General features: G+C 38.9%; 2 long non-coding RNA genes across 2 annotated transcripts; one reads left to right on the top strand and one right to left on the bottom strand.

Annotated features, from left to right (window-relative positions):
* Positions 1 to 34,977: 34,977 nt before the first annotated feature.
* On the top strand, positions 34,978 to 59,166 carry LOC129534621 (uncharacterized). Its single transcript, XR_008681257.1, has 2 exons — positions 34,978 to 35,037; positions 58,902 to 59,166. It is a non-coding gene; the product is annotated as an uncharacterized lncRNA (long non-coding RNA).
* On the bottom strand, positions 58,385 to 67,255 carry LOC101127144 (uncharacterized). The gene is made up of 4 exons (XR_175175.4): positions 67,169 to 67,255; positions 66,474 to 66,545; positions 64,905 to 65,009; positions 58,385 to 59,072 (listed from the first exon to the last, which is right to left on the bottom strand). It is a non-coding gene; the product is annotated as an uncharacterized lncRNA (long non-coding RNA).
* Between the last annotated feature and the right edge of the window lie 4,834 nt (positions 67,256 to 72,089).

Below are 72,089 nucleotides of genomic sequence, written 5' to 3'. Positions count from 1 at the left end.
CATTGTGTAGCATCACCTAGCTTTTCATGATAATTAGAAATAAACTCATGCATCTGCCTGTTGATCTACTGGAAGAGATGAAAATGAGCAAGGAGGAGTTGAGGCTTCAAGGCAGTAGAAATCTTACTCTGTTCCCTGGTGGAAGTATCCCCACCCAGGACCAGGCCCCCTAGTGCAAGCAGAGCCTAAGGCTTAGGGAATGGGAAGCAAACATTATGTGAATCACTGGGAATTATGATGAAAAGGGTTAATCCTTCTTCTACCCACTGGTTCTTGGACTTGGATATTCTAGTTATTGGAGACACAGAACCATGTACTATGCTTGCTGGTTCAATGCCTAGATCACAAACTGGAAAAGAGCACAGTAAGTTTGCAGAGTGTTATTCTAGCACATTAAATGAGTCCTAACAGGTTATTACACTGTCTTATTAGCCTGGATGTTTCAGGGCGATGAAGTGTGTGGTAAGACAGTGGAGCTCATGGTCAAATGTCCATTGTCACCTTCCTTTGATGTAAAATGGGTCCCTTGCACCAGGCAATATTATGTGTGATACAATGTCAACAGAATAGGCACATTTAAACCTTGGATGGCTTGGATGGTGGAGGCATTATGGAGAGGAAAGGCAAACCCAATCTAAAGCAGGTATCAAACCTGAAAAGATTTTTTTTTTTTTTTTGAGACGGCGTCTTGCTCTGTCGTTCAGGCTGGAGTGCAATGGTGTGATCTCGGCTCACTGCAACCTCCACCTCCCGGGTTCAAGCGATTCTCCTGCCTCAGCCCTCTGAGTACCTGGGACTACAGGCGCCTGCCACCATGCCCAGCTAATTTTTATACTTTTAATAGAGATGGGATTTCACAATGTTGGCCAGGATGGTCTCGATCTCTTGACCTCATGATCCGCCCGCCTTGACCTCCCAAAGTGCTGGGATTACAGGCGTGAGCCACCGCGCCCAGCCTCTATCTGAGGCAGAAGGTGATGTACGTATAATTCCTTGAGGAGTGGTGCCATATCAACATCTCAGGGTCAGTCTCTGCTATTGGAAGGCTGGACACTCAGCAGTGGTATTAGCTATGCTGACCTTAGTGAGGAGCAATTTATGCTATTGCATGCATCCTTGGCATGGCAACATGGATGGAGGCTATGTATGAGCCAAATGGCATGGGTCTATTGCACCAGCACTGTGGTGACCAAAAATGTTCATAAGACAAGTCACCCTGTTCATCCAGATGGTGAGAGCCTTGTCTAGGAGGGATGCTCTCTGGTGGGACACAAAGATCTAGGCACTTGGTACCTATATCCATATGTCCAGCCACATGCCTCTTCCCCAGACCTCCTTATTTCCAACTTTCTAATCTTGTTTTTTTCAGGACCCTGACCAAATAATTAAACCATTTTTTTTTGCCACTTCCTAGGAATCAATATATATCTTTACTTCAGACCATTCCATATAGAGTGAATCATCAAGTATACTGCTTACAGCTATGCCTACAGGTAGAATTTTCCTTGTCACTGTCCTTTAGGCCTGCTCCTGGATAATGCGGCTGCAGCATAGTTTATTTTATTTTACCACCAATGTATTATATTGACCCATCTATTATATGAATCATGGATCTTTCCTTCCTCTGTTAATTGGTATTAAGAAACCCTTTACAAGGCTGTGAGAGTGAGTTGAGGAAGAGGTGTTAGTGCAATGGAGTTAGGTGAATGGGAATCTGGGTTACCTATTCATGTGATTTATTCATTACTTCTGGACTTGCTCAGGCCCAATCCTGAATATACCATTTTCATCGTACAGTGAATTGCTGCTGTGCTTGCCTGAACTCATGATTCTGTGAGTCTGCTCATATCTGGCTTGATGGACAATTTCAGTTGCATAGTCATTTGGTGCCCCAAGGTCACGTGCTCAGTCTCTACTAGGTCTCAGTGGTATACCAGCAGCTGTTTTACAAATGGAAAATATCTCTTGGCCACAGAAGCTGTGGCCTTGCTTTAGAACCCTAGCTAACCCTCCTATTGAGGATTTCCAGATGCTTCATGAATTATTCTTATCCACCACAGATACCAGATATTTCCAGCACCAGCAGATCTGCTAAGTGATAAGGTGGCAGAGCAGCTTGCACCCCTGAGTGGATTGCTGCCTTTTGAATGCAATCGCGGGGAGAAGGGTGAGGGAAAAGTGGGAGTGAGGTGGGAGAAGAGAATGAGAAAAGACAAATATGTTATTATTCAACTGGTCACCTCTTGTATTTGAGAATGACAGACTTCTCAATCTTGTGGGATCATTTTTTTTTTCAGGGCAGTACATATGGAGGTAGAAGGGAGAAGAATTTATCTGTCAGCTGTCATCATACCTCAAAGATGCACACCACAGGGCATGAATTTCCTTGTACTTCCCAAATGTAACTAGGTGGGGGCTGAGCAGGGCTACCTTAGCAGGAGGTCTTTGGTATATTAATAGGGAGGATCCCTGGAAAACTTGGGTGTTGGATGTGACAGATGTGGGATAAGGGCACGAAGGTAAGTGCTGTTGGGTTGGCAGCTGGGTACAAAGCAAGTGACCAAAATCCCTGGATTCAAGTGAGACTGACAGCCCTGAAGCAGCACAGAAGAGATGTCTGGCTTATCAATCAACTACAGGTCCTAGGTGAATTGGATCAGAGGTTTTCTGTGGCATTTGTCTTCAAGATGAAGTGTCTTAATTAGAATTGACTGTGAGAATCATTCACCCTATCCTAATGATGCACAAATCTCATCTGCAACCCTGACTTGTCCCTGAAACTCCAAACTCATGTGTCCAACTGCCTACTTAATCTCTCTCCATGAACATTTAATAGGACATCTCAAACTTAACATGGCCATAATGGAACTCATTATTCCTCCCATTGCATCAGGCTTGCTTCTTCCCCATTGAGTTGCTCAATTCCAACATCTACAAGTTAACACTTGTTCTTCCCTTTCCCTTGGTATCCACCCTCCCCCCACTCACTTACCCCCATTACTCCAGTAACAACTCTTCCAAGATATATCTTGACTCCGTTTGCTTTTCTCCATCTTTATGACTGCTTCCCAGACAAAGCCACATTCCTTTACTTGTACTATTGCAGTAACTTCCCAATACTTCTCCTTCCTTCTACACTTGCTCTGCCTAGAATCCATTCTTCACATAGCAGCAGGAGTAATGTTCTAAAAATGTGAAGTAGGCCGGGCGCGGTGGCTTCCGCCTGTAATCCCAGCACTTTGGGAGGCTGAGGTGGGTGGATCACGAGGTCAGGAGATCGTGACCATCCTGGCTAACACGGTGAAACCCTGTCTCCACTAAAAATACAAAAAAAAAAAAAATTAGCTGGGCGTGGTGGCGGGCGCCTGTAGTCCCAGCTACTTGGGAGGCTGAGGCAGGAGAATGGCGTGAACCTGGGAGGCGGAGCTTGCAGTGAGCCGAGGTGGCGCCACTGCACTCCAGCCTGGGCAACAGAGCCAGACTCTGTCTCAAAAACAAACAAACAAACAAACAAATAAAAAACAACTGAAGTAGATTATGTCACTGTCCTGCTTAAAACTCTCTAATATGCTCCGTCCTGTAGTTAGCAGAAAATTGAGTGATGGACAGGGTCTGATTCCTGCTTTCCTCTCTAGCCACACTGGATTTCTGTCTTTTTGTTTGTTTGTTTGTTTGTTTGTTTGTTTGTTTTAGGACTTTGTGAAGTGGCGTCGTTGTCTGGGGTAAATACGTAAATACCCGGAGTTTGTCATCTTGTGCCAAGAAGATTAAGGACATGGACACACAGAAGGAGTGAATTTAGGAGCAGAGGTTTAATAGGCAAAAGAAAGAGAAGGGAGAACAGCTCTCTCTCTTGCAAGAGAGAGGGGTGCCCGAAAGGGAAATCTGGCCCGAGGCAGTTGCGCACCAGATTTTATAGGCAGGCTTGAGGAGACGGTGTCTGATTTATGTAGGGCCCACAGATTGGTTGGACCAGGTGTGATGTTTACATAGCATGAACGAAGGCTGGCCATCCCACCCTAATCTTATTATGCAAATGGACTTTCCACTTGGTCAGTGCCATCTTATCTGCTCCTTACTGTACATGTGGCTGGCAAAGAGAAGGGAACATGGAGCTGCCATTTTGAAGATGCCTAGTCCCAGGTGGCTTTTTCCTGTTGGCACAAATGCCGGCATTCATCCATGCAGGCTTCCAGCTTGCTTGTCTATGTCTGCAGTTCAATTTTACAGGCTGCTCTTTGTTAGAAAAGACAGTGATTTTGGGGCTGCTTTTCATTAAAAGGAAAACCTTACCAAGGACTCCCATACCCTCACTATCTGCCCAAATAATTTCTTTTTAAATCTTATATCATTTGCACTAGCTGTTCCCTCTGCCCAGAATGCTCTTCTCCCCGATGTGTGCATGACTGGTTCTTGTGATGTGTAGCTTAGCCTAAAGGTCATCTCAAAGAGTCCATCCGGTATCTATCACATCTCCCTATCTCTAATTTTATCTTTGCTTCTTTATTTTCTTTGCCTCGCCCCCATTACAGCGTGAGCTCCGTGATAGCAGAGAACTTGTCATTCTTTTTTGCTCTTGTATTTACTTACCTATAAATATAAGAAGAGTGCTTGGCACAAACTAGGCACTCAATAATAAATATTTATCGGCTGGGCGTGGTAACTTACGCCACCCAGCACTTTGGGAGGCCGGGGTGGGTGAATCACCTGACATCAGGAGTTCGAGGCCAGCCTGGCCGACATGGTGAAACCCCATCTCTACTAAAAATACAAAAATTAGCCAGGCATGGTGGCATGCACCTGTAATCCCAGCTACTCGGGAGCCTGAGACAAGAGGATAGCTTGAACCCAGGAGGCGGAGGTCGCAGTGAGCCAAGACTGCACCATTGCACTCCAGCCTGGGTGACAAGAGTGAAACTCCATCTCAAAAATAAATAAATGAATAAATAAATAAATATTTCTTGAATAAGTTCATGGATACTGATACTGGTAATGGAAGTATTTATAACTAAAGACTTCTTTATAAATACAAAATGTCCAAGAGATGTATTTGTCAAATAATTTTTTTTTTAATGGCATCCTGTTTTCCCATTTGACAGAAGAAGACATAAAGGCTGTTTCCAGAGGACTAACAGTTGGAGGCTGGTGGCCTTGATAGGTAATGCAGGATTTCCTAAGGAGGATTTGGATTTTGGGTCAGTTGGTTCAGTTAGTCGTGACTAACATGGCTGAAAATTTTAAATTGACCACATTCAAGTTAATTCATTTGTGTAGCATAGAGAGGACTGGAGCCTCTAAGAGGCTAAGAGAAAACCTTCAAATCTCCATACTGTGCCAGGAAGGTGCTTCTGTTATGTAGAAAGCACACAAAACAAGAAGCATATTCTAGAACCATTATATTACAATTATATGCACTCTCCAGAGGAATGCCCTCATCATTCTTTGACGTTATGTTTGGGGCTGCCCTTGGAAATCATCTAGTTTAGCTTTCTCATTTTATAGATGAGGAAAGTAAGGACTAGAGAGATAAAGTGACTAGTTCAAGGTCATTCTGTTACTTAGAGGCAGAGCCAGGACTAGAATTCAGAGCTCCTAAGAAGACTTTTATAATATACCATGGCATCCTTTCTCTTATTCTTGCATTCCCATGGGAAAAAAAAAAAAAGAAAAACCCGCTTAGATTTGTCTTAAACAATGTTCTTCTGAGTGCTGGTGGAATCATCTTGGTCTCTGAAGCCTGCATTGGTGGTAATGAGGAAGGCGCTGATGTTCCTTTCTCATTTTGCTTAGAATATTCTTGACTCATCATCAAACAAATATTTATCATCAAAAGGAAGTCATTGTATTTTCATCTAGGGCTCCAGTGAGACTTAAAAATTCACAGCAAACATTCTCATTCCTACCAGTTAACACTCTGTTGAAACTCACTAGAAATAAATTCCTTGGAGTGTATTTTCTCACAGTGACATAGTTTGTCTCCTAAGGAATCAACACATGTGGTTGCCTTTCTACCTTTCCTTGACAGGTTTAGGTTTGCAGAATTTCAGAAAGTTTATACAACTCTCAAAAAACCAGAACTCTTTTTCTTTGTACTGTATTGCTGTAATTAATAGTTAGGACTATCAGGACTGCAAATAATTTAGAAGATTTGGGGAAAACTGAATATTTTCCATCGCTGAAAACAATTCAATTCCATATTCTCTTTCCTGTGTATGTGCTCACCACTGACTTCTTTCCCTGCCTTCCTGACTCCAGGGGTGGAGGTGGGGTAACATTTTCAGTTTGCAGAGTTTTGCATCCATATTTGTTTTCTCTAGATAATTCTCAAGATGATTAGAAGGATTTGGTGGCTGGGGGTGGTGAACACCTATGTGCAATTTGAATATCTTATTAGCTCTGTCAATTTCTAGCTAAGCATGTGACCAAGAAGTTTGGATCAGGGTATTCAGATTGGAGCCCCTTGTAATAGCGCCCTTTCTAAACATTTGGTGTGATGATTAGAGCAGCATCATGGTCTTTTGTTTCCAGAGTGGGTTTGGGGAGCAGCAGACAGCCCAGGATTTTCAGTTCATTTCTTCTGATGCAAAAGATTGAGCCCAAAAAACCGGCGAAAATCATCCCTGGTTGCTCATTCCTGCAGATGACTTTCATATTTGCTGGAGCTGCCTATTTTCAGTGCTTTCTGGGTCCTGCTCAGTCCCTGAAGAGGCAATTGCACATCTTGCTGCACATGCCCTGTAGCCCTACCTTTGTGCAGCCGTTCCCTCCTCAGTAAAATGTTCTCAGCACACAAAAGCAGCCGTTGAAGGGTACAGCTTCGGTGCAGCATGCCGGCTGCAGCGCGCCGCTGCACCATCTTCAGTGGTGACAGACGCTGCAAACCCTGCCTAGGAAACTACTGGAGCGTCCCTAAGAAATCCAGACTCCAGCTTGGCTCACCCCAACCTTCTCCCCCATCTTCAGACCCCCAGGTGAGACTAAAACAAACAGCACACCACGCGACCAGCAGACAGCCCGGTCAGCGTTCCTGTAAGAACATGGGCTTGCAGCAGGCGGATCATCGCGGAATTCGACCTGAATCCTAGCATGTTTTGTTTTGCTGAAAGAAATGGTGTCATATAGTTTTCCAGCAATTTATTTTCTTGTGGTAACGTAAAACATTTCCTCTGGGATGGGCTGAGAAAAGTCAGACATTTTTACAAGTGTAAAGTACTTTGGCTTGATTCAGAGTGTGAGATTTCAGAAATGCCTCCTACTAACCAGGTTACCCAGGCAGAGCTTCAAGCTGCCCCTGAGAATGGTGGCTGAAAGCCAATGGCTGAAAGCAAATGGGATGCTGCAATTTGCGGGGATCTGTTTCAGCATTTATATTTAAATACATTTCCCTCGAAGAATTCTTAATTGGAGATTTCGCCTTGAGATGCTCAAATAAATCAGGGAGCCAAACCTAGTTATTTCGCTTCGTAACCAAGCTTTATTTCAGGACTTTCTTTCCCCTGCGGTTCTTGCCCCAAAGCGATCTGTAAAGCGAAACCACTCTGATACAGTTTGAAAAGTGCATTTTGTACTTGGCTCTTTCTTTGATCGAATTAATCTGGGCTTTTTTGTAGTTCTAAATGAGGCCTATGGGCTGACAATGTAGCTGTTTAAAGGGGATTTTAGGGGATAATAGTCAATGCAAATAGTGCCATGAGAATGGCAACTTGCTTTTGCACTTTCAATCACATAATAACAGCAAAGAAAGCTTTTAAAATGAATTGAAATTTTGTGGCATGCCATCTGGGATTATTTGGGGAAACAGTTCTGAATACTGCAGTTGGGCAAAAGAATGGAGGTATGGTCTGCTCTTAAGCTGACATGTTTCAGATGGCAACCTTATGCTAACTGGTGCAAAGTTGGCTAGCATTTTTTTTTTTTAATTTTCTTTCTCTTGGATTATCTGCAAAAATTCTCTTTGATTGCTGGTATTTGGGTCTGAAAAACTTTTCTATTGTTGAAGAATTCAATTCAACTCCTTGCAGCTGCTGATCCCCTTATTGTTCTACTCGTTATGTGTACGCGTCTCAGATGAATGTAGCCAAGCCTTTTAGTGCCTTAATAGGTGTCTACATAAAGGTCATTTATTCTGTCCTACTTGTTTCAACAAAAGTTTATACACAAACAACAACCACAGCTAAAACATTCACATTAATCAATTTCCTCCTGATGCAGAATGCAAAAACTGCCTCAAGCCATGTCTAGGCAAGAAAAATGTTTTCCGTATATGATGTTGTAAAGCAGCAAATAGTTTAACCAATTTCATCAGGAGCAAAGCATAATTGTTTCAGCACAGTTTCTACCTGAGAGAGCCCATTCTGGTGCTTCTGTGTCTCTGCCACCACACTCAGGTTAGGGTTGAGGGCAGAGAGGGACTTAGGATGAAGTTTGTTGAGGTTTTAGCTCTTTCGTCAATGTTTACCCTAGTTTGGGAGCTGTTCTCTATAAACTTGTGGTGGGCATAAGCTATTGTCTCTGCAGGAAGGGATGCATAGATAATACTAGAATCTAGAGAAAATTGCATAAAAGAGTACAATCAGGTATCTAGAATTTGCAAAAAATAAATTATTTCCTTGCAGGTATAAGTGCCCCTGATGTACAAAATGACCACAGCCATCCCTTTTCATCATCAAACTCCAGCAATGGCTGCTTTTAGAAAGAAGTAAGTGATGAAAATAATAAGCTCCCAATCGTAAACACTGGTGAGGATGCTGACATGCTAACTAAAATGCTGGACGGGACAGAGACAAGCAAGGGTTTCTAAGGGGCCTTGTGCTGTGAGGGGACTGCCCAGCACAGTGGACGTCATGTGGGAATTACAAAACTCTGGCCACGTGGGGGAGGGAGCGAGGAGGCCCACCCACCCTGCCTCCCACAGCAACTCCAGGGAGCTTGCCTCTGCTGCCGGGTAATTCAGAGACACTGCCACATTCTCCAATCCATCTCAGGATGATACTTAGCCCTGTCATCACCCAAATCCTTCAGGAAATTCAAAACACATGACACGGCATCTGCAGGTTCTTCTTCTCTGCTGCATCCATTTGCTTGCTCATGAATCTTCCAAGCTCAAGGCTTAGACTTGAAAGGTTAAGGATTCAAGTCCTAAGATGCCTCACAGGATTTTGTGAAGGCCAGTAATGCTGTGATTTGACCTCTGTGTATGGCTCCACCCCTTTCTCTTTCCCCAACCTCATTGAGGGTCTCTTTCCTTCACAGGCTTGGTTGGGGCGAGGGATGCGGGGTCATTGCTCTTCCAGGACAGCTACCTGATTCTCTCCCACGATCACTTCTCAGTCATTTGGTTTGGATGGGTGCTTCCCAAATTTTAGTGAGCATGTGGATGACTGGGGTTCTTATTAAAATAGATTCTAATTCAGTTGGTCTGGAATGGGGCCTGACAATCTGCATTTCTAGCCAGCTCCCTGGTGAGGCTGATGCCACCAGGGGCTCTGGATTCTAACTCACCTGGAGATGAGGTGCACTCTCACTGTCCCAGAGCCAAATATCCATTTGTAACATGATGGGAATAAAAATGCCCATTGATGCAATGAGGAATTTCTTGACTTTTCAACTCCAATAGCTTTTTTGGGAGATTAGGAAGGGTGTGGGGACAGTCTAGTTTTATGTAGGCTTATCTTACAGTTTATCTTGCACCTGATTTGATTCTTCAGTTTCAAGCAGCAGAGACAAAGTAAGTGGTATTTGGTCCCAGTCTTTGATCATTTCTGTATTATTCACTCATTTAAAAAATTACCAAATATAAATCAGAGGCCTACTACAGGTGGGCACTGTACCAGGTGCTGTGGGTACAGTGGTAGCAGACAGATCTCATCCCTGCTCCCCCTTGGTTTACACTCCTAGAGCCTGGAGCAGGGAGGCTCAACCCTAGCCACACACTGGAATCACTTGAGGATTTTTTACAATTGATAAACGCCTGGGCCCCACTCCCAGGGAATCAAATTTAATTGGTTGGAGAGGAAGCCCAGTCATGACCATTTTTGCAGAGCTGCTTAGGGGATTCTGGTGTGCAGCCAGGATAGAGGACCCCGGCTCAAAGGATTGAACTACATGGGGGAGGATGTGGGTGGGAACTGGGAGAAGAGCTGTCCCAGGTCCAGACTCCAGAATGGGGAGCGCAGGATCTAAGGGATGAGCATGTAAGTGAAGCTCTCTGTTTCCCTGCCAGCCCACCTTTCTAGAGCATCAAGCCCATTATAGTAAAGGAGGAAATGGCAAAGTTACCATTGCACATGGCATAACCTTGCAGCATCACAATATACTCATGTATAGTGATCTCATGTACTTGTTCTAAGTCACAGTATATGCTGTCTTCCTGTTCCTAAAAGTGAACTAGCCCCTTCACTGCTGCTTTGGTGCAAAAGAGGGGCAGGTTCTAGTTTGGGTGATCATCATGGTTTCTCTGGAACTGAAGGGTTTCCCAGAATGTGAAACTTTCAGTGCTAAAGTCAGGAAAGTCCTGGGGAAACCTGGATGAATAGGTCACCCTACTTCTAGTGTGATGACTGTTACTGTGGGGTTCTAAATTTGACATCAAAAGCATAATTCATAAAAGGGAAAATTGATCAATTGGATCTTAAAAACTTTTGCTTTGAGAAAGTCTATGTCAAGGAGATGAAAAGATAAGTTAGAGACTGGGAGAAAATATTTTCAAACCACATATCTGATAAAGGACCAGTATTTAGAATATATAAAGAATTTTCAAAACATAGCAATAAAAACCAAATAATTCAATTAGAAAATGGGCAAAAGGCATGAAAAAGTATTCACTGAAGAAACTACACAGATGTCAAATCAGCACATGAGAAGATGTTCAACAAAACAAGGCATTAGAGGTATGCAAAGTAAAAACCACAATGAGATATCTCTGCCTGCCTATCAGAATGGCTAAAATGAAAAATAACAGTGATGAATGCTGGTGAGGATGTGGACAAAATGAATCACTCATATATTGCTAATGGCAATGTAAAATAGTAAAGCCTCCCTCCCTCCTCCCTCCCTCCCTCCCTCCTTCCTTTCCCTTCCCTCCCCTCCCCCCTTCCCCTTCCCCTTCCCTTTCCCCTTCTCTTTCCTTCCTTCCTTCCTTCCTTCCTTCCTTCCTTCCTTCCTTCCTTCCTTCCTTCCTTCCTTCCTTCCTTCCTTCCTTCCTTAGTCTTGTTCTGTTGTTCATAGCTCACTGCAGCCTCGAACTCCTGGGCTCAAGTGATCCTCTTGTCTCAGCCCACTGAGTAGCTAGGACTACAGGTGTGCATCATCACACTTAGCTAATTAAAAAAAAAATTTATGTTTGTATAGACAGGGTCTTGTTATGTTGCTCAGACTGGTCTTGAGCTCCTGGCCTCAAGTAATACTTCTGCCTTGGCCTCCCAAAGCACTGGGATTACAGGCATGAGCCCCTGGCACCCAGCCAAGTTGTTATCTTTCTATGCATGCCTGTATCTCTATAATATGGTGATAACTGTATTAGTCTGTTCTGGCATTGCTATAAAGAACTACCTGAGACTGGGTAATTTATAAAGAAAAAAGGTTTAATTGGCTCACTCTTCCACAGGCTGTACAGGAAGCATGGCAGAGGAGGTCTCAGGAAACTTACAATTATGACGGAAGGCAAAGAGGAAGGAGGCACGTCTTATGTGCCAGAGCAGGAGGAAGAAAGAGAAGAAGGAGGTGCCATACACTTTTAAACAACCAGATCTCGTGAGAACTCACTCACTATCATGAGAACAGCAAGGGGGAAATCTGTCCCCATGAACCAATCACCTGCTACCAGGCCGCTCCTCTAACACTGGGGTCTACAATCTGTCATGAGATTTGGGCAGGGACACATATCCAAACCATATCAATAACTAATGCTCATAACAACAGTTCTGAAATACTATTGAATCTTGAAGTGCTTTTCAATTATCGAAAATGTTTTATAAGTGTTATTATCGGTAGACTCTACTGTATCACTCTTTTCTGCAAAGTGGTATCCATAGATGGGCTCCTAATGGTGTCTCTTCATTAATTACTGGCTGCTGATCCAGAGCATGCTCTTCTCCAGCATCTGGATGTTTAGGGTTGAAGGCATTTGGAGGAGAGAGAACTCCAAACTCATTATGTTGCTAATAGAAGGGCTCATCTGTTAGCTTAGATCATTAGCCCAATTGGATCTTTGGGTTCAGGAATCCTGAAGTGCCAAGCCAAAGGACTTGTTTGTATTGGTCATGCTAAAATGGCACCTTACTGGAGCTCCTACTTCTAGTACCTGAGAAGTAAAAACAGCTGATTCCCATATAGTATTTACTATGTGCCAGACACCATTCTAAGTGTTTTACACATGTTAGCTCATTTTTAGTTCTCCTTACAACCCTATGATATGTACTACTCCTATCCCCACTTTACTAATGAAAAAACTGAGTCACAGAGAAGTTAAATTCTCCAGTGTCAAAGCTTAGTAGAACTTAGTTCATCTGGCTCTGGGGTCCAGTCCCTTTCAAAAAGTATACAAATATGTAGGCTTTATAACAGGTCATCTATTTGAATGCCAAATGTTTTAACATGCCCTGAATTTTCTGGAATTTGTCTTGGTTCCCTTTTCTAAATCAATTTATCCATTAAGTGTCTACATCACAAAGCCTTTGGACCTACATGCAATATTCCAGTTTGACAAAATAGTAAAGTTACAGCAGGATGCATTAATTGTAGAGTCTTGCAGATGGCAAAACAGTATCAAGATAGAGTAATATGATTCTAAATGTCATTGTGCATGTTATCTGTTTTGAGAAATCCTGCATAATTTACTGGTACTATGGAATATATGTATTTTTCAACTTTTATTTTAGATTCAGGTTTGTTGCCTGGATATATTGCATGATGCTGAAGTTTTGGGTAAGAATGATCCTGTCACCCAGGTACTGAACATGGTACCCAACAGTTAGTTTTTCAACCCTTGTCCCCCTCTTTCCCTTCCTGCTCCAGTAGTCCCCAGTGTCTATATTGTTGTCATCTTTATGTTCATGAGTACCCAATGTTTAACTCCTATTTATAAGTGAGAACATGTGGTATTTGGTTTTCTATTCCTATGTTAATTTGCTTAGGGAAATGGCCTCCAGCTGCATCCATATTGCTGCAAATCACATACTTTCATTCTTCTGTATGGCTGTGTAGTATTCTATGGTGTATATATACTACATTTTCTTTATCCAATCCACCACTGAGGGGCATCTATGTTGATTCCCTGTCTTTGCTATTGTGAATAGTGCTGCGATGAACGTGCAAGTACATGTGTCCTTTTGGTAGAATGATTTGTTTTCCTTTGGGTATATACCCAATAATGGGATTGCTGCAAATGGATTCTGTTTTAAGTTCTTTGAGAAATCGCTAAACTGCTTTCCATGGTGACTTAATTAATTTGCATTCCCATCAACAGTGCGTAAGCATTCCCTTTTCTCCACAACCTTGCCAACATCTGTTGCTTTTCTGACATTAATAATAGCTGCTCTGACTGGTGTGAGATGATATCTCATTGTGGTTTGGATTTGCATTTCTCTGATGATTAGTAATGTGGAGCATTTTTCATGTTTGTTGCTGGCTTGTATGTCTTCTTTTGAGAGGTGTCTGTTCGTATCCTTTGCCCATTTTTAAATAGGGTTTTCTGTGTTTTCCTTGTTGAATTAAATTCCTTATGGATTCTGGATAGTAGACCTTTGTTAGATGCATAGTTTGCAAATATTTTCTCCTATTCTGTAGGTTGTCTTTTTATTCTGTTAATAGTTTTTTTTGCTCTGCAGAAGCTCTTTAGTTTAATTAGGTCCCACTTGTCATAATTTTTTTGTGATTGCTTTTGAGGACTTAGTCATAAATTCTTTCCCAAAGTCAATGTCCAGAATGGTGTTTCCTAGGTTTTCTTCTAGGAGTCTTATAGTTTGAGGTCTTACATTTAAATCTTTAATTCATTTTGAGTTAATTTTTGTATATGATGGAGGTGAAAGTCCAGTTTCATTCTTCTGCATATGGCTAACCAGTTATCCCAGTATCATTTATTCAATAGGCAGTCTTTTCCTCATTGCTTATTTTTGTCAACTTTGTCAAAGATCATATGGCTATAGGTGTATGGCTTTACTTTTTGATTCTCTCTTCTGTTCCACTGGTCTATGTGTCTGTTTTTGTACCAGTACCATGCTGTTTTGTTTACTGTAGCCTTATAGTATAGTTTGAAGGTAGGTAATGTGATGCCTCTGGCTTTGTTCTTTTTGCTTGAAATTGCTTTGGCTATCTGGGCTCTTTTGGTTCTGTATAAATTTTAGCATAGTTTTTTTTCCCAATTCTGTGAAAAATGACATTGGTAGTCTCATAGGAATAGCTTTGAATCTGTAGATTGTTTTGGGCAGTATGGCCATTTTAATAATATTGATTCTCCCAATTCACGAGCAGGGAATGTCTTTCCATTTGTTTGTATCATCTATGATTTCTTTTAGCAGAGTTTTGTAGTTCTCCTTGTTGAGTTCTTTCACTCCCTTGGCTAGATGTGTTCCTAGGTATTTGTGTGTGTGTGTGTGTGTGTGTGTCAGCAGGGGTACTATTGTAATTGGGTTTGCACTGTGGCTATTGTAAATGGGTTTGCATTCTTGATTTGATTCTTGGCTTGAACATTATTGGTGTATAGAAATGCTACTGTTTTTTGTACATTAATTTTATATCCTGAAACCTTACTAAAATGATCAGTTCTAATAGCCTTTTGGCAGAGTCCTTAGGGTTTTCTAAGTATAGAATTATATTGTCAGTGAAGAGAGATAATTTGACTTTTTATTTTCCTATTTGGATCCCTTTTATTTCTTTCTCTTGCCCAGTTGCTCTCGCCAGCAATTCCAGTACTATGTTGAATACAAGTGGTGAGAGTGGGCATCCTTGTCTTGTTCCAGTTCTCATGGGAAATGATTCTAGTTTTTGCCAATTTGGTGGGATGTTGGCTGTGAGTTTGTTATAGATGGCTCTTATTATTTTGAGGTATGTTCTTTGATGCCTAGTTTCTTGAGAGTTTTTGTCATGAAGGGATGTGGCATTTATCAAAAGCTTTTTCTGCATCTACTGAGATGATTTTATGGTTTTTGTTTTTAATTCTGTTTATGTGGCCAACCACATGTATTGATTTGCATATGTTGAACCAACCTTGCATCCCAGGAAACAAGCCTACTTGATCATGGTGAATTAACTTTTTGATGTGTTTTTGAATTCAGTATTTTGTTGAGGCTTTTTGTGTCTATGTTCATCAGGAATATTGGCCTGTAGTTTTCTTTTTTCATTGTGTCTTTGCCAGATTTTGGTATCAGGGTGATGCTGGCTTTGTGGAATGAGTTAGGGAGGAGTCCCTCCTATTTGTTTTTTTGGAATAGTTTCAGTGGAATTGGTACCAGCTCTTCTTTGTACATCTGGTAGAATTCAGCAGTGAATCTGTCTGGTCCAGGGCTTTTTATGATTGGTAAGTTTTTTATACTGATTCAATTTCGGAACTCGATATTAGTTTCTTCAGTGTTTCAATTTCTTCCTTATTCAATCTCGGGACATTATGTGTTTTCAGAAATTTATTTTCTCTAGATTTTCTAGTTTGTGTGCATAGAGGTGTTCATAATAGTCTCTGAGGATCTTTTGTATTTCTGAGGGATGAGTTGTAATGTCACTTTTGTCATTTCTGATAGTGCTTGATTGGACTTTCTCTCTTTTTTTCTTTGTTAATCTAGCTAGTGGTCTGTCAATCCTGTTTATACTTTCGTAGAACCAACTTTTGGTTTTGTTTATTCTTTTTATGGATTTTCGGGTCTCGATTTTTCGAGTTTCGATTTCATTCACCTCAGCTCTGATTTTAGTTATTTCTTTTATCCTGCTAGCTTTCAGATTAGTTTGTGCTTGTTTTTTGCCAAGGAGAAACTGCAGCTGTAGTAGCCTCTTCCTGCCCCAGGCTTGTGACTGGAGAGAGCACAATTCTAGCCCTACCGCTGAGGCACTTTCGACAGTTGTGGCTGTTGAGGCCCCTTCCATAGTTCAGAGTAGGTGCTTGAGACTAAAATGCCTGCGTGGCCATGCTGCCGGGCTGCCTAAGAGTGGCTGATTGTTATGTGCTTGGATTAAGAATGGCATCCTGCTCTCAGTCCTGGGTCTAGAAAAATGTCTGCAGCTTTTCCTGGTGTCTTTCCCTCACAGCATCTCCAAGACTCTCCCCAGCTTAGCTCCAGGGCTTGGGACAAACAAAGTGGTCTCCCTCGGCCTGGGTTGCTCAGAGCCCCAGTGGAAAGGTAAGTCACAGAGAAGGGGGTCTCTGCCTCCTCATGTACTGGGGCTTCGCTTATTTTTATCAACCAGACATTGTCACAGGGGCTGTTTGCTGGCATTTTCCTCTCGGGGATCTGGGGTATCTTTTATAATTCTGGTGGACTCCCATTTTCCTTCTTGAATTAAAGCTCACAGACTTGATCTTTATGTACTGTCTTACTATTTGCAGGTGGCTGAGGCATGATGAAAGCCTCTAATCCACCATCTTAGGGAAACAATGGGAATAATTTGTTGAATTGTGTCATTTTCATTTATTTGACATTATGAGTTCATTAGACTGTGTCATTTGTTTACGTTCACTGATTGTTATTTTCCCATGGGGCCTTTGATGATGAAGGACAAGCTTGATGTGGAAATCCTAATAAGTTTTAGAGGAATTATCTGAAGCATGTATCTGTTCTCTGTCTTCCCTAGTTAGCAAATTCACTACAGATGTGCTTACCTATGACTACCAGAATGTTTTTTATTTTATGGTATGTTCGTAGGCTTGGAGAGATTTGAATGGCTCTAGATTTAACCACAAGCTGCTGTTTCTTCATGCGGCATGTATTCACTTAAAAATAAAATGAGGCTTCATTATCTCATGACTAAGTCTAAGGGTTTTTTTTTTTGCAGGAATTGTTATTGTTGGCATTATTATTATTAATGAAATTAATAGTAATTTCTCCTTTAGTCATTTCTGTTTCTCTATTTTCTGAGAAAAATTATTGGCTGCACTGGGGGTAAGTTACATGATTTTCCTCTTTTTTCACTCTTAATTTAGACTATTGGGCTAGGTCCATGTGGGAACTAATGATCGGTAACTAACTTTTTGGTAAATTACCACTTGAAGAAAAGGGGAGACACCTTGAGAATGAGAAGTCAGTCTGTCAAAACAGTAAATAGAGACATCCCTGTAATTTTGTAATTTTTCAAATTATGCCAGTAATGTTTGCTTGATGATGTAAGAAATAGCATCTCAAGCACACAGGCATCAAAATTAGCTGGAAAAAAACCTGCTAGGCCATCATCAAAGCGTCTTCTGTCTGACTCGGAACATAAAGGGCAGAGACAACAGTGTCTGTTGCTGTGACTTGCCACAGACTCACATGTGCACATCCACCAATTTTGTGACCCACAGGAGCAATAAGAGAGTCGTGGCCAGAATTTAGCTGCATTATAGAAAGAAAATGTTTGTGTATTCAGGGACAACTGAACTACACCTCAAACCTTATTAGGCATTCTTTCTCATCTGAGAAATCTGGCAACTGGCAAAAGATGGAAAAAAGTACCGAGTACACACTGTCGTAATGGAAGTGTTTGTGCAAAATGATCAGAAGACTTCTTCCACATTTCCTTATTAAGTTCTGCATTATGTCATCATAAGCTATTATTCTATGTTGATTACTATTTTTGTAATATATATGACTTAAATATAATTCTATTTGACATCTCAGAACATTTTAGAACTGGAAGGGGCCTCTGAGATAATGGCTATAATTACAGAGTGTTCGCTCCCTGTCAAGACCCCAATTAGTGCTCTGTAGATTGTTTCATTCTCTACAATGTGTGAGATGGGTATAATTATCCGTTACTTTACAGTGAGCATAAGTGAGGCTGGCAAGGTTAAATAACATGACTAGAGTCTCCCAGCTGGATGAGCTGAGATTAAAATAGTAGCCCTGCTGAGTCCATTGTGTGTGCTTAATATCTAGGTTACGACTTCCCTGGGTAAATACTTCAGAAAAGAAAACTGAGGTCAGAAGAAGTTAATTTACCTAAAGTAACATCAACACAGCGCTGATTTTTTGAATTAAAAAGAGAAAGAGAGGGGAAGGCCAGAGTCAAGAACCTGGTGCCCTGAGAGGAATGAAATTCTAACCCCTCCAGGGGTTAGGAGCCCCACTCCCATCTCTTTCTGGAGACTCCTTCACTGATTAGAACACAATCCTCTTCCTATCGACAAGCATTTGCAGAGAAATAACAGCTTTTTTGAGATAATATTGACATACTATAATGTTCAAACTTTTAAAGTATACAATCCAGTTGTTTTCAGTATATTCATGGAGTTGTGCAACCATCACTGATTTCTAATTCCAGAGTATTTTAATTGCTCCAAAAAGAAACTCCACACCCATTAGCAGTCAGTTTCCATTACCCGGCTTCCCTATCCCCTGGCAACTACTTTCTGTCTCTATGAATTTGTCTATTCCGGACATTTTGTGTAAATGGAATCACATAATATGCAGGTTCTTTTGTGTCTGGCTTCTTTCACTTAGCATATTTTCAAGGTTTACCTATGTTGCAGCATGAATCATTTGCTTTTTAAAGCTGAATAATATTCCATTGAATATACCACATTTTATTTATGTATTTATCAATCAATGGACATTTTTGGGTTATTTCCACTTTTTAGCTATTGTGAATAGTGCTGCTATGAACATTCATGTACAAGTTTTTGTGTGGATGTGTGTTTTCAATTTTTTTTGTATATATATCTATATATCTAGGATTGGAATAGCTGGGTAATATGTAACTCTGTGTTTAGCTTTTGAAGAGCTTTCAAAGTGTTTTCCACAGTGGCTGCACCATTTTACATTCCCACCAGCAATGTATGAAGGTTCCAATTTTTCTGTATCCTTGCCAACACTTGTTATCATCTATCTTTTTTATTGTAACCATCCTACTGGAAGTGAAGTGGTATCTCATAAACGTTTTTATTTGTATTTTCCTTTTATTAGGAAAATACAGTTTATGTTGAGCATATTTTCTTGTGCTTATTGCTATTTGTATATAATCTTTGGAGCTATATCTATTCAAATCATTTGCCCATTGTTAATTGGGTTCACTTCTGAGAGTTCTTTATATATTCTGGATACTAGACCCTTACCAGTTACATGATTTGCAAATATTTCTCCCATTCCGTGGGTTGTCTTTTCACTTTCTTGATAGTGTCCTTTAAAGCACAAAGTTTTTAATATTGATGAGGTCCAATTTATCTATATTTTTCTTTTGTCACTTGCACTTTTAAAGTAATATCCAAGAAAATATTACCTAAAGTCACAAAGATTTATTCTTGTGTTTTCTTCTAAGAGTTTTGTAGTTTTAATTCTTACATTTAGGTCTATAATCCATTTTGAGCTAGTTTTTGTATATGATATGAGGTAATGAGCATTTTCTCTATTCACACTTTTTTTTTTTTTGAGACAGAGTCTCATTCCGTTGCCCAGGCTGGAGTGCAGTGGCGTGATCTCTTTTCACTGCAACCTCCACCTCCCAGGTTCAAGTGATTCTCCTGCCTCAGCCTCTCAAGTCGCTGGGATTACAGGTGCATGCCACAGCGCCAGCTAATTTTTGTATTTTTAGTAGAGATGGGGTTTTGCCGTCTTGGCCAGGCTGATCTCAAACTCCTGACCTCAGGCAATCCTCCCACCTTGGCCTCCCAAAGTGCTGGGATTACAGGCATGAGCCACCATGCCCAGCACCTCTGTGCAAATTTATGGGAGTTAATCATGCTGGCAGATATCACTTTGATTACTAAACTGATGTATATTAAACAATATAGTCAATTACTTGCAATTATGTTAATCTATTAATCTGATGTTCAAAAGATAGAATTTTGACTCCAAATTTAGGATTGATCCTAGCTTTGTCTTTTTTAACTGTAATTTTTCTAAAGCCAGTAATAGTAAATGTTCTGATTCTTTGATTCACTTCTATTAAACCGTTATGTTGGGGTGGGAAATAATTTCTATCAAGGAGCTTTTGCTAATTCACAGGGAAGAAAAAAGAAATTCAGAAGCCACAGAAAGAAAATGTAACTTTATCATTTTATTATGTTTTCCTACAAAAGACTCATTTTTTTCAAATTATTTTATTTTATTTTTTCAACTTTTATTTTTGGTTCAGAGTGTACATGGGCAGGTTTGTTACATGAATAAATTGTCTGTTGCCGAGGTTTGGTATATGAATGATCCCGTTACCCTCATAGTGAGCAGAGCACCCAATAGATAGTTTTTCAACACTCAGCCCCCTCCCCTCTCCCCCCTCTAGTAGTCCCCAGTGTGTATTGTTGCCATCTTTATGTCTGTGTGTACTCAATGTTTAGCTCCAACTTATAAATGAGAACATGTGGTATTTGTTCTTCTGTTTCTGTATTAATTGGCTTAGGATAATGGCCTCCAGGTGCATCCATGTTGCTGCAAAGGACATGCTTTTATTCTTTTTTATGGCTATGTAGTAGTCCATGGTACATATGGACCACATTTTCTTTATCCACTCCACCATTGATGGGCAAGTCAGAATGGCCATTAAAAAGTGAAAAAAAAAAAAACAGCTGTTGATGAGGTTGCAGAGAAAAGGGAATGCTTATACACTGTTGGTGGGAATGTAAATTAGTTCAGCTACTATAGAAAGCAGTTTGGAAATTTCTCAAAGAGCTTAAAACAGAACATCCATTTGACCCAGTACCCAAAGGAAAATAAATTGTCCTACCAAAAAGACACACAAACTCGTATATTCATTGCAGCACTACTCACAATAGCAGAGATATGGAATCAACCTAATTATCATTTAAAATAAGATAAGATTGAAAAAAGAAAGAGTCCACCAATCTAGTTCTTCCATTAGGAACAGGCAATTTAAATAACTGAGTACTTAAGTATTAAGTACTTTATTATTATTCTTTTAACTTTTATGTTAGGTTTAGGGGTACACTTGCAGGTTTGTTGTATAGGTAAACTTGTGTCACAGGGGCTTATGGTACAGATTATCTAGTCACCCAGGTACTAAGCCTCATAACCAATAGTTGTTTTTCCTGTTCCTCTCCCTCCTCCCACCCTCCACCCTCAAGTAGGCCCCAGTGTCTGTTTTTTCTCTCATTTATCCATGTATTTTCATCATTTAGCTCCCTCCCACTTATAAATGAGAGCATGTGGTATTTGGTTTTCTGTTCCTGTGTTAGTTTGCTAAGGATGATGGCCTCCAGCTCCATGTTCCATGTTCCTGAAAGGACATGATCTCATTATTTTTTATGGCTATGTAGTATTCCAGAGTATATATGTACGTTTTCTTTATCCAGTCTGCCATTGATGGGCATTTAGGTTGATTCCATGTCTTTGCTATTGTGAATAGTGCTGCAATGAACATATGCGTGGATGTGTCTTTATGACAGAATCACTTATATACCTTTGGTATATACCCAGTAATGGGATTGCTGGGTCGAATGGTAGCTCCGTTTTTAGCTCTTTGAGAAATCACCACACTGCTTTCCACAATGGTTGAACTAATTTACATTTCCACCAGTAGAATATAAGTGTTCCCTTTCTCTGCAACCTTGCCAGCATCTGTTATTTTTTGACTTTTTATTAATAGTTATTCTGCCTGGTATGAGATGGTATCTCATTGTGGTTTTGATGTGCATTTCTCTAATGACCAGTGATACTGAGATTTTTTTCATATGCTTTTTAGTTGAATGTGTTCTTTTGAAAAGTGTCTGTTCATGTTTTTGTGCACTTTTTAATGGGGTTGTTTATTTGTATCTTGTAAATTTGTTTAAGTTCCTTATAGATGCTGGATATTAGACCTTTGACAGATGTATAGTTTGTGAATATTTTCTCCCATTCTGTAGGCTGTCTGTTTACTCTGTTGATAGTTTCCTTTTTTTTTTAAATTATACTTTAAGTTCTGGGATACATGTGCAGAAGGTGCAGGTTTATTACATAGGTATACACGTGCCATGGTGGTTTGCTGCACCCATCAACCTGTCATCTACATTAGGTATTTCTCCTAATGCTATCCCTCCCCTAGCCCCCTACCCCCCTGACAGGCCCTGGTGTGTGATGTTCCCCTGCCTGTGTCCATATGTTCTCATTGTTCAGCTCCTACTTATGAGTGAGAACATGTGGTGTTTGGTTTCCTGTTCCTGTGTTAGTTTGCTGAGAATGACAGTTTCCAGCTTCATCCATGTCCCTGCAAAGGACGTGAACTCATCCTTTTTTATGGCTGCATAGTATTCCATGCTGTATATGTGCCACATTTTCTTTATCCAGTGTATAATTGATGGGCATTTGGGTTGGCTCCAAGTCTTTGCTATTGTGAATAGTGCTGCAATAAACATATGTGTGCATGTGTCAGAATAGTATGATTTATAAATCCTTTGGGTATATACCCAGGAATAAAACTTACAAGGGATGTGAAGGACCTCTTCAAGGAGAATTACACACCACTGCTCAAGGAAATAAGAGAGGACACAAACAAATGGAAAAACATTCTGTGCTCATGGATAGGAAGAATTAATATCGTGAAAGTGGCCATACTGCCCAAAGTAATTTATAGATCCAATGCTATCCCCATCAAGCTACCATTGATTTTCTTCACCGAATTAGAAAAAACTACTTTAAATTTCACATGGAATGAAAGAAGAGCTCATACAGCCAAGATAATTTTAAGCAAAAAGAGCAAAGCTGGGGGCATCATGCTACCTGACTTCAAACTATGCTACCAGGCTACAGTAACCAAAACAGCATGGTACTGGTACCAAAACAGACATATAGACCAATGGAACAGAACAGAGGCCTCAGAAATAATGCCACACATCTACACCATCTGATCTTTGACAAACTTGACAAAAACAAGCAATGGGGAAAGGATTCCATATTTAATAAGTGGTGTTGGGAAAACTGGCAAGCCATATGCAGAAAATTGAAACTGGACCCCTTCCTTACACCTTATACAAAAATTAACTCAAGATGGATTAATGACTTAAATGTAAGACCTAAAACCATAAAAACCCAAGAAGGAAACCTAGGAAATACCATTCAGGACATAGGCATGGGCAAAGACTTCATGGCTAAAACCATGAAGCAATGGCAACAAAAGCCAAAATTGACAAATGGGATCTAATTAAACTAAAGAGCTTCTGCACAGCAAAAGAAACTACCATCAGAGTGAACAGGCAACCTACAGAATGGGAGAAAATGTTTGCAATCTATCCATCTGACGAAGGGCTAATATCCAGAATCTACAAGGAATTTAAACAAATTTACAAGAAAAAAACAACCCCATCAAAAAGTGGGCGAAGGATATGAACAGACACTTCTCAAAAGAAGACATTTATGTGGCCAACAAACATATGGAAAAAAGCTCATAATCACTGGTCATTAGAGGAATGCAAATCAAAACCACAATGAGATACCATCTCATGCCAGTTAGAATGGCGATCATTAAAAAGTCAGGAAACAATAGATGCTGGAGAGGATGTGGAGAAATAGGAACACTTTCACACTGTTGGGAGTGTAAATTAGTTCAACCATTGTGGAAGACAGTGTGGCCATTCCTCAAGGATCTAGAACCAGAAACACCATATGACCCAGCAATCCCATTACTGGGTATATACCCAAAGGATAGTTTCTTTTTCTGTGCAGAAGCTCTTAAGGTTAATTAGATCTTACTTGTCAATTTTTGCTTTTGTTGTGATTGCTTTTGGCATCTTTGTCAAGAAATCATTACCACTTCATAAGTCCAGGATGTATTGCCTAGTTTGTCTTCCAGAGTTTTAATAGTTTTGGGTTTTACATTTAAGTCATTAACCCGTCTTGAGTTGATTTTTGCATCTGGTGCAAGGAAGGGGTCCAGTTTCAATCTTCTGCATATGGCTAGCCAGTTGTCCCAGCACAGAAGTCTTTTCCCCATTGCTTGTTTTTGTCAGCTTTGTTGAAGATCAGATGGCTGTAGATGTGCGGCCTTATTTCTGGGCTCTCTATTCGTTCTTTTGGTCTAATTTGTCTGTTTTTGTAGCAGTACCATGCTGCTTTGGTGACTGTGGCCCTGTAGTGTAGTTTGAAGTCAGGTAACATGATTCCTGCAGCTTTGTTCTTTTTGCTTAGGATTGCTTTGGATATTTGGGCTCTTTTTTGGTTCTATCTAAAAAAAAATTTTTTTTTTTTTTTTATATGGAGTCTCACTCTTTCGCCCAGGCCGGAGTGCAGTGGCGCTATCTCGGCTCACCGCAAGCTCCGCCTCCTGGGTTCACGCCATTCTCCTGCCTCAGCCTCCCGAGTAGCTGGTACTACAGGCGCCCGCCACCGCTCCTGGCTAATTTTTTGTATTTTTAGTAGAGACGGGGTTTCACCGTGTTAGCCAGGATGGTCTCGATCTCCTGACCTCCTGATCCGCCCACCTCCGCCTCCCAAAGTGCTGGGATTACAGGTGTGAGCCACCGCGCCCGGCCGGTTCCATCTAAATTTTAAAATAATTTTTTTCTAGTTCTGTGAAGAATGTCGTTGGTAGTTTGATAGGAATAGCATTGAATCTGTAAATTGCTTTGGGCAGTATGGCCATTTTAATGATATTGATTCTTTCTATCCATGAGCATGGAGTGTTTTTCCATGCGTTTGTGTCATCTCTGATTTCTTTGAGCAGTAAGTTTGGTAGCTCTTCTTGTAGAGATCTTTCACCTCCCTGCTTAGCTGTATTCCTAGGTTGTGGCAATTGTGAATGGGATTGTGATTTGGCTCTCAGCTTGGCTGTTGTTGGTGTACAGGAATGCTAGTGATTTTTGTATATAGATTTTTGTATCCTGCACCTTTACTGAAGTTGTTTGTCAGCTGAAGGAGCTTTTGGGCTTAGACCATGGGGTTTTCTAGATATAGAATAATGTCATCTGCAAACAGGGATAGTTTGATTTCTTCTCTTCCTATTTGGATGCCCTTTAGTGAAGTGCTGTAGTTCTATATTTTGACCAACTGCTGAGAAAAAAAAAGGATAGAAGGGATTGGGAGGGAAGGATGAGGTAAAATGAAAAAGAAGAGTAATGGATAGTCATTCCTGTCATGCAGATGGCAGTGCACATGGTTTGGGAGGCAACAAGGGGGTGAGCAATAGGGAGTGGGGGACTGTGGGCCCATCCTGATGAGTGGCACTTGATGACAAACATGTAAACATTCCTGTGCTGTTAAAAATACAAAGGTAGACAATACAAGAGGAAAGAAAGACACTGGAATAAACATAGGAATTATACACAGTGGTGAATAGAAAACCAAGTTTCATGAGTAATTAGCATTTTGGCATTTTAAAGGAGGGTTCCCTTTATACAGTCAAAAGCATAGTTACAGATATCCTATTTGGGTCCTGCCACCATGGGTAGAATGATACTAAGAGCCAGGTCCAGCTCCATACCATGCCTTTATCCTGGAAAGGTCTCTCTCTTGCATGACAGCTAGACCACAGGGCAGAGGATAGAATTTCTTCTAGCTTTTAGGCATTATAGTTGTACATTATTCCACTTATTTAATATATTTCATGCAGCCTTAGCACATGAGGCACTTAGGATCTTATATAAATAACCCCCCCATCCATTTTTTTTCTTTTTTTGCTTTCAAGAAACTCACAGTCATAATGCAGGTCAGTAGGCAAAAGATTCTAGGTCTTCAATACATGTACAGCTGTAAACATGTAATATTACCATTGCAAACACTAATTCAGATTGTAAACTTACTAGAATTCAGTTGTACTGAATTAGTTTGGACTACAAGCTCTGCGATTTGATAAAGGGTTTGAAATGATTAAAACAAAATGTTGATAAATACCCAACAATCTGAGACTCTATCAGTGTGCGACAAGTTTTTAATTTAAGAACATTACATTCTTTTGTATCAAGTCCTTAGACAATATTAATTTTCAAGAACATTAAATTCTGTCTAGTGTAGTGAAGCTGATAATTATAATGCATAAAAATAGCTGAATAACCAGGGTAGTGCCAATTATTCTGTCACTCATGAGTAATCAATTATTTTTGTGCAGTACAATATAGATAATGCCTGCACACAAAGTAATAATGTACAGCACATAAATGAAAAGTAATTTTTCAAAAACAGGGTGAGGCATGCCTGAAAGCTTTAACAAATTTACTTGAGAGCTAGGTTACATCTCTTTGAGGAGGGCTAAATTGAATAGTTTGAAGACATTTTGGTCCTGGGCTGGCCTGTGTGTCGACATCCCAGGAATGTGGGGTGCACAGCTTCTGTTTGGTTAAGATGACCCATAACCATTGGGAAGACCAAATGTCAGACACTGGTGTATAGAGTTGTGTGATGAGTGGAGCACAGGGACTGGGTGGATGGCAGTGGTGATGATGATGGCGGTATTAGGAATAGGTCTCACACTGCCAGGATTTCCTTGCTGCCCCAGCAGCTACCCTACAAAGACGGATGCATCTTCTCTGAGGCTGATCCCAGGTGCCTCTTCTTCAGCTGTTTTCTGGCATACTCTTACCTTGGGAAGCCCTAGGCAGTGAGCCTTTCAGATGTCTCAAGTGCAGCCCTCTTCCTCAGTGACCAGCTCTTTCAAGAAAGCAATCCCAGGAAAAGGCAGATAAAATTCAGGCCAGAAGGAAGACCATTTTACAGGGTTGTTGTTGGAATTAAATGAGATGTTTATGAGTATTTACTATGTGCTAGACACTGATTTAATGGACATTCAATTACTATTATTAATTGTCATTAATATTAATTATTATTAACTGTTAATAATAATTATACGGTATACCTAATTGCTTATTTCATGCTCTAACAATCGATTTCACCTTTGTGGAAAACTACATAGCCACAAAGGAGGTAATAGAAAGATCCCTTTCTTTGTAAATACTGTGTTTCATTTTATATTTATGTATAATTTCCACTAAAATCCCTCACATTGAAGTATTTTAAGAAAAGGTACTCCAGAAGATGCCAGATAGAACAGTACACAAAGCAAAGTATTGGATTCAGTGGGTGACATTTATTGAGCATTCACAGAAGAGCTCTGTAAAGAGTGAACCTTGATGCTTTCCTCCGTGAGTGTGTAATACAGTGAGGGAGGAAAGAACACACACCAGGCACAAAGGACTTATCTTAAATGTAAGGAGAAGCCTAGGACAAAGTACATAAGGCAATGGGATAACTCAGTGTTAGAATAATCAGTTTTGGATGAAGTCAGGGAAAAATTTATGGGCCTTGATAGGAAGGAATGAGAGGGGGTGGGATGTGAGGGAATCACCAGCAACTGGGACTAGAAGGAGGGCTCGAGTCAACCCGCCGTGAATGTGTGTGTGTGTGCATGTGTGTGCGTGTGTGTGTCTGTTGGGGTAAGAGATAGGGAGAGAAACATTAGGTAGTAAAATCCAAGAGTGGAGGGTATGAGCTAGGGAGTAATTGGGAAGAAAGATCCTGGTTATTTTTATTGCGTATTAGCCTCTGTGCTGCATGATGGGGGTACACTGTGAACAAGGCAGATCCAGTCTCTGCCTTCCTAGAATTTACAGTCTAGAGGAGGACATAGATAAGGACCAAAGGCACAGAGATCAACTGGGACCACCTGCAATTGTCTGGGGGAGAATGATAGTGGCCTGAACTAGGTAGTGTCAGAGTGCTGTAGGCACTGTAACAGGTAAGCCCAACTTTCTCCATGGCTTGACATGATAAAGTTTGTTTTATGCTGTGTCACAGCCCAACATGGGTATTCCCTGTAGATGGCCTTCTAAGTACTCAGTCACAGACCCAGGCTCCTTCTATTTCATGGCCCTGTGGTCCTCTGAGACTTGAGAGTCTGCTCCGTTCAGCTGGTAGATGAAGAAACAGCCTGAGGAAGGCCCATCTGCTTCTTTAGTGCTAAATAGTACAAGTAACATCAGCTACACTCCATGAGCAAGAACTACTCATATGCTCCCTTCTCCACCCCAGACACTAGTGGTTTCCATGTAACAATTCCATACTACAGAAGAGGAGCACAAATCTTGGATGGTCAGACAGCAGTCTCTGCCACAGTTGGGTTGGTGAGCCATGAATGAAATAAAGTTACTCAGGAGCCAGAATCAACAGGCACATTAAACTTCTGTGATTGATTGGATATGATATCTGAAGGACAGGCAGGAGTTGTGGATGACTCCCAGGTTTCCAGCTTGGATAATAAATCACTGGTCCTTCCATTTACAGAGATAAAGAATGGGGGAGGTGTGGGGGGTAGGGAGGCAGGTGTGGAGGGGAAAGGGGAGAAAAGAAATTTGATTCTGGATATGTAGAATTTCAGATATCCTGAAGTTATCCAAGAGAGGATGACCAATAACTGTTTGGATTATGTAGGCCTGACGGTTAGGTGAGAGGTCTGGGGTGGAGATGGGGATTTGGGAGTCATCAGTACATCGTGATTGGTTTCTTGAAAGAAGATAAGCACTCCATTATTTCTGTCTAGGTGAAAGGCAGTGGGATTTGAGATTAGAACTCTTACTGTAGGAAGGGGTACAGGGGAAGAGAGGAGCCAGCCTCAGTATCCATGACAAGGCTAGGAAGGTTATGCTGCATTTGATGAAATAGGGGAGTTGGAAAGGGGCGATGATTCAGTAGTGAGACAATTCTTAATTTTTAGCTGTTAAAGCAATAGATATTGATAGGGTATAAAATTATCGCATCAAAGAAGGGACTGTGAAGGCAATCCTCCTATTCTAAGCCTTTGAAACATCAGGAGATATTGACTAGGAGAGAGAAGGGAAGGTCAGGACTGCAGGTATTGATTTGTGCATCCAGATTATATTGCGAATTAAACCATATGCTTAGACGCAGTCTTCTAGATACTAAGTGTTGGAAGGGAACCTCTGAAGGGCTGGATAGGGGGTTTTTCAGCATCCCCAGAGTTAGTAGGCAGAGGAAAAAAAGGAGTGTAAGATCACAGAGAGGAGAACACTTCGTGGAGGATGGGGTAAAGATAGGAGAATTAGAGGAGAGTCAAGGAGGAGAAAGTAGTCAGCAGCATGAATGGCAGGAAGTATTTACATGGGAACATGTGATGTTTCAAAAAACATGTGTGTGTAATCTTTCTCATAGGTTACCTTTTATAATTCTATCAGTAAAATGACAGTTCTCATTTGTGTAGCTTGTGCCTGAGTTAATGGGGCTGTTGCATATATGGGTGTTTGATTTTGGTTTAGAAAATAATTAACATGGCATAAAATCTTATTTCCTAAGAGAGTGAAAGACTAACATGAGAAACCATGAATATGAGTTTGTAATCTTTTAGGAATGAAGGACATAACACACATTAAATGGTTTAGGGTCAGTAGGAGATTTGATTTAGAAGGAGCTATGAAAGCTGCAGAGAAAGAAGGGACAGGACACAAGGAGGATTCAGTACACTTGTAGCCAACAGATGTCAGTGTTGTGATACAATACACAGCAGGGTTTGGGAGTCTCCTCTCACGCCATACTTTAGGCTCTGATTTAATGTATGAATTTTGTCAGCTACCTCTCCCCCTTAAAAAGTGTCAGCACAAGTTCATTATAATGAAAGCTTTTCTGTATACAGAGAATAGCTTCTTACACTCTGGAAATTTCATCTGATCATGAGAATGGAGGAGAGTTGATGCCATTTCAGTACATCTTTTTGCAACAAACTGCAGCATGATAGCAGTTGGGTGAAATTGTCTGATAATGAATGTCTTGGAATGGACCAGGGTTTTGTGCAGGGAGGGGCTAGTTAATGGTAAAGAATAAATTGGCTAACTGTTAGCAAATATATACTTTTTGGACACAGTCACTGGCTCTTAAGAATGCCATATTTACCCTTTCATCAGGCTCCATTGTGTCCTTTGAAAATTTATGCTGACTTAAGAGATGCAGTAGATCTGTGATATGTTCCATTCTTCTTGCCTCCTGCCTAGGTGTTACAGGTCCTTGGGCCCAGTGGTTTTGTGGGATTTGTGCAGCACTGAGAGTACCAAGAGTAGGATAAGCAGTTGATTTCTTTTATTGTGACTGCCTGATACTGTGACCAAAAGCACATGTTGTTAGAGGCTGATCTACATGTATCACTAGGCTGCTGTTCTTTAGACCATTATGCAAAGTGGTGACCTGGATATTAAACTTTTTTTTTTTTCTAAGATGGAGTCTCACTCTGTCACCCAGGCTGGAGTGCAATGGTGCGATCTTGGCTCACTTCTACCTCTGCCTCCTGGGTTCAAGCGATTCTCCTGCCTCAGCCTCCCGAGTAGCTGGGATTACAGGCACATGCCACTATGCCTGGCTAACTTTTGTATTTTTAGTAGAGACGGGGTTTCACCATGTTGGCCAGGCTGGTCTCAAACTCCTGACCTTGTGATCTGCCTGCCTTGGCCTCCCAAAGTGCTGGGGTTACAGGAGTGAGCCACCACGCCCCGCGGATATTAAACTTTTAACTGAATGACGGTAAGCTTGCAGACAGAATTATTTTTGGCTAAGTCCAGTTTCCTTTAGGCTTTGTTCCTGTGGCTATTGTTGACAGCATAAGAAACTGTCTGGTGAAAGTGCAGGAAAGAATTCAAGGATGAGCTGGTACTGCTAGCAACTTTTATTGAAGCAGCAGTGTACAGCAGCAGCAGCAGCGGCAGTGGCAACAGCAGCAGCACTGTTCTTTGCACAGCAGGGCTACCCCACAGTCAGTGTGCCCAGAGTAGCAGTTCAGCGGCAGTTCTGCACTCATTTATACCCACTTTTAATTTTTAATTTTTTAATTTTTTCTCTGTTCCCTGTAACTTTATTTATAATAAATAATCCAGCACCCTCACCCCTCACGTGGGAGAACTCTGAGTCATGTTCTTCACTGTCTCCCAGAGGCCCCCAGTGGGATTGAGCCCCAGTTGCTCACACTCATAATCTACTCATTTTTCCTTTCTTGTCTCCCTTCCCCTATTCCCCTACTTGTTCTTTCTTTCTTTTTTTTTTTTAATTACACTTTAAGTTCTGGGGTACATGTGCAGAACATGCAGGTTTGTTACATAGGTATACACGTGCCATGGTGGTTTGCTGCACCCATCAACCTGTCATCTACATTAAGTATTTCTCCTAATGCTATCCCTCCCCTAGTCCCCCACCCAATGACAGGCCCTGGTGTGTTATGTTCCCCTCCCTGTGTCCATGTGTTCTCATTGTTCAACTCCCACTTATGAATGAGAACATGCTGCGTTTATACCCGCTTTTTAGAATATGTAAATTAAAGGGCAGATTATGCAGAAATTTCTAGGAAAGGGGTGGTAACCTCTGGGTTGTCAGGTCATTGTCATGGAAAGGGGTGGTAACTCCCAGGTGTTGCCGTGGCAATGGTAAACTGACATGGCACTGTGGTAGGCGTGTGTCTTATGGTAAGCTGCTTCTACCCTGTCCCTGTTTTAGCTAGTCCTCAATTTGATCCAAGCCCTGCCTAGAGTTGAGTCCCACCTCCTACTTCATTTTGGCCAACATTATTCCAACTTCTGGTTGGAAGAAGTTCTGCTCTCTGCTTTTGTGAGTTCATGTTTTTTAGATTCCACATATAGGTGAGATCATGCCATATCTGTGTCTGGCTTATTTCACTTAACACAATGTCTTCCAGGTTAATCTAGGTTGTTCCAAATGACAGGACTTCCTTTTTAATAAATGTCTCTTTTAATTGAAATTTTGAGATAATTATAAATTCACATACGTTTGTAAGAAATAATATAGAGAAATCCCATTTACCCTTTATTCAGTTTTCTCCAATGGTAGCATCCTGCAAAACTATAGTACAATGTCACAACCAAGACACTGACATTGATAAAACCTACCTTTTTAAATTTTAATTTTTGATTTTTTTTTTTTAGAGACAAAGTTTTACTAGGTCACTCTGGCAGGAGTGCGGTGTTGCAATCACAGGTCACTGCAGCCTCAAGCTCCCAGACTCAAGCAATCTTGCTGCCTCAGTATCCTGAGTAGCCAGGACTATAGGCATGTACCATGACACCTGGCTAATTAAAAAAAAATTTTTTTGTGTAGAGATGGGGTCTCACTATGTTGTCCAGGCTGGTCTCAAACTCCTGGCCTTAAATGATCCTCCCACATTGATATCTCAAAGCACTGGGGTTATAGGTGCAAGCCATTGTGCTTGGCCCTTCCTTTCTTTTTCAGATTTCTCAAGTTTTATTTGTACTTGTGTAAGTGTGTATTTTGTTCTCTATGATTTTATCACATGTGTTGGTTCACACACCCACCACTGCAGTCAAGATCCTGAACAATTCCATCACTGCAAGGATCCTTCATGTTGACCTTTTATAACCACACCCACTTTTCTCCCTCCTGCCATACCTTCTATTCCTAATCTGTTATCCATTTCTATAATTTTGTAATTTCAAGAATGACAAATGGAATTATACAGTCTGTAAGCTTTTGGGATTGGCCTTTTTCATCAGCATAATTTTCTTGAGGTTCATTCAAGTTGCTGCATGTATCAATAGTTCATTCCTTTTTATAGCTGAGTAATATTCTCAGCAATAAAAGCTATGTAGGTATGATATATGCATGCACTGCTGTTTGTTTAGCCCACCTGTTAAATGACATCTGGACTGTTTGCAGCTTTGACTATTACAAAAAAGGCTGCTGTAACAATTTGTGCAAACATAAGTTTTTTTTCATTTCTCTGGGATAAATGCCCAAGAGTACACTTACTGTGCTGTATGGGAGTTGTATATTTAGTTTTATAAGAACCTGCCTGTATTAGTTTCCCATTGTTGCTGCAAACTTGATGGTTTAAAGAAAACACAAATTTGTTCTCTTGAAGGTCTAGAGGTCAGAAGTCTGCAATGAGCCTTACAGGGTCAGTAGGGGCTAATTTTTCTTCTGGAGGCTCCAGGGGAGAATCTATCCCTTGCCTCCTTTAGCTTCTAGAGGCTGTTTGTGGTTCCTTTCTCCACGTGTAAAGCCAGGTTTGTAGTGTCTCCTCCTCTCTCTGACCTCCTGCCTTCCTCTTAGAAGGACTCTTGTGATTATATTGCACCTATATATCTACCTAGATAATTCAGAAGAATCCTGTCATCTCAAGATTTTAACTTAATTACATCTACAAAGTCTCTTTGGCCATATAAGGAAACATTTTCAAAGGTATAGGAGATTAGGACATGGACATCTTTGGAGGGGAACGATTCGGCCTCCCACACTGCCAAACTGTTTTCCAGAGTAACCAAACCATTCTACATTTCCACCAGCAATGTACGAGTGATTTTTTTTCCTGCATTTTCACTAGCATTATTTGATGTTGCCACCATTTTTCACTGTAGCCATTCTGATTAGGTGTGTAGTGATATCACGTTGTGGTTGGCTCTTATTTGCATTTTCCTGATGGCTAATAACATCAAACATTTTTTCATGCTCTTATTTACCACTGTGTGTCCTTTTCATTGAAATATCCATTCATGGCTTTTGCCCATTTTCTAACAGATTTTTAAAAAACAGAATTCGGAGAATTCTTTACAATTTTAAATACTAGCCTTTTGTCAGATATGTGATTTGCGAATATTTTCTCTCAGACTGTAGCCTACTTTTAATCCTCTTCACATTATCTTTTGAAAGCAAAAGTTCTTAACTGGATAAAGTTCAATTTATCACATTTTCCTTATATATATCATGCTTTTTTTGTGTCAAGTCTGAGAACTTTTTGCCTAGCCCTAGACCTGAAGTTTTTCTTCAATGTTCTTGTTTCTAAAGTTTTATAGTTTTATGTTTACATGGAAGTCCATAATCAATTTTGAGCTAATCTTTTTAGAAGAAATAGATACTTTTAATGGAAAAAATTAGGTGATATGTGCTGATTTTAATATCTTTTGGGTCCTGAAGACTGTATTGATGATGACACTAGTTTAGTAAGACTGTTAGTTGGTTCCAATGTAGCTATGTACTTTGCAGATAAACTGTGCCTGATGGCAGGTTTTTTTTGTTTTTGTTTCTTTTTTTTAATGGAGTCCCACTCTTGTCACCCAGGCTGGAGTGCAGTGGCACGATCTCGGCTTATTGCAACCTCTGCCCCCCAGCTTCAAGCAATTCTCTGCCTCAGCCTCCCGAGTAGCTGGGATTACAGGTGCACGCCACCATGCCTCGCTAATTTTTGTATTTTTAGTAGAGATGGAGTGTCACCATATTGGCCAAGCTGGTCTCGAACTCCTGACCTTGTGATCTGCCTGCCTTGGCCTCCCAAAGTGCTGATGGCAGGTTTTGACAGCAGAAAGAAATCCAAAATATTCCTGATTACCCTGGGCATAGTCCTGGGCCCTTTTTCATGTGTACCTGTAACTTTATAGTTCCTTTCTGAAGAAAACTAATGAAAAAGATTCTGTGACATTTTGAATCTATGACATCCTACTCAATTTGTTTTGCTATGGGCTTGAGTATTTTAACTGATGTCTCATGAGAAAGCTCTGTGAACTGGTTTAATTTTCTTGGTACTGGTTGTTTCAGTACCCAATTCTTCTGGTTTTGAAAGAGGGAAGTGCCCTTTTCAGTGGTTAAGCATCTAAGTTCCATGTCATATTGTTGGACTATGACTAGAAGGTATTGCTGAGGCATGTGATAGAATGAATTTTGGAAAGGGATCAGGAAGAGATTGTAAAAGCTTAAAGATATTATCTTGAAGGATAAGACAAAAACATAAGGTTTACATATATTAATGCATATCAATATTAATGCTGAATGGTAATAACAGACTGGTAGAGGGAACAATCCGATGCCTTTGACTCCATCCCAGGTTACATAATAAAGAAGTAAACATAAACTTGTATCTTCCTCTGAAATATTCAAGAGCATTCACTGTCATCAATTCAGACAAGTTCTTTTTCTGGTTATTTTATATTACAGATCTCATGATGGATTTTACATGCTGCATATGGGAGAAACAAATCCGATAGAATACAGTGTATGTACTCTGAGTTTCAAAAAGCCAGTGTGGAAAGTGGAGTGGCTTTTGTAATAAATATAGCAACTGTATTGGTAAAGATAATTATGGAGCAATTCTACCCTTAGCCCTTGAAGATAGATTCCACTGAAATCAATGGAATTACATGCATGGATCAAAGATTAGAATGTTGATTAATTTTCACAGGTCAAATTAAATCAGCTCACAAACTAGAAGCTACATGTGCTGGAAGAGCTGTTTTAAAATACTGTATATAATCATATCTTTATATTTTTGCAAAAATTATTAGTTTTAAAGAGAATATTTTATACATGTTATTTTGTTGTCAAAAATATGATAAAATAGTATGAATATTATTGCACACATATCTTGAAAACTATGAATGCATAATTTCAAGAACCTGAGTGATGTATCTATTCTCCATAATTGTAGCTTGATTGTAGATCACCAAACAGAAATAAGCCTCCAAAAGTAAAGAAGATACTATTATAGTTAGCATTTTCTTTTCAAAGCAAAGAGGGGAATGAAGGCAGAAAACCTCGATGTTCTTGAGCTAACAGTGAAGTTTCCTCCTTTCACTTGGTTTCAGCTTAATGTGCTAGTCATTCCTCATTCTCAGTCTTAGAGAGAGCACAGAAATGTTATATGACATGCAGACTCCTTCATTAGATGACAGCTCCCTAACACTATGTGTCCAGATTAGGTGGGACCAGATCACACCTTCTAAATATCCTACTTAAGACATGAATCTAGAGCTAAAGAACCCCAAATAAAATATCCTGTGTGACGTTAATGACTCCACCAGGGTCTCTGCTTTTGTCTTTTTGGATAACTTGATCATATTTTCTGAACTTGCCTCACCATCTTTTGCTTGTAGACATTTCCATGATAGACATACCCTTATAATTTTATTTTTGTATAGTTTCTGCAAGCAGAGTTTGTATGAATGAAGTGGGACTGCATCCCTGCCCAATGATTGAGTGTGACAAATGTTCACGTTAGCCTTAAAAGGCCCTTCCTATGGCTTTGTGTGGCCATTTGGTTGAGGGCAGTGTTTGACTTCCCTGGTCCCTCCTTGCAAATTAGTAGCTCCCTTCTGTGAATTTACTCAGCACTTTGATTCTCTCTTAGAGATTTTCTGAAGTTACCTTGATATAATAGCCATCTATACACCAGTCATCTTTCTTAGTAGACTGGAAGCTTCTGAAGGACTCATGCCTTGTCACAGTTACTTTTGCATCCTCACATGGCACCTGATTGGGGCCTAGAGCAGATTGGGCACAGGATAACTGTGGACAGGTCGTGTGTATGTTTTCCACATATTCTGAAGTCTGAGTGAGGCATGTATGCTACTTAGCTGAGCTGTGTATGTTGTAACATTTTAATGATAAGAATTTTATTAGTCTAGATTATGGCTTTTAGATCAGTGTGTCTGCTATCCTTTTGACTAAATTCTCTGCATTTATGCCTTCGAAAAGAGAAATTCCTATCTTCTGTCTTTGCTCTCTTGTTTTTATTTCTTAGGATACAAAACATGCTAATTGGTGCACTTCTTGCTAATCATTACTTTGTAACTAATCATCAGAGACCTTAAATTTAGAAGAAAATGTGTAAAATTCATGCCCTGAATTTGTTTTGAGGAGGTCACTCGGGTATTTTCCTAAAAAAAGAAAATTGCAGTCTTAATCCTTTTATCATTAATATTAGATGATCCTTAGGATCAACATATTATATAGTGAGCATGAAGAAACAGCATAATATTCTTACAGAGAAATTATCTTACAAAAAAGAGTGCCTCCAGTTTTCATGCACAAGTGTTGTATAAATCCAAAGTATGATTATTATTATTTTATGTTTTTAATTATTATTAAAAATGGGTCTATAAAGCCAGGAAGTTTTATGTTTTCCAGGAAAACAGGAAACAAATCTGGTTTTACTAATCATACCTAGTAGAAAGCTACTAATTTTCTTCCAAAAATAAAATAGAATTGCAAGTGGGTATTTAAAAAATGCATTAAAATGGCAATGTGCACATAATTTAAATGAGCCAAGAGCCTGCTAATTATTCTGGCATGTGTTCAGTTACTTTTGTACTATTTCTCCTCTAATGTAAACAAGAGAATTCCTCCTAATTGCCCAAAATAGCTTTTAGTAGGTATTGGTTTTTTCTATTTTTGTATAAAAACTACAGTTTGCATGTTTAATAATTAGACACAAATTGTGATTATTTAGAATTTTTCTCTAAAAAGAATACATTATTACCTATATTTTTCAGCCTTTAAAATCAAATTAAGGTGCTAATTAAGCTATTAATTTACTAAAGCAGAAAATAACTATACAATGTGTATCTGGAGGAATAAATGGCCTCATGTGCATCCAAATGAGGTAAAAGTGGGCTCAGACATACTCATGTAACATAGTATATGAAGCACAATGTGTAGTGAAGAAACCAGGCCCTTCTGTATAGTATTCTTGATCATTATTTTCTGGACATGACATTGACTTATGGTTATACTCTTCTTCACAGCTCAGGACCGTTAGCATAGGACTAAATAAACACTGCAGCCTTATTCCTTATTTTTTATTTTTTAATTTTTTTGAGACAGACTCTCGCTCTGTCACCAGGCTGGAGTGCAGTGGCGCAGTCTTGGCTCACTGCAACCTCCGCCTCCTGGGTTCAAGCGATTCTCCTGCCTCAGCCTCGCTAGTAGCTGGGACTACAGGCACACGCCACCACTCCTGACTAATTTTTTGTATTTTTAGTGGAGATGGGGTTTCACCATGTTGGCCAGGATGGTCTTGATCTCCTGACCTCGTGATCCGCCTGCCTCAGCCTCCCAAAGTCCTTATTTTTAAATCAGTTTGTCATATATTTATGAAACGTAAGTGAGTTATTTCACATCAAGTTTATTAGGACAGTATTCTGCTTCCTCCAGTATGTTGAACTAAATACACAGCTAGAGCATGGATAAAACATGTTTATGTTGAGTAACAGGATGTTGGACTGAAATCCTTCCCCTTGAGGTTGACTGAAACACCAATATAATAGATACCAAAGAGAATGTGAATATTTGGAGAACCCACTCCATGACGTGGTAGACCAATAATATGAAATGCGGTTAGCGCAAGGAGAGAGGAAAAGCATTTAGTGAGGAAGCATCTTTGGAGAAAACAGTAAAGTCCCACTTCCTCCCCCGACACAGAGGGAGATACTTTCTTCTTCATCTGAGGTCTACTGAGGAGGACTACCATGGTACCTGGAGACCTTTGATATGTGTGGGCTGGGGCTTGACTCTGATGTTGGAAATCTAGACGGCAAGAAAAGAGCTGACTAACCACTCTCTTGGCAAACATGGGAAGGGGTTGGCCTAGGGTTTCTTGTGTTTTGTTTTTTAGCAAAGCCTGTCTCATTGTTTCAAAGGGACTACATGTGGGTGCTGAGAGCCAGCATGGGTTCTCTTAGAGCCTGCCACCTGGAAGAAAGTGATTTCTGAAGATAGAAGCTGGTTACGTACTGCTGATGTCCAAAAATGAAGAGAGGAATCATGCATGATCATTCAGGCTAGAAATGCACCTACCTGGGGCTAGATATTGCAGGAGAAAGGAGTACAGTGATAGGAACCTTTGAAGAGCTCATGACCCTCAGGGCATGAAGATATCAGTTCACAGAATATTTTGTCCTTTTCCTGTCTACCATCTTCCTGCTTTGACTTTGAGGACACGAAAACAGCTGGGAGAGGGAAGGGGAAGGGGGAGAAGGGAAGCACAAGGCAGTAAATCAAGGAAGAAGCTAATCAGCCACTCTTTCTCATTGTAGGCTTTCAGCCTGAAGCAGAACCAAGCTGAGGGAGGAGGAGTTTTACTGTAAGTCAAGCCCAGAGTTATAATTGTTATACAGAATTGGACAATCTAGTTTCTGAATCAAGATTGTTTTTCATCCAGGCTCAGGGAAACTTTACTCCTGCTAAATAAAGCCTAATGGAACAGTGGGAGGAAAAAATAAAGTTGTATTTTGATTACATTATATCTGCTTGAGTAACATTGTAATTTCAAATGCAGTGCTAGGTTTGTAGGAAATGAGAGAAATATCCAAGGGTGTTAAAAAAAAGAGAGAGAGAGAGAGAGAATACTTTGTTGAAATCTGAAAAGGAGATGCAGTTAAGCAGTAAGCAAATGCAATCAGGACACTAAGCTTTGGGCTCAACTCAAGGCCAGTGAATGGAACCTGGAAGGGAATAAGGCAGCTGAGGTCTGGCACCCCCTTGCCCCCAGTGGAAGCAAGGATAAAGCTGCTCTGGAGGAAGTCAACCTCAATTAGCCCCTCAGGATTCCATAGATGAAGATCTACCAAACATGGGCTCACCATCGAAGATCACCAACATGACAGAAGAAAAAGCCTCTGTCTCAGCATGGGGAGAGTCAGCAGAAACAATAAACGAAGGATTTAGAGTCCTCATGAATTCTGATTTTGGAATGATCAAGATGTAGAATATCAAACAATTATGTATACCCAGGTATCTCACAGAAATGTAAAGCAATAAGGAACTACCCAAAATAAGCAGGAATATATAAAAGAAACCACACAGAATTTGCAAAATAGAAACAGGCTTGTTTGTGCTAAATTGTCTTTCACTTTTTCCATCTCCTTGTTTTCTCTGCTGTGAGTACTTTTTAAAAAACCCATATATCAATAATTATCTCTTCAACTGTTTACTGTTTAATTAACCCATTAATTAAAAAATTGTTAACTATTATACTTTTCTGTTTTGAAAATATTGATTCATTGAATCAGGTAGATCTTCCAAACATTTACGCCAAAATTACGTTCATTAACATCACCACTGATCTCATTGGAAAAGTCCAAATATTGGGAAGCTGTCAGACCCATGGTGGCAAATACAAGTTTTCTAAAATTCTAATTTTTGCTTAAAAACTTGAATTTTATCATTGGCAACAAGTTCTGTTGGTTGTTTTCCTTGAAGTTACAGGCTCACTTCATTCCATTTTGAGAAAATGTCTGCCAATTATCCAAGTCTGAATAGCCATAGTTCATCTGTCAGTCATCCTTTTAAGTAAAGATAGTGTTCCATGAAAAAACCGGTTACGTCAGCTTGCAACTCAATTACAGAAGTGTTTTTCCTTGAGAAAACGATCATACTTCAGTATTCAGAAGAAGTGCCTTTTGTAGTTCCCATTTTGTCACAGAGAATATAAAAAAGACATTGCTTAAAGGTCAAGATTTAATAAAATTAATATATATTTTTTCTGCTTCACCAAGCACATTGTTAAGCATAACTGACATTTTAGAAATTTACTGTGAGTGTGCGGCAGTGAAGAATGCAAGGTTACCAGCATCGTTTGGTACCACTGTCTTGATTCATGCTAAGTCACCAGATGTTTGAACCCACCATTGCTTCTGCACCACCAGTGTACATGTCAACACAGAGAAAAAGACTAACAACATCTTGGTATTATTATGAAAGTAGTTTTGACCTTGTGGGCCCCAGAAAGGGTCTCAGGGTCCCTACAGGTCCATAAACTACACCTTGAGACTACAATTCTGAAGGAATAAGAAAAATGCCTCCGGGAGTAAGGTCTGAAACAGAAGAAGGTCCGGTGGGCAAAAAAAGTTGGTAATCTAACAAATCTTATCTATCTAAAACAATAATGTCTTCTGTGGGGATTAAAAAATTAAAGTTAAATGATAGACAACAGTAACATAAATTGCAAAGGGTAAAAATAGCATGCAAGTTGGGGGGGGTTGCCTAGGAGTGACACTTTAGAATTTAACTTAAATATGAAGGAAAAATTTTAAGGATGGAAAATGGCCAGTTAAAGATTATGGATTGAATGTATGCATTCACTTCACTCCCTCCCCCAAATTATAAAAATGACAACAAATGGATGTTTTTTAAAAGATATAAACCTATAAGAAAAGTGAGGAGACAATAGCAGTCAAAAGTAGGAAGGTGGAAAGCAGTTGGATGAGTGGTAACTGATTTTGACCACCTGGGAAAACTGAGCTCCAAGCTTGCAAGAGAAGTCAGCAGAAAACATATGACAAATTCAAAACTCATTCATAATTTTAAAAATTTGCATGAAGCTAAATATTGAAGGACAATTCCTTAACCAGGTAAAGGGTATCTAAACCAAACCAAATCAAACCTACAGTGAACATTATTCTTTTTTTCTTTTTTAACTTTTTCTTTAGGTTTGGGGTACACATGCAGGTTTGTTATATAGGTAAACTCATGTCACAGGGATTTGTTGTAGAGATTATTTCATTACCCAGGTACTAAGCCCAGTGCCCAATAATTTTTTTTGCCTCTCTTCCTCCTCTAACTTTCTCCCCACTCAAGTAGGCCCCAGTGTCTGTTGTTCTCTTCTTTGTGTCCATGTGTTCTCATCATTTAGCTCCCACTTATAAGTGAGAACATCTGGTATTTGGTTTTCTGTTACTCTGTTTGCTAAAGATAATGGCCTCCAGCTCCATACATTTTCCCGTGAAAGACATGATCTCGTTCTTTTTTATGTGACATAGTATTCCATGGTGTATGTGTACCACATTTTCTTTATCCCATCTGTTGTCAATGGGCATTTAGGCTGATTTTTGTCTTTGCTATTGTGAATAGTGCTGCAATGAACATTTGCATGCATGTGTCTTTATGGCAGAATAATTTATATCCCTCTGGGTATACTCAGCAATGGGATTGCTGGGTCAAATGGTATTTCTGATTTTAGCTCTCGGAGGAATTACCACACTGCTTTCTACAATGGATGAACTAATTTACACTTCCACCAATAGTGTATAGGTTTTCCCTTTTCTCTGAAACCTTGCCAGCATGTGTTATTTTTTGACTTTTTAATAACAGTCATTCTGACTGGTGTGAGATGGTATCTCATTGTGGTTTTCATTTGCATTTCTCTAATGATCAGTGTTATTTGAGCTTTTTTTCACATGCTTTTTGGCTGCGTATATATTTTCTTTTGAAAAGTGTCTGTTCATGTTTTTCACCCACTTTTTAACGAGGTTGTTTTTGTCTTGTAAATTTGTTTAAGTTCCTTCTAGGTACTGGATTAATATCTTTGTCAGATACATGGTTTGCAAATATTTTCTCCCACTCTGTGTTAATTAATTAATTTAATTAATGCATTAATTAATTTATTAATACATTAATTAAATTAATTAATTAGCATATCCCATGTCTGTTGATACTTTCTTTTGCTGTGCAGAAGCTCTAAGTTTAATTAGATCCCATTTGTCAATTTTTGTTCTTGTCGCAATTGCTTTTGGCATCTTCGTCATGAAATTGTTGCCAGTTCCTATGTCCAGGATGGTATTGCCTAGTTTATTTCCAGGGTTTTTATGGTTTTGGGTTTTACATTTAAGTCATCAATCTATCTTGAGTTGGCTTTGTATATGGTGTAAGGAAGGGGTCCTGTTTCAATCTTCTGCATATGGCTAGCCAGTTATCCCAGCACCATTTGTTGAATAGGGAGTCCTTTCCCCATTGCTTGTTTTTGTCAGCTTGGTTGAAGGTTAGGTGGTTGTAGGTGTGCAGCCTTATTTCTGGGGTTTCTATTCTGTTCCATTGGTCTATGTGTCTGTTTTTGTAGCAGTACCATGCTGTTTTGGTTACTGTAGCCCTGTTGTATAGTTTGAAGTCAGGTAACGTGATACCTCCAGCTTTCTTCTTTTTGCTTAGGACCTTGGCTATTTGTGCTCTTTTTTTGGTTCCATCTGAATTTTAAAATAGTTTTTTTCTAGTTCTGTGAAAGTGCCATTGGTAATTTGATAGGAATAGCACTGAATCTGTAAATTGCTTTGGGCAGTATGGCCATTTTAGTGATACTGATTCTTCCTATCTATGAGCATGGGGGATGTTTTTCCCTTTGTTTGTGTTATCTCTGATTTCCTTGAGCAGTGTTTTGTAATTCTCATTGTAGAGATCTTTCACCTCCCTGGTTAGCTGTATTCCTAGGTATTTTATTCTTTTTGTGGCAATTGTGAATAGGATTGTATTCCTGATTTGGCTCTCAGCTTGGGTGTTGTTGGTGTATAGGAGTGCAAGTGATTATCGTACATTGATTTTGTGTCCTGAAACTTTGCTGAAGTCGTTTATCAGCTGAAGGAGCATTTGGGCCAACATTATGGGGTTTTCTAGATATAGAATCATGTCATCTGCAAACAGGGATAGTTTGACTTCTTATCTTTCTATTTGGATGCACTTTATTTCTTTCTCTTGCCTGATTGCTCTGGCCAGGACTTCCAATACTAGAACATTATTCTTAGTGAATTATAGAAAATTATTCTTGGTGAAATTTTAGAAGCATTCTTTTAAGAACAGGAAAAGGCAAAAAACTTCCACCATTGTCAGTTTTCATCAACATTTTATTGGATTTTCAGTAAGGCAAGAAATAAATGAGTCACAAAATGGTCATTGCAGATAATATGACTGTCTACCAAGAAAGTTCAAAGAATCTATAGGCTTCTTGTGGAATTAATGAGAGGATGGTTGGATATCATATTGTTGTATAAACTTTTTTGCCATCAACAAATAGTGCAACAGAAGAAAGAAAATCTCATTTACAATAGCAACAAAAATATGGTACTTAGGAATAAATCTACCAAAAGATGTATATGACCCCTTTGAAATAAATTATAAAACTTTATAGAAAGACATTAAAGAAGATCTAAATGAGTGGAGAGATATACCATGTTGATACATTAGAAGACTCACTATCATGAGACATTGATTCCTTCCACAGTGATTTATAGCTTCATTGGAATTTTAATAAAAATTTTCAACAGGGTTTTTTTTTGGTTTCATTTTTGGTGGAACTTGAAAAGCTGATTGTAGGCTGGGCACAGTGGCTCACACTTGTAATTCCAGAACTCTGAGAGGCCAAGGTGGGAGGATTGCTTGAGTCCAGGAGTTAGAGACCAGCCTGGGCAACATGGTGAAACCCTATTTCTATAAGATTAAAAAATTAGCTGGGCGTGGTGGCATGCGTGGTGGTGTATGGTGGTGGCACACACTGTGGCTTCAGCTACTTGGGAGGCTGAAGCAGGAGGATTACTTGAAACCAGGAGGTTGAGGCTGCAGTGAACCATGTTCATGCCATTACAAGCCATGGCATCTCATAGCAAGTGAATTCTATGATTCTGTGACTTAGGGTGAGTTTTTGTTGTTGTTGTTGTTGTTGTTAAACTGTATGGTCCTAGTAATTGTCAGAGCATAGCAGCCTGAAAATTAGTACAAATTTTATAAGTGACCTTTTGTGAATTCTACTCTGGTTGGCATAGTTTTTCCTTATCTGATCATACACTCAACAGAGTGGAACTGAGACAGAGCAAGTGAATTACATGGATGCAAATAGCACTGCTATGAAAGAAACTTAATGACGAAAGGTAGAATCCTAAGATTTGAGTAAGCTTCATTTCTGGAAGGGGCTGCTTTTACAGGGAGTGTTTTAGGACACCATAAATGAGGGAAATAGGCTTTGGGTCAGGAAAAATTGGGGGAAGGAGAGTCTAGGGGCACATGTACAAAGTAAGCATAGTGCTTAAAGCCAAATGTTGAGAACTTAATGAAAGAGATTTCTCTCTTAGCTGTCTAATTCTGTAAAATCAAGAGTATCTCTCTAAGACAAACACCTTCCACCTGGAATTTAGGATGCCACAGGTCCCATAAAATTTGATGATATGGACAGAGTGGTAAAGCTTTAGGTGCTCAGGGGTTCACCTGAGTTTCCCCACAGGTATACTCTACAAAGTGTACTTATTCTCTCTATAGCTCGAGTTCCTGCCTGGAGAATACAACGTGTGTGTTGTTTCATTGTATTTGAGATCTCTAGACTTGGGAAGCAGTTGCTTGGTGAGCTGTGGCTCAGTTCAGGCTGTGATAATGTTTGCTTCAAAACCTGTGATAGCTTTTAATGATAACTGAGTCTCCTAGAGTTAAATGAAGAAACAGAAACCATATGGGAATAAGTAGAAAAATTTAACAGAAAGAGCTATAAGTATGCAAATACATTTTTATGAAAGTTGTTGAAGTATTTTAAAATTTCCTCTTATATCCCTCTATGAAATCCTTTAGTTTCACTCCCACATTATTAATCTACAAGCCCCCAACATGTGTGATAGTGGTCACATGAATCACTATTGGTTACAATCACCTTCACTGTCTTGGGGAATTCATGCACTCATTGGTTTGTGTACTAGCTTACATAGATAAATTGTATTTCGACATCTCTTGCCCCAATATCTTATATTCTCTGCCAACCAAGGATTCTGGATCTCTAAAGGACATTTCTGCATGATTAAAATTCTGTTAAGTAAAATAAAAAGGTTACATTGCTTTTTCCTATCAAAGAAATTGTACCAACAGGTCCCCAGTGCTATAGAACCATCCCACTGTGGAACTTTTAATTGACTTTATATCTTCCTGATAATTCTTCATCTAGAACTGTACTGCCTACTATTACAGCCACTAAATAGCCACATGTGACTATTTAAATTTAAATTTAAATTAATTGAAATAAATGCAATTAAAATTTAGGTTTCTCTGTCACACTAGCCACATTTCAAATGTTCAATAGGCTCATGTGTCTAGTGGCTACTGAATTGGATAGGGCAGATATAGAATACTTTCATCATTGGAGGAAGTTCTCTTGGACGGTGCTTATTTAAAACATTTCTCATATTTATCTTGAGCTTTTAATTTTCTCTACCAACTAACCTAGGCAATACTCACAATACGTCTAGACTTTTGCAACAAACACTATATGGTTTCTGTCTGATTCCTCAGTCCTTGCATCTACTTCCATGAATCGTCCAGAATCTCAGGGTCATACCTGGGCTTGTCATCATCCAGAATCACTCTGCCTCTGGCACTTTAAATCTAAGAAGTAGTTCTCAGCTCCTTTTTTCCTTCTAATACCTGCTACACCTATTCTTCAGTTACACTGAGACCTGCAGTTCCTGGGCCTCTCCCTTTGTTCTCATTTGACTTCTTTCTTATTCAGCCAATGTCCATCTTTGTACATTTCTCTTGCCATTATCCTAGAATATATAAACCCTTGTCCTCCTGCTACATCCTCCTTTAGATCTCTGGTCCCATGTCAGGTAAGTGGATCAGGAAAACTGAGAAAATTATATGCAACTGAAGTTAGGTGCTCTATACTAATGTTTTTTGAACATTGGATCACAGCTTATTGATGGATCATGAACTAAATTTAGTGAATTTTCAAGAACTAACATTATTTTGAATTGACAAATCATACTTGTATACATTTATGGGGTACGATATAATGCTTTGATATATGTGTACAATGTGGAATAATTAAGTCAAACTAATTAACATATCCATCACCTTGCTTACCTATCATTTTTTATGGTGAGGCATTTGAAATTTACTCTTTGTTATTTTGAGATATACAATGCACTATTATTGACTGTAGTCACCCTGCTGTGCAATAGATCTAAAAAATTATTCCTCTTTTCTGAAACTTTATATCCTTTGATAAAAATTCCCCATTCCTTCCCTCCCCAATCCCTTAGCCTCTGGTAACCATTTTTCTACTCTCTACTTCTGTGAGTTCAACTTTTTTTATATTTCATATAAAAGTGAGATCATGTGGTATTTGCCTTTCCATGCCTGGCTTATTTCATTTAGAATAATGTCCTCCAGGTTCATCCATGTTGTCACAAATGACAGAATTTCTTTTGTTTTTAAAGTGGAATAGCATTCCATCGTGTATATATACCACATTTTCTTTATCCATTCATCCATTAATGGACACTTAGGTTGATACCATATCTTGACTATTGTGAACAATACTGCAGTAAATATGGGAGGGCAGATATCCCTTTGAGATATGGATTTCAATTCCTTGGGGTATATATGCAGAAGTAGGATTAGTGGATCATATGGTAGATCTATTTTTAGTTGTTTGAGAAACCTTCATACTGTTTTTCATAATAGCTGTGCTAATTCACATTCCCACCTATAATGTATAAAAGTTTCCTTTTCTTCACATCCTTGCCAATACTTGTTGTCTTTCATCATTTTGATAAAAGCTACTCTAACAGGTGAGAGGTGATATCTCATTGTGGTCTTAGTTTGCATTTCCCTAATGATTAGTGATGCTGAGCATTTTTGCATGTACCAATTAGCTCTTTGTATGTATTCTTTTTTTTTTTTTTTTTTTTTTTTTTAGTAGGAGTTTCACTCTTGTTGCCCGGGCTGGAGAGTGATGGTGCGATTTTGGCTCACTGCAACCTCCGCCTCCTGGGTTGAAGCAATTCTCCTGCCTCAGCCTCCCAAGTAGCTGGGATTGCAGGAGTGTATCACCACGCCTAGCTAATTTTTTTATTTTTATTTTTAGTAGAGATGGAGTTTCACCATATTGGTCAGGCTGGTCTCAAACTCCTGACCTCAAGTGATCCACCTGCCTTGGCCTCCTAAAGTACTGGGATTACAGGTGTGAGCCACCGTGCCTGGCCTGTATGTATTCTTTTGAGAAATATCTATTCAGGCTTTTTGCCCATTTTTTAATTGGGCTATTCGTTTTCTTGCTAATGAGTTGTTTTAGTTCTTTATATGTTTTGGATATTAACCCCTTATTAGATGTATGATTTACACATATTTTCTCCCATTATGTTGGTTGTCTCTTCACTTTGTTAATAGTTTCTCTTGCTGTGCAGAAGCTTTTTAGTTTGATTCCATCCCATTTGTCTACTTTTGGTTGTGTTTCCTGTGCTTTTAAGGTCATATACAAAAAATGTTATGGAACTTTTTTGCCTATGTTGTCTTCTGCTAGTTTTACAGCTTCAGGTCTTACATTTAAGTATAATCCATTTTGAGTTGATTTTTATATATGGTGTGAAATATAACCTAATTTTATTCTTTTGCATGTTGATAGCCAGTTTTCCCAACACCATTTATTGACGAGAGTGTCCTTTCTGCATTGTGTGTTCTTGGCACCTCTGTTGAAAATCAATTGATCATAACTATGTGGATTTATTTCTGGCCTTTCTATCCTGTTCCATTGGTCGATGTGTCTGTTTTTATGCCAGTACCATGCTGTTTTGATTACAATTGCTTTATAGTAGGTTTTGAAATCAGAGAGTGTGATGCCTCAATCTTAGTTCTTTATGCTCAAGATTATTTTGGATATTAGGAGTCTTTTGTACAAATTAAGGACTGTTTTTTCCTACTTCTGTGAAAAATGGCATTGAAATTTTGATAGAGATTGCATTGAATCTGTGGAAAGCTTTGGTAGTATGTATATTTTCACAATGTTAATTCTTTCAATCCATAAACATGGGATATTTTTCTATTTATTTGTGTTTTACAAATTTTCTTTCATTAGTGTCTTATAGTTTTCAATATACAAATCTTTTACCTCCTTGATTAAATTTACACTTAAGTATTTTTGTTGTTGTTTTTGATATTGTGAATTGTTGCTATTGTGAATTGTTGTCTTAATTTCCTTTTTAGATAGTTTATTATTAGTATATAGAAATGCTACTGATTTTTGTGTATGGATTTTGTATTGTGCAACTTTACTGAATTCATTTATCAGTTCTAATGGTTTTTGTGGTGGAGTCTTTAGGGTTTTCTATATATAGCATCATGTCGTCAGCAAATAGAGACAATTTCACTTTTTCCTTTCCTATTAGGGTGCCTTTCTTTCTTTCTCTTGCCTAATTGCTCTCGCTAAAACTTCTAGTAGTATGTTGAAAAGAAGTGGTGAGAGTGGGCTTCCTTATCTTGTTGCTGATCTTAGAGGAAAAGCTTTCAACTTTTGACTTTTGAAAATAATGTTAGTTATGGTTTTGTCATATGTGACCTTTACTGTGTTGAGATACATTCCATCTATCCCTAATCTGTTGAGGGTTTTTATCATGAATAGTGAATTTTTAAAAAAGTAAATAGAGTAGAAAATATTCATTTCAGAAATTAAGTGTAAGTATTGTTTCATAATTTTTAAAATTAGTTGTGTACACATATATGTATGTGTGTGCTGGGCCATAATATAAAATGTATGTCTTAATGTAGAATAAAAATGTTTGACAGCTAATGCTGTATGTTGTCTAGCAGTTCTTCAATGTGCCCAATGCCTTCCACAGCTATTTAAAAATTTCCCTTCCGTCTTCGACTCTGTTCTGTATTGCCTCCTTCACAACTCTTGGAGGTTTGCCTTCATTTTGCATTGCAAATAGAGGCTATCAGGTGAAAACTCCCTGGAAAAATTCTTCTCCCAAGAAATACACATCAATCTGCCCTTGTTCTTTCTTCTTTTTTATCTTAATGGGAGAGATGGTACCACTCTCCTATTGAATTGGAGCTCATCCTTTCCTTTTTCTTGGTGATTACTATGGTTTCAATATTTATGTCCCCTTGAAATTGATGTGTTGAAATCCTAACCCCCAAGGTGATGGTATTAGGAGGTGGGGCCTTTGGGGAGTGATTAGATGACAAAGGTGGAGATCTCATATATGGAATTAGTGCCTTTATAAAAGAAGCTTGAGAGGGACCCCTTAAGCACCATGTAAGGACACAGCCGGAAGATGGCCATCTGTGAACCAGAGAGTGGGTCCTCACCAGATACTGAGTATCCTGGTGCTTTGATCTTGGACTTCCCAGCCTGTAGAACTGTGAGCAATACATGTATGTTGTTTATAAGCTACCGATCTAAGGTATTTTATTATAGCAGCCATAACAAACTGAGGCAGGAATCCTGTTGTTGCGCTTTTCACAGCCATCCCCTTGAAAGCTTCTGTGGTCTGGTGTCAGCTCCTCCCTTTCACTGAAGCTGATCCTGTCCCTTACTAGTGACTTCTACATTTTCTGGTTCTTGCTTTTCCTCTTGGTGATAAGTCCTGTTGACCATTTCTTCCTTGTTCAAATTCTCCCCTCATTTAACTTCTGTGACACCATTTTTCCTCAATTTTTCTCCATCCTCCATGGTCATGCCTTCTCAGTGTTTCTCATGATTTCCTCTTCCTTTGGTTACCCCTTCAATGTTAGTGGTTTCTCGGGCATTCTGCTTGGATTTCTTCTCATTCCGTGAAGTTTGTGGGGCATGTCATTTAGACCCGTAGCTTCAGGCACCATTTGCAAACTAATTATTTGTGCCTATACCGCCAACCTAATGTTTAAGAAACATCTCCACTTGAGTTCTCCACAGCATCCCAAAATATGACTAAAAGTGAACTCATTATATTTTTCTCCAAACCTGCTTCTCTTCCAAGGCTTTCCTTTTCAGTTTATGGTACCCTCCATCAATTGTTACTTACATATTTTTTAGCATTCCTCCCTCTTCATGCCCACACTTGAATAATCACCATTTCCACTTTCCTATCTCTCTTGAATCCATGCCCTCTTTATCCCAGTTCCACTCCCACCCTGGGCTCCCATCTTTTCCTATTTTATAATGACAGCATCCTTCTCATTGGTCTCCCTGTTTCTAATCTTACTCCTCTTTAGTTTTTCCTACTGTGCCATTAGAATAATTTTTATTTTTTGAAATTTGTAATAGGATCATACAAATAGACATTAGCATATTTTTGTTGTAAAAATGTTAAACAAAACAGTTGAGCGAGAAATGAAAGTCTCTTTTCCCCAATCCTGCTCTTCTCCAGAGGCAATCAGCACGAACAATTTGGTGTGCATCTTTCCAGTCCTTTTCGTATGCATTTACATGCACTTATTTCATAAACAAAAATACAGGATTAGATTTTACATAAATGGGATTATACTGTTCATTCAAGTTCACTTTTTCTCTTAATATATCATAGCACACTTTCCATATCAGTATAAATATATCCACATAATTCTTTCAAATGGCTGCATTTTACATAGCATAGGCTTAATTTTCTTTCTCCTACTAATGGACATTTAGATTATTTTCTTTTTTTGGTCGTTGCAGACAATGCTGATATAAAAATCTTTGCACATATATTGTATCAAAATTGAGAGTGTATTTCTGTTGGGTAGATGCTTAGAAATGGAATTGCTGGGTCAAAGAGCATATGCATTTAAAATTTCAGCAGATACTGCCAAATTGACTGCCAAAAAGCTGTAGTCAGTTTATGTTTCCATAAAGACTGTTCTGTGAAATTTTTATACCAACACCAAATATTTAACATTTGCAAATCCAACTGTAAAAATATTCAATTCTTGCTTTTATTTGCATTATTTTGATCAACAGTAATATTAAACATCTTTTCACGTGTGTAGTGTGAAACATTTTGGTAAAATTCTTGTTTTATCCTTTGCCTGTTTTAAAATTGGTTTGTCTTTTTCTTACTGATTTTTAGGAGCTCTTACAGATACTTTCTCACAGTCTGTTGCCCCTTTCCCCCCTTTTTAAAGGTACCTTTTATTATATAAAAGTGAAAAATTTTAATATAGTCAGATGGTCAATATATGGCCTCTGGGTTTGATAAAAACCTTCCACTTCAAGATTATATAAAATTATCTTGTATAGTTTTGATTTTACATTTAGCTCTTTAATCTATGTGTATTTATTTTTGTGGAACATAGGTTGTAAGGATCTAATTTTTGTTTCCAAATGGTCAGCCAATTTTACCAATGCCATTTGATTCACAGCAGAAATTATGAATATGTGTCTATTTCTGGAATCTCTCTTGTCCTCTGTTGTCTATACTACATATTTTAAATATTAAAGCTTTCGCTTTGAAGTCTGGTATGGAAAATGCTGCATGAATGTTTTTTTCAAATGTATTCTTGTATGTTTTCTTTTCCAGATGAACTTTGTAAAAAGCTTGTAAGTTTCATAATATAATTATGCTTGCATCTTCATTGAGATTTATTGGATTTATAGATTTATTGGGTAGCTTTACAGTGTTGGGTTTTCCCATTCAGAAACATGGTATATTTCATTTACTTAGGCCTTCTTCAGGGTATCCTTCAGCAAATTTTTATATTTTCATTTAGATGAGTTGTATGCATTTCTTGTTAAGATTGTTTCTGAGTATTTCCTAGGTTTTTCTGTTTCTGTAAATTTTTTTTTTTCTCATTACATTTTCTACTTGGTGATGCCGGTATATAAGAAATTTATTGATTTTTTGGTTTGATCTTGGATTCAGCCACTTTAGTGTACTTGTACTAATTATGAATATATTAATAATTTTCAGTTTATTCTATTACAATTTCCAACTTGACTATTTTATTATCTTCAAATAATGAATGTTTAATTTATTCTCTTGAGATATTTACCACTTATTTCCTTTTTCTTTCTCTCTCTCTCTCTTTTTTTTTTTTTTTTGCCTTATGAGGCAGGCTAGGAAGTTGTGCAAGAATTTTTGTTTGTTTGTTTGTTTGTATCCCAGCATCCTACAGTGCCTTGACCAATTGATTGTTTTTTTTTTTTGAAATTATCTCTCCTCTATTGTAGGCAGTCATTGAAGAAAGGTAGATCCAGGGGTCCCTGTTTTCCTATCATGGAAGGAAGGGATCTTGGACATTTCTTTCATTAGATCTTTTCTGTCAGTGGTTCTGCACATCCAAAGGGAAGGCCCATGGTCTAAGCTTAGTCAATTGGATTTACTGTCCTAGGACTTTGGCTCTTGAAGAAAGTAACTCATCTGTAAGCAAGCAAGAACAACTAGAATTTATTATTTCCAGAAACCAGGTAATTCCATGTCTGCTTTTGAGCCTTTTCTCCAGTCTTCTGGCTGATTTTGTGAGCTTTCTAAAAGCTTTCCAATAAATTCTCCTTTTGGGGGGATTAAATTAGAATTGATTTCTGTTTTTGCTCATTCAGTATGATATTGGCTGTGAGTTTGTCATAAATAGCTCTTATTATTTTGAGATACGTCCCATCAATACCTAATTTATTGAGAGTTTTTAGCATGAAGGGCTGTTGAATTTTCTCAAAGGCCTTTTCTGCATCTATTGAGATAACCATGTGGTTCTTGTCCTTGGTTCTGTTTATATGCTGGATTACGTTTATTGATTTGCATATGTTGAACGAGCCTTGCATCGCAGGGATGAAGCCCACTTGATCATGGTGGATAAGCTTTTTGATGTGCTGCTGGATTCGGTTTGCCCTCTCTCACCCCTCTTATACAACATAGTGTTGGAAGTTCTGGCCAGGGCAATCAGGCAAAGGGTATTCAATTAGGAAAAGAGGAAGTCAAATTGTCCCTGTTTGCAGATGACATGATGGTATATTTAGAAAACCCCACTGTCTCAGCCCAAAATCTCCTTAAGCTGATAAGCAACTTCAGCAAAGTCTCAGGATACAAAATCAATGTGCAAAAATCACAAGCATTCTCATACACCAATAACAGACAAACAGAGAGCCAAATCATGAGTGAACTCCCATTCAAAATTGCTTCAAAGAGAATAAAATACCTAGGAATCCAACTTACAAGGAATGTGAAGGACCTCTTCAAGGAGAACTACAAACCACTGCTCAACGAAATAAAAGAGGACACAAACAAATGGAAGAACATTCCATGCTCATGGATAGGAAGAATCAATATCATGAAAATGGCCATACTGCCCAAGGTAATTTATAGATTCAATGCCATCCCCATCAAGCTAACAATGACTTTCTTCACAGAATTGGAAAAAACTACTTTAAAGTTCATATGGAACCAAAAAAGAGCCTGCATTACCAAGTCAATCCTAAGCCAAAAGAACAAAGTTGGAGGCATCATGCTACCTGACTCCAAACTATACTACAAGGCTACAGTAACCATCACAGCATGGTACTGGTACCAAAACAGAGATATAGACCAATGGAACAGAATAGAGCCCTCAGAAATAATATCACACATCTACAACCATCTGATCTTTGACAAACCTGACAAAAAGAAGAAATGGGGAAAGGATTCCCTATTTAATAAATGGTGCTGGGAAAACTGGCTAGCTATATGGAGAAAGCTGAAACTGGATCCCTTCCTTACACCTTATACACAAATTAATTCAACATGGATTAAAGACTTAAATGTTAGACCTAAAACCATAAAAACCCTGGAAGAAAACCTAGACAATACCATTCAGGACATAGGCATGGGCAAGGACTTCATATCTAAAACACCAAAAGCAATGGCAACAAAAGCCAAAATTGACAAATGGGATCTAATTAAACTAAAGAGCTTCTGCACAGCAAAAGAAACTACCATCAGAGTGAATAGGCAACCTACAGAATGGGAGAAAATTTTTGCAATCTGCTTATCTGACAAAGGGCTAATATCCAGAATCTACAAAGAACTCAAACAAATTTACAAGAAAAAAAAACCACCCCATCAAAAAGTGGACGAAGGATATGAACAGACACTTGTCAAAAGAAGACATTTATGCAGCCAACAGACACATGAAAAAATGCTCATCATCACTGGTCGTCAGAGAAATGCAAATCAAAACCACAATGAGATACCATCTCACACCAGTAAGAATGGTGATCATTAAAAAGTCAGGAAACAACAGATGCTAGAGAGGATGTGGAGAAATAGGACCACTTTTACACTGTTGGTGGGACTGTAAACTAGTTCAACCATTGTGGAAGACAGTGTGGCCATTCCTCAAGGATCTAGAACTAGAAATACCATTTGACCCAGCCATCCCATTACTGGGTATATACCCAAAGAATTGTAAATCATGCTGCTATAAAGACACATGCACACGTATGTTTATTGCGGCACTATTCACAATAGCAAAGACTTAGAACCAACCCAAATGTCCATCAATGATAGACTGGATTAAGAAAATGTGGGCCGGGCGTGGTGGCTCACGCCTGTAATCCCAGTACTTTGGGAGGCTGAGGCAGGTGGATCACGAGGTCAGGAGATTGAGACCATCCTGGCTAACACACTGAAACCCTGTCTCTACTAAAAATGCAAAATATTAACCGGGTGTGGTGGCAGGTGCCTGTAGTCCCAGCTACTCTGGAGGCTGAGGCAGGAGAATGGCAGGAACCCGGGAGGCGGAGCTTGCACTGAGCCGAGATCATGCCACTGCACTCCAGCCTGGGCGACAGAGCGAGACTCTGTCTCAAAAAAAAAAAAAGAAAAAGAAAAAAAGAAAATGTGGCACATATACACCATGGAATACTATGCAGCCATGAAAAAGGATGAGTTCACGTCCTTTTCAGGGACATGGATGAAGCTGGAAACCATCATTCTCAGCAAACTATGGCAAGGACAAAAAACCAAACACTGCATGTTCTCACTCATAGGTGGGAATTGAACAAGGAGAACACTTGAACACAGGAAGGGGTACATCACACACTGGGGCCTGTCGTGGGGTGGGGGGAGGGGGGAGGGATAGCATTAGGAAATATACCTAATGTAAATGACGAGCTAATGGGTACAGCATACCAACATGGGACGTGTATACGTATGTAACAAACCTGCATGTTGTGCACATGTACCCTAAAACTTAAAGTATAATAATAATTAAAAAAGAATTGATTTCTGTTGCTTGCAACCCAAGAACTCTTATTTGATACATTTTCTTTGTCCTGTTCAATTAGAATGCCTCCAATATTTCACCATCCAAAATAATTTATGTGTTTCTGATAGTTATTTAGCTTCTATCCAGAAACAAAATTTTCTTTCCATTCCTACCTCATAAAAAGTTTTTTAAAATGTAGAATGTGATTTTTAGTTCAAAAGATTGCTATATTCACAATGCATTTTGAATATTAATTATTATTAAAATGGGGAAATCCTGATAATATTTTCCCCTTTGTTAATGAGATTTCTTAATGTTGAATCATCTTTGCATTCCTGCAATAAGCCTTATTTGGTTTATGATATATTTTCCCTCCCTCCCTCCCTCCTATCTTCCTTTCTCTCTTTCTGGGTTGCACTCTGTCGCCCAGGCTGGAATGCAGTGGTGTGATCCTGGCTCATTGCAGCCTGACCTCCTGGGCTCAAGTGATATTCCCATCTCAGCTTCCTGAGTAGCTGGGACTACAGGCCTATGCTACCATGCCCAGCTAATTTTTTGTATTTTTTGTAGAGATGGGGTTTCACCATGTTTCCCAGGCTGATCTCAAACTCCTGGGCTCAAGCAGTTCACCCACCTCAGCCCCTCAAAGTGCTAGGATTATAGGTATCTCTATTTTCTTAATCATTATCTTTAAAATTTTTATCCCATATATTTAAACAAAAATTGCTTTCAACCTGCCTTTAGAGGAGCAACATTGTCCAATAGACATTTCTGCAATGATGAAAATGTTCTATATCTCTGACACTGTCTTGTACAGTAACCACTAGCTACATGTGGCTATTGAGTACTTGATGTGTGGCTAATATGAGGGAGAAACTGAAGTTTCACTTTTATTTAATTTTAATTAATGTAAATTAAATAGCCACATGTATCCACTGACTGGGCTACCATAACAAAATACTATAGACTGGGGGGCTTAAACAACAGAAATTAATTTTCTCACAGTTCTGGAGACTGGAAGTCCAAGATCAAGGTGTTGGCAGGTCTGGTTTCTTCTGAAGCCTCTCTCCCTGCCTTGCAGATGCCTCCTTCTCACTGCGTCCTCACATGATCTTTCCTCTGTGTGCTTGCATCCCTGGTATCTCCTTGTGAGTCTTAATCTCTTCTTCTAAGGACATCAGTCAGATTAGATCAGGGTTTATCCTAAGGGCCCCGTTTTAACATAATCAGCTCTTTAAAGGTCCTAGCTCCAAATCGGTCACATTCTGAGATGTAGAGAGTTAGGACTTCAACAGAGGAATTTTGTGGGGACACGGTTCATTCCATAACAACTATATTGGACAGCATCACAACATATTGGTCCAGAATTAATCTGTTATTTATTGCTTTCTCACCAGATACACTGCTACTGATGTTAGGACACTTTGATTTTTCTCTTTCCCATCCTTCATCACCATCTGCCATATTGTAATCATCTGGGATTTTAGTTCCCCATTTTTTCTTGCATTCTGCATTATCAATTATTGGACTTCGCTAGAAATTTTTCACATTTCTTTTTCATCATTTTTTCTTTTACACCATACAGTCCTCTTTCTCGAATACATGTATCTTGTTGCCATATTAGTGCCCTCCAGTAGTTGTTTCAGAGATGGGCTTGAGGGCTAGGTATAGGATTCTAAGTTCAAAGTAACCTATCTTAATAATTTGAAGACATTTTATACACTGCTGGTGCCTCACTCAGATCCCCTTTACCACCCTAGGTCATTCATCCTTCAACTGTTGTGAGCATTGGCTCACTCTTGCCCTTCTAAAGAATCGCTCTTTACTCAGTGAGAGCTGACTCATTTGGTGAATTACTCACCTATTTCCCCTAGTGGCAGGCTCCAGCCAATTGCTGGCTGATAGAAGAGTACAAAAGGCTTTTCCCTTTGCTTCAACATGGGAACTACCTGAGCGAATGTTCGTGCTCTAGGGCTCTCTGTGGGATAGACTGAAGCTAGACGCCTGTGGATACCACTTATTTACTTCCCCTGCCCTATTCCATTTTCCTTATTCCCTCTCTCAGAGCACTGCCTTAATAGCCATGTATATCCAAATTCCTGTCTCAGGCTCTGCTTCTAGGGAAGATGACTCAAGACAACATTATTTCATTGTCAGTTCTATTATTTCATTATTTCATTGACAATTTCTATTGTCTCAGGCCCTCATGCTTAGCCCAGGATGCAAAGCCTACTGTGCCTTCAGAAAATGTTCACCAAATGAACAAATAAAGTCATCTTCCTTGGGCAGCATGCTGATCATATTACACTTTATCTCCAATCCTAACTTCTAGTTATGAAATTAAAATTCCTGATTTTGGCTTTAAATCTTATTCCAGTGGTTGTTCATATCAAGCCCATCTGTTTTTGTTTGTATACTTTGATTTTTTTTACTGCTTTTATGATCTCAAACACAAATTTTTACACCCAAATTACATATGAACAGTAATGTACTGCTTGTACATTGTGTCATGTGTCTTATTTCCCTAGCTAAAATATAATTTCTTGGTCTTTATCTTCTCTGTTTTGATTAGGACCTAGCACCTTTCTAGTTGCACTGTGCTTAACCAATAATTGTATAATTTTATATGACAGCTTAACTAAAAGGGATTATATTTGGAAACAAACTTTCTCTTAGAGAATACCTTTTTTCTTTCTTTATTATCCCTGGATCATTAATCCCTGTTTGGAAACTCTATTTCTATAGCAACAGATTATCGTAAAAGAAAGAGGATGATATAGTCTTTACTTTTAACAATGAGAAAGAGAAGGATTCTGAGAAGAAAACTTGTAATTGCAAAATTATAAATAAAATGAATGAATCAAGCAGAGGGTAACAGCACAGAGAAGGATAAATCATTTCTAACAATGTTAATAGTATTGTTTTACTTCAAGATGATTAAACTAGCCAGCTGGATTAGAGACTCAAACATTAGTAATGTGATAAGCTTCAGAAGCTGAAGGCAAAAAACATTAGGTCAGTCCCATGGGTCCTTGCTGGCTTCAAAGGAGTGGCCTCTATTTGATCAGTGAGGGCAGAGGTACAGAACCTAAGTTCTTTAATGATTTGCAGTATCAAGTCCCCAATAAGCCTCTATTTGAAAATTGCCTGAGGTGACTTTCTCTTTAATTTGCAAAAAGTGTTCAATATCCAAGTAGTGACAAATTGAATCTGGCCCATAAAGAGGGGAGAAAATAATGTGACATAAAACAAGCTTGTGTTTGGAGACCATAAGGAAAGGGCAGGACAACCTTCAGCAGTTGGAATTCAGTGGGTATTCCTTTAAGCTTTTTGTGGTATGGTTTATGCTTTATGTGGCAAATTTATAGATTATAACAGACTTTCTTGTCATTGAACATGCTCATCTTTTTTTTTTTTTTTTTGAAGCTGAGAACTTTTGGTTGGAAAAAAGAAGTGCCAAAGGGATGAGACCACGCCTGAAGCTCAAAACTGAACCAGACTTAGGGGTGCAGAGATTCAGAAGAGGAAGCAGTGTGGTTGGGGCACAGGGCATGCCGTGCAGCCTGCCCTGGGCTCCTTGGTTCTTGGCATGCTCGGCTGTGAAGTAAAGAGATTGGGTAGTTAGCATGATGATCTCTAAAGAGCACTGAGTTCAGCGATTCCACAGTTCTAATAAAATCGAAAGCTATTATTCTCCGTATTGCTAGTTGGAATTTTTCTTAATTTCATTATTCTTCCTGTCAACTATAGTGCTTTGTATATTCTGGATACTAGTCCTTCACTGGTTACGTATGATGCAAATATCTTTTCCTGCTCTGTGGCTGCTTTCATTTTCTTATGGTGTCTTTCATGAACAGAAGTTCTTATTTAATGTAGCATAATTTATTAGTCTCTGTTGTTACAGTTTCTGCTTTTTATGTCTTGTTTAAGGAATACTTCTTTATCCTGAGGTCATAAATATATTCTCTTTTGTTATTTGTATGGTGTTATGGGGTTTTTCCTTACCACATTTAGATCTTTAATCCATCTGGAATTGATTCTTATATATCATGTGATATAGAGGTGCAATTTAATATTTTTCATTTGAATAACTTACTGTCCCATTTTTTGAAGACCTGCTTGTCTTTTCCTCATTAAACTGCCATACTACCTCTCTTCATTATAAATTGTCTATATATTAGTGTATCCTTTTATGGACTCTCTCATATTTTGTATTTGGCTATTTCTGTGCAAATACTACATCATCTTTGTATTAGTCCATTTTCACACTGCTGATAAAGACATACCTGAGACTGGATCATTTATAAAGAAAAAGGTTTAATGGACTCACAGTTGCCTGTGGCTGGGGAGGCCTTACACTCATGACGGACGGCAAAAGGCATATCTTACGTGGTGGCAGACAAGAGAGAATGAGAACCAACAGAAAGGGGTTTCCTCTTATAAAAGCATCAGATCTTGTGAGACTTATTCACTACCACCAGAACAGTATGGGGAAAACCGCCCCCATGATTCAATTATCTCCCACCAGGTCCCTCCCACAACACCTGGGAATTATGGGAGCTACAATTCAAGATGAAATTTGGCTGTATGGGAACACAGCCAGACCATACCAATCTGACTTGCTATAGTTTCATAATAGGTACACATCTGTTGGAGCAAGCTCTCCTAGTCATAATTTTTTTAACCATCACAAATGAATGTTAAATGTTGTCAAATGATATTTTTCAGTACCTACTGAGATGTTCACATTGCTTCTTTTACTCTAATCATATAGTAAATTATACCAATAGATTTTTTTTTTTTTTGATGGAGTCTCGCTGTGTCACCCAGGCTGAAGTGCAGTGGTGTGATCTTGGCTCACTGCAACCTCCAGGTTCAAGTAATTCTTGTGCTTCAGCCTCCTGAGTAGCTGGGACTACAGGTGTATGCCACCATGCCTGGTTAATTTTTCATATATGTATGTATGTGTGTGTGTGTGTGTGTGTGTATATATATATATATATTTTTTTTTTTTTTAGTAGAGACAGGGTTTTGCCATGTTGCCCAGGCCAGTCTTGAACTCCTGAGCTCAGGCAATCCGCCCGCCTCCACCTCCCAAAGTGCTAGGATTACAGGCCTGAGCCACCGCAACTAGACCAATTGATTTTTCTAAGGTTAAAATAAATTTTCTTCGTGGAATAATCTAACTTTGTCATTGTATCAGATACTTATTGTGGCAAAATAGACAACCCCGAATCTCAATGTCATGTATATCCATATTTATTCCCAGGAATCTTGAGTCATCTAGGTGCTGGCTGATCTAGGCTGGGTGGCTTTGTTTCAGGCTGTGGCAGCAGGAGCACCTCAGACTCTCACTGCATACATGTGGCTGTACTGGGGCAACTGTACTCTGCATGTCCCTAACCCTTCTTGGATCAGGAGACTAGAAAGGGCACGTGCTTCTCATGGCATGGTAAGGCACTATCAGGAAGTAAACACTGATCTAGTACTATTACCTAATATTCAGACTTTATCTAAATATCACCATTGGCTCTCTAGTAGCCTATATTTCAAAGGAAAAATATTTTTCTGATTTAGGATCCAATTTAGGACTTGGTATTACATTTATTGTCATATTTCTTCAGTCTGTTTGACCAGGAACATTTGCTCAGTCTTTCTTTCATGTTCTTAATATTTATGAAGGGTACATGCCATTTCTTTTTTATATACTCTTTTGTGGATATCTTATAGATAATCCATTTATTTTTTTTAAAATACAGTTGAAAAATATATTTCTTCCACTTAGATATCTCATCCGTTTACATTTATTTCTGTAGTTATTAAAATGTTTGGATTTATTTCTACCATCTTATCATGGGCTTTTTATTTGTCCTACCTTTTCTGTTTCTTTTTAATTTTTTTCCTTGGATTCTCTCGGATAGAGTATTTGTTTTTCTCATTCTATTTTCCTCTTTTACTAATTTAGAAGCTATATACTTTGTTTCTATTCTTTTAATTGTTATGCTAGACATTTTAACATACATATTTGGCTTCTCAAGTGCTAAAGTCAATCATATTGTCACCCTCTTCTCTAGCAATACAATTATATTAAAATGTGTGAACTCTAATTATTCCATTCCTGAAATGTATTATTTTTGTCATGCATTGTAGGTTTATTTTATTTTTATTTTAATCCTACTGGATAATAATATTATTTTATCTCTATATTTATTTTAGCTATATATTTATCTCAATGTTTATTTAGTTTTAACTATATACTTACTGTTTTCTTTATTGATCATTTCTTTTTGCATCTTAGATCTTTCATCTGGGATCAATTTCTTTCTGCATAAAATATATTCTTTAGAATTTCTCTTACTGAGTATTTATAGCAGTCAATTAGGATATTTTTAAAAAATGTATCTTTCTTTGTCCCACTTTTTGAAAGATGTTTAAAATAATTTTAAAATTATTTTTTTTTCCTCGGCCCTTTGAACATATTGCTCTGCATTCTTCTGGCTTTCATTGTGTCTGTCTTTGTCCTTCAGCTAAAGTTTAGTTATCTTTTCTCTCTGGCTGTTTTTCGTTATTTCTTTTGTCTTTGTTATTTACAGATTCCCTATGATGTGTTTAGCCATGAGTTTGTTTTTATTATTAAGCTTGGAATTCACTGGGCTTCTTCAATCTGTGGAGAAGTGTTCTATTATTTCTGAAAAATTTTCAGTAACCATTAATCCAAACATTATTTCATGTATCCTTTTTCTCTCTTGTCCTTTTGGAGCTCTGGTTTGACATGTCTTTCGATCTCTGTTTTATAATTTCTATCGTGATCATTCTATGCTGCATTCTGGACGATTTATTTGGATCTATCTTTTGATTTCACATGTCAGCTTTTTCTAATCTGTCTATAGAGTTTTAAGCTTTCTTTATTGGATTTTTAAATTTTTAGAATTATATTTGCTTTTTAAAATCTGCTTCATTTCTATGGTGTCTTTCCCTTTCCTTATATTTTAAATCACTTTTACATTTATTTAGACATAAAGCCTTTTAGACATTTTTAAAAAGGTCTGTTCTATTGGCTTTTGCTCTTCATACTGTTCTCTCTCTCTCTCTCTCTCTCTCCCTCTGTGTGTGTGTGTGTGTGTGTTGATATGGTTTGGCTGTGTCCCCACCCAAATCTAATCTTGAATTGTAGCTCTCACAATTCCCAGGTGTTGTGGGAGGGACCTGAGGGGAGGTAGTTAAATCATGGGAGTGGGTCTTTGCCATGCTGTTATTGTGATAGTGAATAAGTCTCATGAGATCTGATGGTTTTATAAAGAGGAGTTCCCCTGCACATGCTCTCATCTTGCCTGCTGACATGTAGACATCCTTGCTCTTCTGCCATGATTGTGAGGCTTCCCCAGCAATATGGAACTATGCATCCATTAATCCTCTTTTCTTTATAAATTACCCAGTATCGGGCATGTCTTTATTAGCAACATGAGAACAAATACAGTGTTTACTGTGGCCTCGTATTTTTGTGAACTTTTTTTGCATGAATTCTTTCAGACTGTGATAAAACTAATACTCCAAAGAGGATTGAATTTGTTTCTGCCAGGAACCCGGAAAACTACCAGCCCAGGACAACTTTAATTGACTTCTTGGCTTGAGATTTCTTGGCCAAGAAGTGTGAATTTGGCATGCAAAACTGCATGAAGACTGACTTATGGTTAGTAGTTTTAGGGACGAGTCCCTCTCTTTCCACTGCTAAATTTCTAATTAGGCAGTCTTGCTTTTGGTGTGTTGGGTGGCAGAATGTTTTCCTACTTCACTTTTATGATGGAGGTGTGGCCCTTTGCAGTCTTAGTTTTATAAAGGGGGACCTTGAGTGAATCTTGGGCTTTATTTTCTCTATTCTATGGCTTTATAGAGCTGGAAAGCACAAAGGTGAAGCACATTCAGTTTGAAAAATGGTCCACAAGGCACAAGATGGCTTTATTTCTCTGATTACCTCTTCAGGTCTACTTTCATCAAGTTCCCTTTACTAATTAGCCATGTAATTAATGTATTAAAATCTTTTTATTGTGTTTTACCCAGTATTTTGATTTGTTTTCCACAGGAGGACCAAGCAGGTACTTTATTCATCATACTGATGGAAATAGAAGTCCACATACCAATTTGAAATTATATTGGGGAAAACTTTACTAATAATTAGTTAGCAATTGACAACCAGAATGTGAAATGTCTGATAATGCTTTTGATGGGGTTAGGGCTAGGATTAGTAATAGCTGTAGGATTAATAATAACTACAGCAAACACAAATATTGTAAATATGTAAGAAAAAGAGCAAAGCAGTACCCAATTAGTATTTTTTTTTTTGGGGGGGATGGAGTCTCACTCTGTCACCCAGGCTGGAGTGCAGTGGAGTAATCTTGGCTCACTGCAACCTCCGCCTCCCAGGTTCAAGTAATTCTCTGCCTCAGCCTCCCAAGTATCTGGGATTCCAGGCACCCACCAGCATGCCTGGCTAATTTTTGTATTTTTAGTAAAGATGGGGTTTCAGCATCTTGGCCAGGCTGGTCCTGAACTCCTGACCACATGATCTACCCTCCTCGGCCTCCCAAAGTGCTGGGATTACAGGCGTGAGCCACTGCACCCAGCCCCAATCAGTATTTTTTTTAAGAGACAGGGTCTCATTCTGTTGTCCAGGCTGGGGTGCAGTGGCATGACCATAGCTCACTGCAAACCGGAACTCCTGGGCTCGAGCAGTCTTCCCACCTCAGCCTTCCTAGTAGTTAGGACTACAGGTGCACACCACCATGCTCGGTTAATTTTTTTAAAAATTTTTATTTGTAGAAATGGGGTCTTGCTATGTTTCCCAGGCTGGCCTCAAACTCCTGACCTCAAGCACCAACAAGGATTTTAATGAAAACATAAACATTTGTTTGTGTCATTTAATTCATTGTCTGTGTTAATGATTTTTGTAATAGAAAGAGCTGGGATTTTGTAGGGGTGGTATATTTTATTTTCCTGCCTTCCAGTCTTCAAAGATCCTCTAACATCCTTGGCCTGGCAATCAAAGATCTTCAAAATAAGAGCTTATTTTGCTTTATGTTTCCACCACTCCCCTGTAAAGCACTGGTGCCCTGGACTCCAGCCAGAGTTTACCACCAGTGGATCCTGTCTATGTTCTTTGCTTGGCTACTTCAAAGCCTTTGCATCTGCTGTTCCCTTGACTTGAGTTGCTCTTCCTCCTTCTCCCACCAATGCCTTGATTATTTTCTGAAATAACATAGTTTTGGCAAGCAATGTATCTTTTCTTTGCCATCTTTATTTCCTCTTCAAAGTTTATTTAGAAAGCATCCTTTTGAAACCTCACACCAACAAGATGTGATCTCTTTTTTTGCCACTCAGAGCCTTTTGAACCACCCTTACAATCTTTCTATTCTGCCTTCCATTGTTATTTACCTTTATTTTCTTATTTTCTCTCTTAGAATGTAAGCTTCTTGGATGCAGACTCTTACTCCTAAGCGTGTTCCCTCCAAATGCCAAAACCAGTGCCAAATATATGTGCTGTAGGAACAAGAAAAGCACCAGATATAATTTTTAAAACCCATATATTTATTTATTTTGCAGAAACAGGGTTTCGCTCTCTCACCTAGGCTGGAATGCAGTGGCATAATCATAACTCCCTGTGGCCTCAAACTCCTGGGTTCAAGCAATCCTCCCACCCCAGCCTCCCAGGCAGCTGGACTACACGTGCATCTACAGGCACCTGGGCTCCTGGGCTCAAACTCTTGTGCTCAAGCGATCTTCCCACCTCAGCCTCCCAGGCAGCTGGACTACAGGTGCATACTACAGGTGCCCAGCTACTTAAATTTTTTTTCTGTAGATATGAGGGTCTTGCTATGTTGTCCAGGCTGATCTTGAACTCCTGGCTTCAAGTGATCCTCTTTCCTCGGCCTCCTAAAGTGTTGGGATTATAAGTGTGAGTCACTGTGCCCAGCCCCATCTGTTGAATTGAATGAAATACACTGGTTTGAATATGGAGCACTCCTTTTTTCAGTGTTAGTGCAGGCGAAATTATGTATGGAGATACAATTATTTGGGGAAAAATGTGTGGCTTATATGTAAACAGGATTTAGAAGCCTTGTATTATGCAGAAGAAAGAGAATCATTATTCAGAAAGTAGATGAAAAAAATAGTCGATTCATTATTGTTAACCTTGTGCCTAAGTCTTTGTAAATGGAGCTAAGTTAAATTTTGCAAGTTTATTGTCATGAAAGAGAATTCAAGGAATTCTTCTAGGACAGAGTTACTCATGGGCTACATGCAAATTTCATAGTTTGAAGTCACCCAAGAGCAGCTTAAATTTAACATGACAATTTCTCAAAATATTATTTTCTTATGTGAAAACCCCAGGCTAAACACAACCATTTTTGCAAACAGCATGTCTTTTCATTTCTGCTCTCTGTTAAGTCTTTGTGTTTTAAAATGCCTTTGCTTTCATGTGAGACATCACCAGCAGCCTTGTGGCTGGGTGGTAGAATTGCTGCTGCTACATCACAGATTCTGCCTTTTTATACCTTCTTCAAGTATAAAGCACCTTGTATTTGCACAGCTCTTTTAACTTTTTCAAAGTCTGTTTACATCTTTTATGCTTACACCTCTGTGAAGTAGGAAGCATCGGTTTTTCTACCCACCTCGTAGAGATGAGAACAGTGAGCCACACAGAGGTTAAGTGATGGGTTAAAGGCTGCAGCATCCTCCCACTATCCCATGCTGTTTTCCTTCCTAGAGTGAAATTACGTGCGCACACAAGTTCTCCTGAAACAAACACTGAGCAAGGTTATGCGTGGCTGCTTGATTCACTTGTGTGATTTCTTTCTATGGCATGGACAGAGGGCTGCAGGAAAGCTAATTAATTTGTTCAGAGAAAGCTGTGTATGACTTCACGTGTTTTATCTATTCCGTCATTCAAACTCTGTGGACAAGTCAGTTTTCATAATGACTTTAGATCATTGCACTAAGACTTACTTGTTTTCCAAATGATTTGGTGATCTGTTCACTTAATTTATGCCAGATGCTTTCTTACTGTTTAATTGCCACCTGCAAAATAACATTTAGATATGAAGATTTTAGTTTTAAAATTGTTTTGAGCTCTCAAATCAAAAACTTGCAAGACTGGTTAAGTTGCTTTTTGTTCATAGCAAGGTAAACACACCACTAGCTGAGAAGCAGGGGCTTTTACAAGTCATTTGCTTCACCTAGAATAAAATCTGTGAATTATCCCAATGGTTACGATGATGTGATTAAAAAATTGGGGGAAGAAATAAAGGATAACCTGTTCGCATCTTCTTTCTCTTTTGATAATTCCTATACAAACATCTTAAAAGATGAGATTTTTCATTGTACATTTGGCAGAGCCTTATTCCTTCTGTTTTAATCCGAGATTTCCATTTAAATTTTTTATCCAGTTTTCTAGCATGTGTTCGCAGTTTTGTCATTTGAATCAATTTCATTCCTCAGGAATTAACATAAACCATAATGTTTTCTATGAATAAGAACTTTAATTCTAAAATCTGTTTTTGACTAATGATTAACTTTTCTTAATCCTTTGATAATTCTGTTTTCCTCCAGACCATGTAAGTTTGTTTCCATTTTTCTCATTATGATGCTCTAAATCAAGATGCAAACCAGAATATTCATTTTTCATATAAAATAGGTCTTACCTTTTTATGTTTCTACTAGCTGTATTCAATTGATTCACTGAAAATGATTCCTGGCTTTAGTTTTTGCAGAAAGAAAGTAACAAGGCGAACTCACTAGCAGGCCAGGAAGGAGCTGGGAGGAGACTCTTTCTCAATAAGGCAGTGCTGGAGGTTGGTAACTAGGTCAGCAAATAGGATCTGGGAGGACTAGGATTATCAGTGACTTTTTACTAGTTGAGTGGAGGTTGTGTAAATGCAGCCTAGTGTAGTGCAGAAGTGCTGAACTTGGGGACAGACTGAAGTTCTGGGCCTCTTTTTGCTGCTTTCTAGCTCTAGAACCTTGGATAAATTTCCTAATCTGTCTGAACTTCACATTCCTAATTCACGAATAGGAATAATAATACTATTTCTCAGAATCATTTTGTCTATCAGTTATCCGGTGCTAAGTAATAAACCATCTCAAAAGTTGGTGGCTTAAAACAGAATAATTTATTTGTCGACATTTGGACTGGGTTCAGCTGGGTAGTTCTTTTGTTGATCTTTCCTGGGGCCCCTCATATAGACACAGTGATCTGGAGGTTTGACTGGAATTGGATGATCCAAGCTGGCCTTACTCTCATATGGCAGTCAACTGGGACTGTCAGCAGAATACCTCAGTTCTCTATGTGGCTGCTTTTGCAGTGGAGACCAGGTTTCTTACATGACAATGACAATGATTTCAAGAAGGTAAATCCCAGTGTGCAAGTGTTTACCTATCCTCTCCTTGTGTCATATTTGCTGATATCTTGTTAGCCAAAGTAAGTCACATGGCTGAGCCCAGGGTAAATGAAAGAAGGAACAATGCTAAGGGTAGAGGCTTCATTTATGTGGAATCATTAGTGTAATAATCTATACACTGTGTTAGTCAAACATGACAATACGTGGGAAATTATTTTTGAAGTGTTACATCAGTGTAAACGTTGTATGGTGTGTGTCTGCGTGTGTATGGGTGGTGGCAGCTGGCGAATGGTGATGGGGAGGCATGTACCTGAAAACTTTAATAGACATTGAATTTACAGTCCTGGAAATAATTGTTTAGTTTTACCTCTGGCTTTCATAATTACATTAAACATATTTAACTCAGGTGCACTCAGGAGTGTAGCATGCTGGAACCTGGGTAATGGGATCAGTTGGGAGGGGAAGAGATGTGAAGCTTGGAGAAATGGACTCAGCTACAGAGAACTGGGAATCCAACGCTCAGCGTTTCAAAAATTTACCAAATTAATGGATAAATTGGTCATTCCTCAGAACATAGAGGTTCATTCTAGGTGAGTTAATTTGCAAGTCAGGAGGGTAGAGGTCATGAGAGCTTTTCACACATCCTGACCATGGAGGGAGATTATGGAGATGAGGATCCATCTGAGGCAGAGGAATGGGAACTAGCCCTAGAACCGAGGGGATTAAGGTGAGGACAAGAGGCTTAAGAAGGCAGAGACCAAGGCAAATGCCTGTTTCTTTGGACTAGACAAAAATACAGGAAGAGGAGGACAAACAGCATATGAATTTGGGAGTACTGTGCTCAGGGCAGTGTTAGTCAGGTGTGTAGACTTTACCTGTCATGAGTGCCCTTAAAGTTGGTCTTCAAGGAATCTTGGAATGCAGGGTGGTGGGGGGCGGTGGTGGTTGTGGAAGATTTGCAACCATCCTGAGCCACTGGGTCTCAGGTTTGAAGGCAAGGCCGACAGTGAGGCTGCAGCTATTAAACACGCTAAGTCGGGACGAACCTGAGGACGAGGTGAAAGTGGCAGGCATTAGTGGGCACAGGTAGGGACTTTTAGAAGGCTGACACAAATGCCTGGTAGGATATTGGTTCTGAAACATCAATAAGCACAGGAACTTCTGGTTAAAAATGCCCATACCTGAGCTTACCTCAGAGATTCTGATTTTAGTATATCTTACGTGGTACCCAAGAATTTGTGTTTTCAGTAAACAGCTTAGTATTGATGATCTAACCTGTGTTGTCCAATATGGTACACATGTAGTTATTTCAATATAAATTAGCTAAAGTTAAATAAACTTAAACAATTAGTTGTCTACTGGTAAAATTTCAAGAGCCTAATAGCCACATGTAGCTAGTAGCTACCGTATTAGACAGTGCAGAATTAGAACATTGCCATCATTGCAGAAAGTTCTATTGGACAGTGCTGTTTAAGCCATCAACTCTGTGCCTCAGTTTCCTTTGATCACATCTGGTTCTGCTAGGTTTGGTGTCCCTATTCCAGGTCCATAGCCACATCTACTTCCTAGAGAAGCAATCCATAATGTGCATGCTCTTTCAGGACCATGGACAATAGCACACATGGCTATCCCTCCCCTCAAATAGTTTTGCTCACACTGTACTTAAGTCTAGGCAAGTGAGAAGCCAAGAATGGGTGGCTAAAGAAGGCAGCAAGCAAAGTAGACACAAGAGACGTTGACCTATTCTGAAAACTTCACTCCATAATCCCATAGCCCAGTTGCATTGACTTTGGTCTCTACCCACATCAGCTCTTCTCCTCAAAGAGAAGTAGGGGGAAGGGAAGCTTGAGCTACTATTTAAAATATATCACTAAGAAACACCATACATGTGTAGGACAGTGAGGTAGGAGATAAACATAGATAAAGTCAAACAGGATTAAATTCTGAGCTGCCATTTACTTGGGTGCAACCATGGAAATGTTACTTAATCTCCCCAAGTCACAGTTTTCCAATCTGTAAACAACTATAATAATATTATGATGATATGAAATGAGCCAGGCACAGAAAAGCAAATATTGCATGTTCTCACTCTTATGTGGGAGCTAAAAAAAATTGATCTCATGGAGGTAGAGTAGAATGATTATCAGAGGTTGAGAAGGGTAGGGGGAGGACATGATAAAGCGAGGTTAGTTAATGGGTACAAAAATATGGTTAGATAGAAGGAATAAATTCTAGTCTACAATAGTATAATAGTGTGACTGTAGTTATCAATAACTTATTGTATATGTCAAGATCACTACTAATAGAGAAGATGTGGAAAGTTCTCAGCACAAAGAAATGGTAAATGTTTGAGGTGATGGGTGCACCATAACCATGATTTGCTTAACAAGAGATGCGTACAACATATGCATGCATTGAAATATCCCAAGTACCTTATAACTATGTAAAATTATGTACCAATAAAATAAAAATAATATTATGATAATAATTTAATAATAATACAAGTGACAAAATATATGTAAAGCACTTAACATAAGACCAGAAACCTAGTAGGTAATCAACAAATATTAGTTCTATTTCCACTCTTGGTAAGTTGAACTCCATACTCCTAATGAGGCCAGCCCCAACTTATTGTACAGAGTCTGCTCTCTGGTGGCAGTGTCTATATTTAGTGACAGGGATGACTTAGTCATTTTTTTCTTTTTGGTCTGGCCCCAAGTAGGGTCTAGTAGAGCAATGTAAATCAAGTACTCAGAAAAACGTGGAGGTGTTCCAAAGATCTGTGAACAGAATTCCAAATGGTTATCTGGAGTTAGACTATCATAGCAGATTATCATTCTCCTGCCTCTTTTCTTCTTCCTTCTTCTCCGCTTCCTCTTCTTCTGTCATTCCTTTTCTTCTTCCTTTACCTCTTCCTCTTCTTTATTTTCCTTTTCTTCCTTCTTCCTTTTTTTCTTTCTGTATCCTTCCACTTCCTCCTCCTTATTTTTATTCTCTTCTTCTTTTTTTCCCTTTTCTTTCTTTCTGCTCCTACTGTGAGAACTGCAGTATGTCCAGAATCAGAATCTTGTTTATTACTGGAACACAGGGAGTTTTGTCAGTACAGTGTTTTTCAAAATCTTAAACAGTAATGTGAAAATCTATTTGAAAATAGAGGTGGTTATATTATTTTCCAAAGATGTCTCTTTTATGTAGGATTCTGAGTTTAAACTCATCAAGTAAAGATCAGTTTAAAATTGTGCTTTGAGTTTTAGTGGATATATAATATCTTTATTGAATATTGTGTTTCTAGTGAACTGTCAGCAATAATATTTACAACTGACTGCTAGTCTAGAACATTCACCCCCATCAACCTTTGTGTTATTGTAAGGGTAGTAGCTATATGGATGAATCTATGTTCTAATCAAGTTTCAAATAGCAGAAAACACTCCTTGAGAGTCGAAACTTTTAAAATGATGGCCTTTTGGAAACATTACAAATTTTCTCATCTGTGGCAGGCATTGCTGTGTTAAAGTTGTTATAATAAAAAAAAGTATGTTTTATTTTTTGAGATGGAGTCTCGTTCTGTCACCCAGGCTGGAGTGCAGTGGCGTGATGTCGGCTCACTGCAACCTCTGCCTCCCGGGTTCCAGCAATTCTCCTGCCTCAGCCTCCCAAGTAGCTGGGATTATAGGTGCCCACCACCATGCCTGGCTAAGTTTTTTGTACTTTTAGTAGAGACAGTGTTTCACCATGTTGGCCAGGCTGGTTTCGAACTCCTGACCTCAAGTGATCTGCCTGCCTCGGCCTCCGAAAGTGTTACGATTACAGGCGTGAGCCACCGCGCCTGGCCCAAGAGCTATATTTTAACTGACATAAGTATAAATAAAGCTCTTGGATTATAACAACTTTAACACATTCCATAATAATATAGGAGTAATGGAAGATCTGGATTCAAATCCCCATCAGGTCATTTGCCAGCAATGCAGTGTTGAGCAAGTTGTTTAACTTCTCTAAGCCTCAATGTCCTCATGTACAAAGTGGGAATAGTTCAACCTTGCATGGATGTTCTAAGGATTAGAGATAATATACAAGGCTTAGCATAAAATGGTAGAATTGATTTTATATTACTTATGTTCCCTATTGTCTAGGAAAGATTTAGGAAATCTAGTATTATATTAATAATGATAATGAGTGTTACTAGGGAATCCTATTTAATACTACTAAAGGCAAAAATAAACCCTCA

This window comes from Gorilla gorilla, chromosome 6, assembly GCF_029281585.2.
Source record: "Gorilla gorilla gorilla isolate KB3781 chromosome 6, NHGRI_mGorGor1-v2.1_pri, whole genome shotgun sequence".
NCBI lineage: Eukaryota > Metazoa > Chordata > Mammalia > Primates > Hominidae > Gorilla > Gorilla gorilla.
Note: the sequence above shows the minus strand (reverse complement) of the source record. Positions and strands in the feature narration are given on the sequence as shown.